Source organism: Adiantum capillus-veneris, chromosome 14 (genome assembly GCF_014529385.1).
Source record: "Adiantum capillus-veneris isolate H3 chromosome 14, ASM1452938v2, whole genome shotgun sequence".
Lineage (NCBI taxonomy): Eukaryota > Viridiplantae > Streptophyta > Polypodiopsida > Polypodiales > Pteridaceae > Adiantum > Adiantum capillus-veneris.
The window spans coordinates 20,429,956-20,502,044 of record NC_140944.1 but is presented as its reverse complement, the minus strand read 5'-3'; the positions used below and the strand labels follow the sequence as shown (position 1 = coordinate 20,502,044).

The 72,089-nt window shown below is 40.8% G+C and overlaps 1 protein-coding gene and 3 pseudogenes across 1 annotated transcript; all 4 read right to left on the bottom strand.

Moving 5' to 3' along the window:
• Window positions 1-13,631: 13,631 nt before the first annotated feature.
• Window positions 13,632-14,414, bottom strand: LOC147442051 (indole-3-acetic acid-amido synthetase GH3.17 pseudogene; annotated as a pseudogene).
• LOC147442050 (uncharacterized) lies at window positions 14,414-15,724 on the bottom strand. The gene is made up of 5 exons (XM_086529570.1): window positions 15,505-15,724; window positions 15,281-15,426; window positions 14,991-15,085; window positions 14,802-14,875; window positions 14,414-14,661 (listed from the first exon to the last, which is right to left on the bottom strand). Exons 1-5 carry the CDS (start codon window positions 15,556-15,558, stop codon window positions 14,536-14,538), a joined length of 495 nt encoding a protein of 164 aa, XP_086385696.1. The 5' UTR covers window positions 15,559-15,724; the 3' UTR covers window positions 14,414-14,535.
• An 11,480-nt stretch (window positions 15,725-27,204) lies between these two features.
• On the bottom strand, window positions 27,205-28,231 carry LOC147442049 (uncharacterized; annotated as a pseudogene).
• Window positions 28,232-30,619: 2,388 nt separating this feature from the next.
• On the bottom strand, window positions 30,620-51,469 carry LOC147442048 (uncharacterized; annotated as a pseudogene).
• Between the last annotated feature and the right edge of the window lie 20,620 nt (window positions 51,470-72,089).

Sequence of the window (72,089 nt, the reverse complement as noted above, 5' to 3'; positions counted from 1 at the left end):
GTAGTCAATGGCCGGTGGCCAGTGGTGGTCGGAAGTCAATGGCTAGTGGCCGGTGGCCGAATTCAAAAGCGGATTTGTCTACACAGTGGCGGCCACACATGGGCGGATTGGAGGGTCCAATTTGGACTTATTCACACAAGGGCGGCTACACATGGCTGCCTCTCATTAGAGAGGGCAGCCCTTTTGGCCTATAAAAGGAGGCCATTTCTACACACATTTCATAGTGTGAAGTTGATGCAACAAGGTGAGTGTGAGGTGGTGAGAGTGAAGCAAGGCGGGAGCTCCATTAAGGGTATAATCCCTTTGTAAACTACTTCTTGTTTTGAAGTACTAAAGCCATTGAGTGGCTGCTTTCCCATGGACGTAGCCCACATTGGGTGAACCACGTATATTGTGTGTACTCTCTCTCTCTCTCTACTCTATAATCTCTTGTGTGTGAAATCTATCTCTCTCCATAATCTACTCAAATATCTATTTAGCTACGTCTTATTTCCTAACACATGCAAAGTCTGCTTTGCAACAAAATACATTGGAGCTAAGTGATCCACATGGAAGAAAAGCTTGCTTCCAAGAAAATAGTGCCAAAACATTGACCAAGTAGAAAAATTATAATGCTTCCCTTGTGGTAACTACGTAGTTATGCTTTGTTGGGCTCAATCTCCACTCAATTTCCCACAGTATAATTCACTAGCCAACACCACTTCCCAAACTTAGCCTACATCAAACCTACTTCAAGAAACATTTAAGGCATTGACAAATACATGAAAAGGTAGCTGGGTGAAAGCATGTTAACTTGTCATGCTTTTTCATGTCCCGGACAATGCTAACTAGCACAATTTTGACATATGCTAACTAGTACAATAACTTGAGCTACATCTCCAAGATCTATGACATATGATATATCAATAGAAAGCACTTGAAACAAGGAATCCAGATGTACAACCTCTGACAAATTTTGATATTATTAGCTTGGCTCTTGGTTGGATTTGCATCCACATGCCAAGAGTGTGTCGACGTAGGCTTCTATCTCACAAGCTTGGAGAAGGTGATGAGCTCTCCATTAAAGCTTGGGAAGAGATAGTCTTCTTTGCTTCACACATAGACTGTGTGTGAGTGTGTGTGTGATAATGCCTTGCAAAAATCAGCCCCCTCTCTCTCTTGGGCGAGCCCTCTTGCTATTTGCTCTTGCAGGTCCCCATTGGACCTCCCCAGGGCTAGCCTATCACAATTAAGTAGCATAAGTGATAGCCTTCTGACATGTGTCCCCCTTTCCCCTTTTGTGAGAGCTTAATCAATTAAACTTAATTGATTTAAATGAATTAAAGCCCCATTGGACCTTTCCCCATTCTGACCAATAGGAATTAAGAAGCCCATTGGGCTGCTCAATTCCTATTGGACCCCTTCACGGGCTGTCCAATAATCATCCAGGAGACTAAATTTTCATTGGTTTTTTTCATTAAGTGTTTTAAAATTAATTAGGCTAAATTTACTCTAGCCTAATTCTCATTGGTCCACTTCAAGGGTCATCCAATAGGAATTGAGCACACTTTGGGAGCAACTAGCTTAGGCATCTAACATGTGTTCTTCATTCCCTTTGTGTAAAGGGGGCTTGTGTGTGTGTGTGTGTGGATTTCTCTCTCATCCCCTACTTGCTAGGCTCGCCCCCTCCTATGTAGGGATATGCAAGACTTTTTTTGTCACACACAAAGCATCCAATTCCTTAAGGTTACCTTTGAATTGGAACCTTAGCATTTTGGAAGTCTTAATGGGCTGAACCTTAGGGTCTTTTTAGCCCATTGTTACACATGGCTCTTTTGCAGATGGGCCCCTCTTTGGATCCATATTTTCCCTCCTTTGGATCCCTACTGTGGCTGGTCTGCTAGCTTAACCAATATTCTAGCTTTTTCTCCCCTGGCACTTCCCCACATTAAATGATCAGTTTAACATGAGAAAATCATTTAGGAGAATTGGATATTGATTATTATGACATTACCTCTCTCTTGAAATCATAGTCGTCCTCGACTATGGTGTAGAGAAGATAAAGCATATTCATGAGTCCTTTTCTTAGCGGGTAGAGGATCCCTATGTTACCCTACGACATCATTCCACAATGGATGACTAGTCCATTTGGTGCTTGAGAGCCTGAGGCTACCGCAAGCATGTCTGCACATTAGTCCTATCAGTCTTCCATAGTAGAGTGACAAGCTCTACTTGGTGTTTGGGAGACGTCGTCTCCGCAAACTTGATCTAAGCATGCATACTACTTCATTTTTGTGCACAATAAAGAAAAAGAGAGTCTTATAAGACAAAAAAAACTTTGCTCATTTTTTTAACATTTTGTACATTTGATTACTCTTGGGAAGCATTGTAAGCATTGACAAGGTTTAGGTTATCCTTTAATTGTATGCCTTGCATCCATCTAGCATCTTCAAAAGGATAATTCTTAAACTTAATAAGATATCGTCGGATAGTCTTACCGCCTCTTAGTACCTTGTCTTCATGTCGGAGAATGGACTCGGGCTGCAACACCTCCTCTTGGTCCTCGATCTCCGGTGGGTCTTCAATAGTTGGTTCTTGAGGTGGCTCTCCTTTGTAAGGCTTTAATAGGCTGACATGGAAAGCATTGTGTATGAGCCAATGATTGGGCAACTTGAGTTGATAGGCCATCTCATTGATTGGCCTAAGAATCTGGAAGGGACCATAGTACCTTTTTGCTAGTTTAACATAGTACTTGTGGTGGCCCGTAAGATTCTTGCCCGTCGTGTGCCTTAATCGAGCCTTGGAAAACTTTAAAAAGACCCAATCGTTTTCTTTAAAGGCTTGGGCTCTTCTGTGCTTGTTAGCAGCAGCCTTTTGCCTTTGTTGTGAGATAGAGATAGCATCCATAATCTTTTGAAAATATTCTTGTAGGTCTCAGCTATACTCATCTGCAACGAAGATCTTCCCATGCACTTTAAGTAGCAACGGACTTTTTGATCTTCCCTCAATTACCTCGAAAGGTGCTTTTCCCGTGGAAGTATGTACAGTGTTATTGTAAGCATACTCCACTAAGGGTAAGTACTTCTCCCATTGGGATCTTTGATCTACTTCCGTTACATAGGCTTTTAGTAGATCGAGAATGGTTAGGTTAGCTATTTCACTTTGGCCATCGGTTTGTGGATGATAGGCCGAAGAGAAGTTTAGCCTTGTCCCTAAATTCTCAAAGAGACCCTTTCAGAAATTACTGGTCATTCTAGGATCTGTATCCGACACTATGGACATTGGCAAGCCATGGTACTTGAAAAATTGTGAAATGAAGAGGGTTGCCATTTGATGGGCTTTGATAGTCTTTTTGACAGGTATAAAATGAGCTTGTTTACTGAACCTGTCTACTATCGTCCATATTCCCGTATTCGCATGGATAGACTTAGGCAATCCAAAGATAAAATCCTTGGATATGCTCTCCCATGGTGAATTAGGGATTGGCAAGGGTTGAAGCAATCCAAGTTGCTTCCCTCTATCAAATTTTGTCTTTTGGCATACCACACATTTAGAAACATACTCTTGTATGTTCACTTTCATGGTAGGCCAATAGAAATATGTTTCAATTCCCTTTAAGGTAGACTGAATCCCCTTATGCCCCGCATAAGGTGGAGCATGAGATTCATAGAGAAGATAACCATCTTGTAAAGTAAATGGTTCTTCTTTCTTCCCTAATGCAAGGGCTGAAATCACATCTCTAAAATCGGGATCAATAGCCTACTCATCTATCGTTGAAGATAGATCATTGTGAGTTGCTATGGAAATCGCATTCACTCTCGGCCGTCTTGAGAGTGCATCAGCTACTTGATTATGTTTGCTAGAAATGTGAGCAATATGAAAATGAAATTGCGAAAGAAAATTTGCCCACCTCATTTGTTTGTCGGAGAGCTTGGTCTACGTCATGAAGTACTTAAGACTTTGGTGATCCGTTTGCAGAATGAAAGGAGTCCCCAATAAATAGTGCTTCCATGAGTTTAAGGCATGTAGAACTGCAAGGAGTTCTTTTTTGTATATGCCTAGAGCTTGTTCAACAGGGTCGAGCCTTCGACTCTCATAGCCTATGGCGTGCCCTTCTTGGAGAAAAGCAGCTCCAAGGCAATCACCACAAGCATCACATTGGACCTCAAATGGTTTTGAGAGATCCGGTAGTGTAAGCACAGGTTGAGAGATAAGATTTTCTTTAAGCTTTTCGAAAGCATTGTTCTCCTTAGCATACCATGTATACCTAACGCTTTTCTTTGTTAGGTCATGTAATGGTTCCGCAATTTGTGAGAACTTTTCTATGAAGCGTCTATAGTATGCACACATACCTATAAAGCTTCTTAGTTCATGAAGATTCCTTGGTTTAGGCCATCCTTTTACTACCTCTAACTTTGATGGATCCATTTGGATGCCATCTTGAGAGATAATTTGACCTAAATACTGAATCTCTTGCAAGAAAAATTCACTTTTCCTTTGATCAACATAAAGTTTATTCTCTCTTAAAACTTGAAATATTACCTGGAGGTGTTGCTTGTGTTCGTCTAATGAATTAGAGTAGATGATAATATCATCAAAGAACACTCCAGTGAAGGTTCGATGAGGCCTGAACAGCTTCTCCATCAAGCGGTTGAATGTGGCTGGTGCATTGGTCAAGCCAAAAGGCATGACAATGTATTCATAAAGACCAAATGTGGTGCGAAATGCGGTCTTTACAATGTCTTGATCAACTATCCTTATTTGATGATAGCCACTTTTTAGGTCAATCCTACTGAAGTAGGTCGATCCTTGTAGCTTATCAAATAGGTCTTCTACCCATGGAACGGGAAACCTATTCTTGATAGTGATCCTATTTAGTGCTCTATAGTTGACACACATACGATATGTGCCGTCTTTCTTTTGCACTAATAGCACAGGTGAGCAAAATGGAGATGAGCTAGGCCTAACCATGCCCTTCTCAACTAACTCATGCACTTGCCGCATAATCTCCTCTTGTTGAGCTTGAGAAACTCTACAAGGAGGTTTATTAGGCGGTGAACTTCCTGGAAGAAGTTCAATTGCATGGTCATCATTACCTCGTTTAGGAGGTAGCTCACAAGGGATGTCGTCAATAAAAACATCTTGAAACCCCTTGAGAAAATTGGATAACTCTAATTCCTTTTGGTTGCTTTTATTTTCTTTTGCTAAAGCATTAGGTTCATTTTGAGAACCTTTAACAAAAATCATGTACATGGAAATAGAGCTCTTTATTGACTTGTTGAAAGCTGGTGTATGTGCAATGGGGATAGTGTTACCCATTTCCTTAGCATCTATATACATGTATTTTTCCCTGAACTTAAAGGAGATTCTCCTTTCCAGAAATTTAACATTGGCAGCCAGGCGGTCAAACCATGGTGCCCCTAGGATTACATCCTCATGCTTGAGAGGAGAGATAAAGAAGTCCTCTTTGTCCACATAGCTTTGAACATGAAGCCTCAATTTCCCGATTAAGGGAGTGACTGAAGCTTCTTGCTCCTTGAAAGCACTGTCTGCGGGTAGGACATCTCCCATCTCGTAGGCTTGTATGCCTAGCTTGGTGGCCATCTCTATAGATATAAAATTGTGAGTAGAACCAGGGTCAAAGAGAATAAAAGCATCATGTTCTCTTACCTTTCCCCAAGCATGGCATAGAGGAGATCCTTTGTGGTGAGTTTGGTTAGTCTCCTCCTCTTGGATTTCAACCAAGGAAGCTCTAGGAGGGTCTTGGCGGTTGTTCTTTTGGGGACAAGCGTGGTACGCATGCCCTTGTTTGCCGCACTTGAAGCACCGGTTATCCTTGCGATAACGCTCAAGCTCTTCAAGATAGAGTTTGTTCTTACCTTTGTAAACTCCCTTCTCTTTAACTTTGTTGGAGTTGCCCTTAGGAGACTTTTGGACATTGTCCTTCCCCTTAGGCTCATTGGAACCCTTGTTTTCCGGGGGCTTATTATTTCTTTTAGCCCCTGTTTGGAAATTGATTCGAGAGGCCACCATAGTATGGTGTATTACCGCCGATATGGTACGTGGCCTTTGGGAGTTGACATACTTCGCCATTTCTCGCACAAAATTGTTGCTTTTGCTCTCCAAAATCCAACTTTTTGAAGACAGTGGCTTTGAGTTGTAGGTTCCAAAACTTGTCTACATATTTGTGGATGGATTCATAGGGAGAGAGCTTTAGGCTTCTCCATTCGGTGAGTACTTTGTCTTTGGCATCGGTGGCCAAAAATTGCTTCATAATGGAAGCTCTTAAAGCTTTCCATGTTTGTGGAGCTTCACCGTTGGCTCGTAGGCTAGACCACCATTGCCTGGCGGACTTTTGAAAGTGCATAGATACATGGCGTAGCTTAGAGGACTCCGTGAAGCCCTCATCTCCAAACGCCGCATCGAACTGTTGGATAAAGGCCAAGACTTTGTCCGTAGCACCAAAGGTACCATCATAGGTAAGGAAAGAGATGCTCTTCCCTCCCTCTTTGAATTTCTTCAACTTGGATGACCTCTTCCATGCGGCATAGGATTTCCTATGGCCTCTTCTTTTTGATGGTTCAAAGGTTGCACCATCACTTTCTTCAGGAGGTGAAGAATTTGAAGAAGGTGGAGAAGAGGGTGACCTCTTTCTCGCCTTTTTCTTCTCTTGATCTTCTTCGTTGTCTTCACCATCACTTTCATAAGAGGAAGAGGATGAAGAAGATGGGGAAGAGGGTGTCCTCTTTCTCGCCTTTTTCTTCTCTTTCTTTTTATTATCCCTCTTTGAATTATGGCTTGGAGAAGAGTGTGATGGTCTTCTCCGCTTTGGTGGTGATGGAGAGCGTTTAGCCCGCCGTCTTCGTGGAGCCATCTCCGCCGAGGTGGCGGGAGACTCACTTCTTTCTTGTTCCTTCGGTGGAGGCTCTTGAGTTCTCCTTTGTGAAGGAGATGCATCATCAAGAAGTAAATTCTTGAGCCTTTCGTATGGATTCTCTTCTTCTTTCCGAATCGGAGAGAGACCTCTTTTGGTAGTCTCACAAAGAGGCTTCCTAGGTGTTCTCTCGTCATGGTGATGAGCTTGGAGAATCCTATGAGCACGGAGCTGCCGTTGCACTTCACTTTGGAGAGATGGATTGCCCATGGCTTGTTGAAGCCTAGAAACAAGATAGTTAACAAGCATTGAAGCATCATTAGTAGCTTGCTCATGAGCAAAATCAAAGTTAACATTAATTTCACTCTCTTTACTATTGTCAGCCATTCTAGCAGCTTTTAGGTGTAAACTTTTTAGGTGTACTTTGGCACTTCAAGCCCTAGTTGCTAGTCCTCTTTACCCCTTTAGAAAAAGCACTCAAGCTACTGTACCCGCGGCTCGAATACCATTAATTGCAAGGAATAGAAAAGAGGGTCTTTCGACACCAAAAATGCACCGGCTCCTGTCAAGCTTCTAATAGCTCAATAGTGCTTAAGCCGTAGGCAAGCCCCGTAGGACTCCACTATTAAGACCATAGATCTCGACGGTCATGCTCCGTTAGCTGCACGAAGGCAGGCACACTGCAAGGCTGATTAATCCCTATTCTACTTACTCACAGGCAATTAATAATACCAACCATTTATAGCTAGCTTGAGGACCTCCCTTCTTGAGCAAGAAAAGAGAAACCTTGTGCTCTTATACCAATGTAACATTTAATGGCCTAATAACTTGTGTGTAGCGGAAATTAGCATGAACATAGTGGGCATTTCATTACAATAGATTCCTAATGAGAATTACAAGAGTGCTTGGGTGGACAGAGTACCAAAAAGCATAACACCTAGTTAGATAGCATCAACAATACTTTCAAAAGAGAGAGAAATTAAGCAATTGACAACAGTTGAGGACCGGATTTGCATGGAGCCGGTCCCCCCTCCAAAAGACTTTGTATTATGGTTTCTCCCATCAAGAGAGACATTGTACAATACAATTCTTTGTGTTCCTTCAAGACTAGCTAGTGCAATGAAGATGAAAGCTTCATGCACCAAGAAAAACACTTAGCAAACACAACTTTAATTATCCCCGGTCTCAGACCCAAGACCTTACACACCTTCGAAGATGGTGAGAGCTAGCAGGGTATGAGAGTAGATTGAGAGGAAGAAGGAGTATCTTACGAGAAAGATGTACATCTCCTCACATAATCACTCATATTAGCATAGCTTAGCTTAGTAATTAGCTTGGTCGACGAGATGAGCATGCATTGAAGCTTGGATCTTGGTTGGATTTGCATCCACATGCCAAGAGTGTGTCGACGTAGGCTTCTATCTCACAAGCTTGGAGTAGGTGATGAGCTCTCCATTAAAGCTTGGGAAGAGATAGTCTTCTTTGCTTCACACATAGACTGTGTGTGAGTGTGTGTGTGTGTGTGTGTGTGTGTGTGTGTGTGTGTGTGTGTGTGTGTGTGTGTGTGTGTGTGTGATAATGCCTTGCAAAAATCAGCCACCTCTCTCTCTTGGGCGAGCCCTCTTGCTATTTGCTCTTACAGGCTCCCCATTGGACCTCCCCAGGGCTAGCCTATCACAATTAAGTAGCATAAGTGATAGCCTTCTGACATGTGTCCCCCTCTCCCCTTTTGTGAGAGCTTAATCAATTAAACTTAATTGATTTAAATGAATTAAATCCCCATTGGACCTTTCCCCATTCTGACCAATAGGAATTAAGTAGCCCATTGGGCTGCTCAATTCCTATTGGACCCCTTCACGAGCTGTCCAATAATCATCCAGGAGACTTAATTTTCATTGGTTCTTTTTATTAAGTGTTTTAAAATTAATTAGGCTAAATTTACTCTAGCCTAATTCTCATTGGTCCACTTCAAGGGTCATCCAATAGGAATTGAGCACACTTTGGGAGCAACTAGTTTAGGCATCTGACATGTGTCCTTCATTCCCTTTGTGTAAATGGGGCTTGTGTGTGTGTGTGTGTGTGGCTTTCTCTCTCATCCCCTACTTGCTAGGCTCGCCCCCTCCTATGTAGGGATATGCAAGACTTTTTTTGTCACACACAAAGCATCCAATTCCTTAAGGTTGACCTTTGGACATAACCTTTGAATTTTGGAACCTTAGCATTTTGGAAGTCTTAATGGGCTGAACCTTAGGGTCTCTTTAGCCCATTGTTGCACATGGCTCTTTTGCAGATGGCCCCCCCTTTGGATCCCTATTTTCCCTCCTTTGGATCCCTACTGTGGCCGGTCTGCTAGCTTAACCAATATTCTAGCTTTTTCTCCCCTGGCACTTCCCCATATTAAATGATCAGTTTAACATGAGAAAATCATTTAGAAGAATTAGATATTGATTATTATGACAACGTTTGACTCCAAGTCAACCAAGGGGGTGGGTCCCATAGGGTTTAAACCCAATAATCATGAATTATCAACTTAGTCATATCATGACATAGAGAAGAGAAAAGAAAAGGCCCTCCATCACATATTGAGGATAGAATATGGAAAAGAAAAATGGTAATTTCCCACAAGACAATAAATGTATCACCTTTATAATGCTTAGCATAAGCTAGATCCCACAGAGGGTAAACGTGTTAGGTGTACAACAAGGGTGAAGTAGGTGAACTGCAAGGTTAAGTCCCATAGATGGTAAACATATTAAGTGCATTGCATGGGTTAAGTCCATCGGCCTCAACCTGCCCAATACAGTCAGATCCTCCCATTGAGACCAAAGCAAGGGAAATACTTTAAGGAATTACCACATGATAAAAGAACCATTAGCTCTATCAAGTCAAAAAAGAAATAATAGTAGCTGCCAGATAGCAAGTAGAAGCAGCTTTGAAAGAGTAAAAATAGGCTAATTAAACTTATTAAATTTTAGTCGGATATGGCATTCAAAGCCAAGTAAATTGACCAAGTAAAATGATCAAGTGACTTGGTTATGAGGTGAAGAAGTCCCCATTCACCACCGTCTATTCACAAAGTATGTTAATCATATACAACAGTATACTCATCAACTCCATCCACATAGTTATGTCCAGGCAAGCCATTAGGTAAGGCACTTAGGTCAGGCCAAGTAAAAAGTTTAGCATTAGCCAGCAAGTGAGTCCTAGCTTAACAGGGGTAAATCAAGCTCGTGTGTGTGTGTGTGTGTGTGTGTGTGTGAGAGAGAGAGAGAGAGAGAGAGACGAATAAGAAGAAGGGGACTTGGGAGGTCCCAAAATTAGAGCTAACAAATCAAAAATATATTTTCCTACCAAAGAGAAAAAGGACACTTAAACACTCTCTCAATCTCTCCAACAGATTTGCTTTAAAATCTTCTCAATTTTCTTCACTCCAAGCTTAAAATTTTGCAAGATTTTGCAATTTAGCAAGTGAAAAATACATAAAGGCTAGATTTTTGTAAGCTTTGTAGAAGGTTGTTTGCTACTTAGAAGAGAGATAGAGATAAATATGCTATACAAAACTCGTGCAAGAAAAAGAAGAAAGATACAAGTTTTTCATTGATGCTTCCCCAACAGAGAGCAGCTCACAACACGTATATTGGTATATGTAAAAGTAAAAATAAGTCCCTTAATACAAGACGTAGAGATTTTTTAATAAAACGTACCCTTTCACACTAAGTGGCCCAATTGCCCGAAGTGCTTGTCCATCTACATTCTTCTCCCCTTTTTCTAATTTGCGACCTTGCAAATTTTAAAATACCTTTGCTAAAGGTATTTGGCGCTTTTTAATATTTACAGACCAATTGGAAAACTCTGCCAAGACAAATGCATCACTAGAAAACTGAAAGTTTTGATAACTAACTTTGGAAATCCAAGACTGTTGGAATTGTTGAAATCTAGAATATTTGATTACTAAAATTTTTGAAATTTGATTTTTTTTAAAAAAAATTCAAGAATTCTAACTAGTTATCTGAAAATATGAATACTTTTTTAAAACTCAATTTTTTTTTATTTTGAATTTGAAATATAATTTTTTTTAATATGTTGCAAAATCAATATTTGATCGAACATCTATTTTTTAGAATTACGCATCTGATATGATGTGGTCCAAAATTTTCAAATTCAATTTTTTATTTGACTACTAAAACATTCTGACTTGAAAATTTTAATCTAAAAATTTAAAAGTTTGAAAATTTAAACTCTAATGACTTTGAAGTATCAGCACATTCAAAACTTGACACCATCTCCACTTAATTTGAGACTAATTATTAGCCTTGTTGTGCATAAAATCATCAGATAATTCAACAAAATCATTAAGTATATCATAATATGTTCTAAAATGCTTCTTGGTGAATTGCTTCAGGTTAAACCAACACTTTAGCTTCCAACAAATCCAAATATTCAACCTCTATTGATGCTGCATGCTCCAAATCTCTCAAAACATGAGAAGGTATCATAGAAATGTTAGCTTTGAACAAATCATAAGGAAGGCATGGTATCTAAACTCGTAGATGTGCAACTTATCACCAACTTTAAAGCTTCTTGTGCCACACTTTCTCGACAATGTCATTTATCATTCTCCGATGATTTCTTCTTGTAACTAGTTGTGCCACACTTTCTTGACACCGTCAAGGTCGTTGGTCGAGGGGCTGACAATCTCAACGGTTCATTAACTGTCATTTACTATGCAGAATGCTCCTCTCCCGCCATGCGATGCACACCACCTCAGCAAACAGAATACTACTGCTTGCGTGCAATTATTGAGCGCCATCTCAGCATGCGTAATCCTGTATGAACGCGTAATATTGTTTGCTTGCAACAATCATTGAGCGCCAACTCAGCATGCATAATAATGTCGCCTATATGCAATTGTTGAGCGCCAACTCAGCAACGAGAAACATTCGCAGGTATCAGTTCTGCAGTTGCAGGGTACACTCCTCACACAGCTTGGCTCAGTTTGTTGTCAGACCCCAGCTCTTTTGGCCCATCTCCCAACGACCATGTCGGCCGGGAATGGCCCTTCAGTGGCCATTCCTTGAAATAATGCACGACCTCATGGTGACCGGCGACCTCATGGTGACCAGCGGAGGCCAGGAGCCATGATGGGAGGGCATTAGTTCAAGGAATGGCCACTGCAGGGCCATTCCCTACACCATCACTTTGTCTAGTGTGTCCTTTTGCAACTATGGTAGCTTCCCTTGCTACCGGTATCCTCCCTTGCAGATTTAGAAGCTGATGAATTTCCATCCTCGACGAAGCAGTAAAAGCTGGATTGCTTGTAGCGCTCAGCAACGCTTCTTGAACAGCAATTTGAAGCTTATGCAAATGATTCATAACCCAAAGTAGATGAATTTCCAACCTCGACAAAGCAGTTTACTAGATTGCTTGGAGCGCTGATCCGCAAAGCTTCTTGAACAGAAACTTCAAGTTTCTATATAAATGATTCATAACCAAGTATGGAAAATCCCTTGCTTGCTCACAAGCGTGTTCCTTCTTGAAAAAATCTATGCATTCCTTCTCAAAATTGAAAAGCATTGCCAACATATATGAGCAATCTCTAAGAGTGCTTGAAACGTGCCAACTGTATCTTCCAACACAAGCTCTAAATCTATGATGTAGATTGGACACACTCTCAAAGTTCCAAGCTTCAAGAAGAGAAACTCTTTTCTCCATCTTCAAAAGACAACATGTTGCCTTCTCTGTGAAGTTGTGTGTTCAAGTGCTTTTAATCACCCGTGATTGCCAAATGTAGAAGGCTCTATGCTGCTTAGAAGAGTGGTAGAGATGGAATTGCTACACAAAACCACACAAGATGAAGAAAAAAGATCCAAGCTTGCCATTGCTGCTTCCACAAAAGAGAGCAACTCTCAATGTATATTGATATGATATACAGAAGTAAAAAGTAAGTCCCTTAATACAAAACTTAGGGCTTTACTTATGGAATGTACCCTTCACACTAATTGGCCCAAGTACCCTAAGTGCTTTGCTTATAATATAAAGAGTCGTCCGAAAACATCCAAATGCAACCCATGCAAACACAATTTTAATCTCATTGCAACTAACAAGCTTGTTCTGCTCTAGGCTATTGTGGTGCTCAATAGACTTTTTTCTATAAATTTTGAAAACTTAAAAACATGAAAAAGTTTAAAGATAAATTAATCAATTTTGAAGGTTTTCATACTAAAATTCTCTAAAACTTTTAGGTGAAAATTTCCAATTTTTGCAAGTGTGATTACACTAAGTCTCGATTTTTCACGAGCACTAGGCATGAGGTGCAACATCATTGTATGTGTTGCTAATTGTACGAGACAAGGCGATTGTTGTTGAAGCTACTTAGATGAAGGTTGTTCCAATCAAATGCGTTAGTATAATCTCATCTAGTATAATTTACCTCTAAGCTTTTCCTTATGCAAGTTTTCCAAGACTTCAGAAAGAAGTTTATTTCCAACCCCGCCCGCCGGCTTATATCTAACTTGTAAAGACAGCCAACCTTTTGTGTATCTTCAAAGGGCCAACATACTACTAAAGTCCCTGCAAAATACTAACCTTTAAAGTGTAGCCTTAATTTAAGGTAGTATTGACACCTTCGAGGATGGTCTTCCAAAATACCAAGATAATTTAAAGTCAAAAATGTTTCCTGATTTGTGTTGGTTCTCACAATTAAATGTTTTGCTGAGCACTGGAGGCCAGGGTGAGCCCTCATAAAAACTCCCTTGCATCTCTTCAAGTGGCCTTAAAATTAGATGCATAAACACAGTGGGAGACTCATAGAGTTGAGAAGCTCTAGCAGAGGAGCAAACTTCACAACCCTCGGCGTCTTGTACTGGCCCATAGAGACACCTACTACACCAGTAATGTATTCCATGAGGCAAAGGAAAGTGCCCTGCCTCACCACTCTTATCTCCAATGGACCGAGCCAATTCCTTGCCCTTCCCCTCTTATATATAACATCGAAGCACTCCTCTATGGTGTCACAACAAGCTTCCATGACCGATGGGTCCAAACTCAGCTCTATTGCTTCGTCCACTTTGCCACTCAGCTCCCAAAAGAGCACATAATTCCCCGGCGATGCTGAGACATCCGTACAGCTCGTGTAATCTAGTAGCCGGCAGCCACCTCCTGCCTCCAAATGCCTCATCTTTGCCATCTCGACTGCGTTGTGCAATGTCGTCTCATCTGTCTTGTCTGTGTCAATGCTTAAAACCACATTCTTGCGGCCTATAATGCGGAATTGTGGTGTCTTATTGTAAAATCCTGTCACTTGTAGGCAATCTCCAACTCGAAATCGGCAGAGGCCTACAATGCAGCATATGACAAGTCAAAGGCAAAATGCATAAAGAGTGTGGAAAGATGCACCAAGGATTAAACTAGGTAGAAAAATCAAACCTGCAAATGTGGTGATCACAACCTCATATTCATGGCCAACTTTCACATTAACAAGGTCTACTAACTGAGATTGGTGAATGGAGTTTTCGTCTTCATCCTTCGCTGAATCCAAGGGAAGGAACTCGTAGTATGCCATGTTCGGAAGGATGATATAGGACACCTCATAAGGGGAGCATAGGTGGGCCATGTTAATGCCAAACACACCCTCAGAGGCACCATAGGTAGATGAGATCAAGGGGAGCCTCACACAAAAGGACTCAAGCATAGGAATGTACTGCTCCATGGAGCCAGTCAAAGCACATGACACACACTTGGCTCGCGGCCAGAGCCGACAAATGATACCCTGCCATAGGGGCTGGCGGTCGGCAACACTCTTCCTCTACCTGACAACAACAAAAACCATCAACAAATTCAATACCAATGCTCAAGAGGCACATTTATTGGACTCTAGCAAACCAAACTCATGCACCCACCAAACACTACTAGCTGGCCAAGGGCATTACAATGCTCACAGTCTACACACCTGCAGAGCTAATGCGGGATCGGGCCCTTCTACTTGCCTCTCCATTGCCTTGCGCACTTTTGGATCAAAGACCTCTGCCTCATTCAAGCAGCCAGTTCTGATATCTTCGACAAGCTCCCTCCATTTATTCTTCAAAACATGCATAACATGTTGGAATGCGCTGGCAAAGACAGCATCTAGCCTGACAACCTCTTGCCGCCGGTGAAGCACACACAAGAGCTGGCAATAGGTAAAGCCATGAGAATTCTTCTTTGTGAATCGGACTCAACGCCAGGGAACAATTTCTGTTTACCAGAAGAAGTACCACTACTACATAAGACTTAAAACCATAGCTGGTCAAGCTAGAGTAAGTTGCAACAAGCCTAGCTCTAGAAAAACAACCATATGTGAATTTAGCAGATGTATGGATGAAAGATACTAGACAATATACACAGAGCTAGCCAGAGCAGCAGAGCAAAATGATATGGAGAGTAATATACCTTCTAAGGAGCTCCGTGACGGGGCAACCCGCGAGAATGGGCAACTTATCACCCTCTGCAATGCGCTGGATGTAAGGCTGTATATCTTCATAACAAGTGACAGGTGCAATGCGCTTGAATGTATGAGGCTGGAGAAGGAAGTCATCCTACCCTTGCGAGGAAGCAGACCACGGAGATACTCAGTGTTGGAATTCTGTGCAAGGATCTGAGACAGAATCGTGTACTGCACTGCGTTGCTGGTGATGGTCGAAAGCCCGCTCTCGAGACAGCTGCGGCATGGCTGCTCAGGTGTGCGTGCGTGTGGTTTTAATTTTTGTTGAGAGAGAGAGAGAGAGAAAGACCAGTTCTGCATGATGAGGATTGAGACGCTCTCGGCTAGCAGGCGCTTGCACGGCCACCTACCAGATTATTCCACCGACTGTGAAATCTAAACTTCCACGTACGTAACAAGGCCGTCACTAACTTAGTAACTTGCTATGGCGGCACTGCATGAGACCAGGACAGAGAGAGTCAGAGAGAGAGAGAGAGAGAGAGAGCGAGAGAGAATTGCTTATCACGCGAGGCTTATCAGTTTAGCCAACAAACTCCGACACTCGTCAGCGCAGCGAGCAGCGTTCCAGGGTGCGTGTAGTTTTTTTGGTGTGTGTGTGTGTGTGTGTGAGAGAGAAAGAGAGAGAGAGAGAGAGAGAGAGACCAGTTCTGCATGATGAGCATTGAAACGCTCGCGGCTAGCAGTCGCTTGTACGGCCACTATTCCACGGACTGTGAATCTAAACTTCAAAGTTCAACGTAACAAGGCCTTCACTAACTTAGTCTGGGTTCACACAATGGCGGTAGAAATGCAAGGCACCACAAAAAGGTGATTTCCGCCGCCATTGTGTGAAATGGTGTTTCCGGGTTGGAGCACCACAAAAAGGTAATTTCCACCGCCGTTTTATTCACACGAGCCCGACGGAAGCAAACTCAAGGGGATTTCCATCACCCCTCCATTCACACGAAGGCGATGGAAGAGATCTAGCTTGGGGAATGTTCACATGATAGCTCTGAGTTTGAGTTATCTATTCAATTAATCTCAACCCCCCCCCCCCCCCCCGGCCGCCGCCCCACACCCTCTTCTCACGAAAGCGAGTATTAACCATTCAATTACAAACAATAATCAAATTTAATTATACTTGAATACATGCTAGAACACCAAAAAGGTTGATTTGAAATTACAAACATTAAAACATAAAACCATGGTGTAAATTCCAACCCTTTTTACAAGAGGTCAAGTAGAAGCTGATGACAATGACTCATCAGACACAACATCACCAAAGACTAACTGTCCTTTGTTCTTGGCACATTCTTGATACAAAGATCTTGCAAGATTGTCGTGGCGATTAGCACCTGAACCAAGGTCATTTGCCACTCCACCTTGAACACCTCCTTCATCGCCTCTTTGAGCACGCTCAATTGCATCCTCTACCCTTGTGGAACGGAGAGCTTGAATTTCCACCATAGACCTTGTTGCGGTTCTTTGGCTTTCTTCGAATGAATTGCCAATCAGAAGGGTAGCTTCTGCCTCACGCACCCATTCCATATCAAAAGCATCACCGTGTCGTGTACCCTTTGTACGGATTCTCTTCTTCTTCCTGATACATGTCACATCTCTTTAACAAGATGCGAAACCTTGCCTTCAGCATGCCAAATGCGCGCTCCATGGCATTCTTGTGCTAGATTGTATGAAATTTCAATGAAACTTCTTGTGCGCTAAGCCTTCCTTGCACCCTTTGAAGGGCACCAACATAAATGGTCGAGCTGGATAAGCACAATCACCCACCAAACAATAATTCCCAAGCTCACCTCTAGCACATTTTTGACCCAACTCACTGCAAGTAAAGTTCAGGGAGTCATGGATTGACCCTGCCCATCCAACATCATAGTTCCAACGGAACAATCTGCTGCCCACTGTTAGCTACTGTCATAATAATCAATATCTAATTCTCCTAAATGATTTTCTCATATTAAACTGATCATTAATGTGGGGAAGTGCAAGTAAAGTTCAAGGAGTCATGGATTGACCCTGCCCATCCAACATCATAGTTCCAACGGAACAATCTACTGCCCACTGTTAGCTACTGTCATAATAATCAATATCTAATTCTCCTAAATGATTTTCTCATATTAAACTGATCATTTAATGTGGGGAAGTGCCAGGGGAGAAAAAGCTAGAATATTGGTTAAGCTAGCAGACCGGCCACAGTAGGGATCCAAAGGAGGGAAAATAGGGATCCAAAGGGGGGGCCATCTGCAAAAGAGCCATGTGTAACAATGGGCTAAAAAGACCCTAAGGTTCAGCCCATTAAGACTTCCAAAATGCTAAGGTTCCAAAATTCAAAGGTTGTGTCCAAAGGTCAACCCTAGGGGAAATTGGATGCTTTGTGTGTGACCAAAAAAGTCTTGCATATCCCTACACAGGAGGGGGCGAGCCTAGCAAGTAGGGGATGAGAGCGAAAGTCACACACACACACACACACACAGGCTCCCTTTACACAAAGGGAATTAGGGACACATGTCAGCTCCCTAGCCCAGATGCCCAAAAGGTGTGCCCAATTGCTATTGGATGACCCTTGAAGTGGACCAATGAGAAATAGGCTAGAGTAAATTTAGCCTAATTAATTTTAAAACACTTAATAAAAAGAACAAATGAAAATTAAGTCTCCTGGATGATTATTGGACAGGCCGTGAAGGGGTCCAATAGGAATTGAGCAGCCCAATGGGCTACTTAATTCCTATTGGTCAGAATGGGGAAAGGTCCAATGGGGATTTAATTTATTTAAATCAATTAAGTTTAATTGATTAAGCTCTCACAAAAGGAGAAAGGGGGACACATGTCAGAAGGCTATCACTTATGCTGCTTAATTGTGATAGGCTAGCCTTGGGGAGGTCCAATGGGGAGCGTGCAAGAGCAAATAGCAAGAGGGCTCGCCCAAGAGAGAGAGGGGGGTGGTTTTTGTAAGGATTATCACACACACACACACTCACACACAGTCTATGTGTGAAGCAAAGAAGACTATCTCTTCCCAAGCTTTAATGGAGAGCTCATCACCTACTCCAAGCTTGTGAGATAGAAGCCTACATCGACACACTCTTGGCATGTGGATGCAAATCCAACCAAGAGCCAAGCTTCAATGCATGCTCATCTCCTCTACCATGCTAATTACTAAGCTAAGCTATGCTAATATGAGTGATTATGTGAGGATATGTACATCTTTCTCGTAAGATACTCCTTCTTCCTCTCAATCTACTCTCATACCCTGCTAGCTCTCACCATCTTCGAAGATGTGTGAGGTCTTGGGTCTGAGAACGGGGATAATTAAAGTTGTGTTTGCTAAGTGTTTTGCTTAGTGCATGAAGCTTTCATCTTCATTGCACTAGGTAGTCTTGAAGAAACACAAAGAATTGTATTGTACAATGTCTCTCTTGATGGGAGAAACCATAATACAAATCCTTTTGGAGGGGGGACCGGCTCCATGCAAATCCGGTCCTCAACTGTTGTCAATAGTTTAATTTCTCTCTCTTTTGAAAGTATTGTTGATGCTATCTAACTAGGTGTTATGCTTTTTGTTGCTCTCTCCACAAGCACTCTTGTAACTCTCATTAGGAATCTATTCTAATGAAATGCCCACTATGTTCATGCTAATTTCTGCTACACACAAGTTTTTAGGCCATTAAATGTTACATTGGTATCAGAGCACAAGGTTTCTCTTTTCTTGCTCAAGAAGGGAGGTCCTCAAGCTAGCTTTAAATGGTTGGTATTATTAATTGCCTGTGAGTAAGTAGAATAGGGATTTTTCAGCCTTGCAGTGCGCCTGCCTTTGTGCAATTAACGGGGCATCACCGTCGAGAGCTATGGTCTTAATAGTGGAGTCCTATGGGGCTTTAACCACTATTGAGCTATTAGCAGCTTGACGGGAGCCGGTGTTGTTTTGGTTTTGAACGACCCTTTCTTCAATTCCTTGCAATTAATGGTATTCGAGCCGCGGGTATAGTAGCTTGAGTGCTTTTTCTAAAGGGGTAAAGAGGAGTAGCAACTAGGGCTTGAAGTGCCAAAGTACACCTAAAAAGTTTACACCTAAAAGTTGTTAGAATGGCTGACAATAGTAAAGAGAGTGAAATTAATGTTGATAACTTTGATTTTTCTCATGAGCAAGCTACTAATGATGCTTCAATGCTTGTTAACTATCTTGTTTCTAGGCTTCAACAAGCCATGGGCAATCCATCTCTCCAAAGTGAAGTGCAACGGCAGCTCCGTGCTCACGGGATTCTCCAAGCTCATCACCATGACGAGAGAACACCTAGGAAGCCTCCTTGTGAGACTACCAAAAGAGGTCTCTCTCCGATTCGGGAAGAAGAAGAGAATCCATACGAAGGGCTCAAGAATTTACTTCTTGATGATGCATCTCCTTCCCAAAGGAGAACTCAAGAGCCTCCACCGAAGGAACGAGAAAGAAGTGAGTCTCCCGCCACCTCGGCAGAGATGGCTCCACGAAGACAGCGGGCTAAACGCTCTCCATCACCACCAAAGCGGAGAAGACCATCACACTCTTCTCCACGCCATAATTCAAAGAGGGATGATAAAAAGCAAGAGAAGAAAAAGGCGAGAAAGAGGACACCCTCTTCTCCATCTTCTTCATCCTCTTCCTCTTATGAAAGTGATGGTGAAGACAACGAAGAAGATCAAGAGAAGAAAAAGACGAGAAAGAGGTCACCCTCTTCTCCACCTTCTTCAAATTATTCACCTCCTGAAGAAAGTGATGGTGCAACCTTTGAACCATCAAAAAGAAGAGGCCATAGTAAATCCTATGCCGCATGGAAGAGGTCGTCCAAGTTGAAGAAATGCAAAGAAGAAGGGAAGAGTATCTCTTTCCTTACCTATGATGGTACCTTTGGTGCTACGGACAAAGTCTTGGCCTTTATCCAACAGTTCGATGCGGCGTTTGGAGACGAGGGCATCAAGGAGTCCTCTAAGCTACGCCATGTAGCTATGCACCTTCAAAAGTCCGCCAGGCAATGGTGGTCTAGCCTACGAGCCAACGGTGAAGCTCCACGAACATGGAAAGCTTTAAGAGCTTCCATTATGAAGCAGTTTTTGGCCACCGATGCCAAAGACAAAGTACTCACCGAATGGCGAAGCTTAAAGCTGTCTCCCAATGAATCCATCCACAAATATGTAGACAAGTTTTGGGACCTACAACTCAAAGCCATTGTCTTTAAAAAGTTGGATTTTTGAGAGCAAAAGCAACAATTTTGTGCGGGCTTAACCGAAGAAATGGCGGAGTATGTCAACTCCCAAAGGCCACGTACCATATCGGCGGTAATGCACCATACTATGGTGGCCTCTCGAATCAATTTCCAAACGGGGGCTAAAAGAAATAATAAGCCAACGGAAAACAAGGGTTCCAACGAGCCTAAGGGGAAGGACAATGTCCAAAAGTCTCCTAAGGGAAACTCCAACAAAGCTAAAGAGAAGGGAGTTTACAAAGGTAAGAACAAACTCTCTCCTGAAGAGCTTGAGCGTTATCGCAAGGATAACCGATGTTTCAGGTGCGGAGAACAAGGGCATGCGTACCGCGCTTGTCCCCAAAAGAATAACAGCCAAGATCCTCTTAGAGCTTCCTTGGTTGAAATCCAAGAGGAGGAGACTCACGAAACTCACCACAAAGGATCTCCTCTATGCCATGCTTGGGGAAAGGTAATAGAACATGATGCTTTTATTCTCTTTGACCCTGGTTCTACTCACAATTTTATATCTATAGAGTTGGCCACCAAGCTAGGCATACAATCCTACGAGATGGGAGATGTCCTACCCGCAGACAGTGTCTTCAAGGGGCAAGAAGCTTCAGTCACTCCCTTAATCGGGAAATTGAGGCTTCATGTCCAAGGCTATGTGGACAAAGAGGACTTCTTTATCTCTCCTCTCAAGCATGAGGATGTAATCCTAGGGGCACCATGGTTTGACCGCCTGGCTGCTGATGTTAAATTTCCTGAAAGGAGAATCTCCTTTAAGTTCAGGGAAAAAGACATGTATATAGATGCTAAGGAAATGGGTAACACTATTCCCATTGTACATACACCAGCTTTCAACAAGTCAATAAAGAGCTCTATTTCCGTGTACATGATTTTTGTTAAAGATTCTCAAAATGAACCTAATGCTTTAGCAAAAGAAAATAAAAGCAACCAAAAGGAATTAGAGTTATCCAATTTTCTCAAGGGGTTTCAAGATGTTTTTATTGACGACATCCCTTGTGAGCTACCTCCTAAACGAGGTAATGATGACCATGCAATTGAACTTCTTCCAGGAAGTTCACCACCTAACAAACCTCCTTATAGAGTTTCTCAAGCTCAACAAGAGGAGATTATGCGGTAAGTGCATGAGTTAGTTGAGAAGGGCATGGTTAGGCCTAGCTCATCTCCATTTTGCTCACCTGTGCTATTAGTGCAAAAGAAAGACCGCACATATCGTATGTGTGTCGACTATAGAGCACTAAATAGGATCACTATCAAGAATAGGTTTCTCGTTCCATGGGTAGAAGACCTATTTCATAAGCTACAAGGATCGACCTACTTCAGTAGGATTGACCTAAAAAGTGGCTATCATCAAATAAGGATAGTTGATCAAGACATTGTAAAGACCGCATTTCGCACCACATTTGGTTTTTATGAATACATTGTCATGCCTTTTGGCTTGACCAATGCACCAGCCACATTCAATCGCTTGATGGAGAAGCTGTTCAGGCCTCATCGAACCTTCACTGGAGTGTTCTTTGATGATATTATCATCTACGCAAATTCATTAGACGAACACAAGAAACACCTCCAGGTAATATTTCAAGTTTTAAGAGAGAATAAACTTTATGTTAATCGAAAGAAAAGTCAATTTTTCTTGCAAGAGATTCAGTATTTAGGTCATATTATCTCTCAAGATGGCATCCAAATGGATCCATCAAAGTTAGAGGTAATAAAACGATGGCCTAAACCAAGGAATCTTCATGAACTAAGAAGCTTTATAGGTATGTGTGCATACTATAGACGCTTCATAGAAAAGTTATCACAAATTGCAGGACCATTACATGACCTAACAAAGAAAAGCGTTAGGTATACATGGTCTGCTAAGGAGAACAATGCTTTCGAAAAGCTTAAAGAAAATCTTATCCCTCAAGCTGTGCTTACACTACCGGGATCTCTCAAAACCATTTGAGGTCCAATGTGATGCTTGTGGTGATTGCCTTGGAGTTGTTTTACTCCAAGAAGGGCACGCCATAGGCTATGAGAGTGGAAGGCTCGACCCTGTTGAGCAAGCTCTAGACATATACGAAAAGAAACTCCTTGCAGTTCTACATGCCTTAGACTCATGGAAGCACTATTTATTGGGGACTCCTTTCATTCTACGAACGGATCACCAAAGTCTTAAGTACTTCATGACGCAGACCAAGCTCTCCGACAAACAAATGAGGTGGGCAAATTTCCTTTCGCAATTTCATTTTCATATTGCTCACATTGCTGGCAAGCATAATCAAGTAGCTGATGGACTCTCAAGACGGCCGAGAGTGAATGCGGTTTTCATAGAAACTCACAATGATCTATCTTTAATGATAGATGAGTACGCTATTGATCCCGATTTTAGAGATGTGATTTCAGCACTTGCATTAGGGAAGAAAGAAGAACCATTTACTTTACAAGATGGTTATCTTCTCTATGGCAATAGACTATGCGTTACTAACTCACTACGTGAGAAAGTAATGTATGAATCTCATGCTCCACCGTATGTGGGGCATAGAGGGATTTAGTCTACCTTAAAGGGAATTGAAACATATTTCTATTGGCCTACCATGAAAGTGAACATACAAGAGTATGTTTCTAAATGTGTGGTATGCCAAAAGACAAAATTTGATAGAGGGAAGCAACTTGGATTGCTTCAACCCTTGCCAATCCCTAATTCACCATGGGAGAGCATATCCAAGGATTTTATCTTTGGATTGCCTAAGTCTATCCATGGGAATACGGGAATATGGACGATAGTAGACAAGTTCAATAAACAAGCTCATTTTATAGCTGTCAAAAAGACTATCAAAGACCATCAAATTGAAACCCTCTTCATTTCACAAATTTTCAAGTACCATGGCTTGCCAATGTCCATAGTGTCGGCGGATAGAGATCCTAGAATGACCAGTAATTTCTGGAAGGGTCTCTTTGAGAATTTAGGAACAAGGTTAAACTTCTCTTCGGCCTATCATCCACAAACAGATGGCCAAAGTGAAATAGCTAACCTAACCATTCTCGATCTACTAAAAGCCTATGTAACGGAAGTAGATCAAAGATCCCAATGGGAGAAGTACTTACCCTTAGTGGAGTATGCTTACAATAACACTGTACATACTTCCACAGGAAAAGCACCTTTCGAGGTAATTGAGGGAAGATCAAAAAGTCCCTTGCTACTTAACGTACATGGGAAGATCTTCGCTGCAGATGAGTATAGCCGAGACCTATAAGAATCTTTTCAAAAGATTAAGGATGCTATCTCTATCTCACAGCAAAGGCAAAAGGCTGCTGCTGACAAGCACAGAAGAGCCCAAGCCTTTAAAGAAAACGATTGGGTCTTGTTAAAGTGTCCCAAGGTTCGATTAAGACACATGACGAGCAAGAATCCTACGGGCCACCAAAAGCACTATGCTAAACTAGCAAAAAGGTACTATGGTCCCTTCCAGATTCTTAGGCCAATCAATGAGATGGCCTATCAACTCAAGTTGCCCAATCATTGGCTCATACACAATGCTTTCCATGTGAGCCTATTAAAGCCTTACAAAGGAGAGCCACCTCAAGAACCAACTATTGAAGACCCACCGGAGATCGAGGACCAAGAGGAGGTGTTGTAGCTCGAGTCCATTCTCCGACATGAAGACAAGGTATTAAGAGGCGGTAAGACTATCCGATGATATCTTATTAAGTTTAAGAATTATCCTTTTGAAGATGCTAGATGGATGCAAGGCATACAATTAAAGGATAACCTAAACCTTGTCAATGCTTACAATGCTTCCCAAGAGTAAGCAAATGTACAAAATGTTAAAAATGAACAAAGTTTTTTTGTCTTATAAGACTCTCTTTTTCTTTATTGTGCACAAAAATGTAGTATGCATGCTTAGATCAAGTTTGCGGAGACGACGTCTCCCAAACACCAAGTAGAGCTTGTCACTCTACTATGGAACATTGATAGGACTAATGTGCAGACATGCTTGCGGCAGCCTCAAGCTCTCAAGCACCAAATGGACCAGTCATCCATTGTGGAATGATGTCGTAGGGTAACATAGGGATCCTCTACCCGCTAAGAAAAAGACTCATGAATATGCTTTATCTTCTCTACACCATAGTCGAGGACGACTATGATTTCAAGAGAGTGGTAATGCCATAATAATCAATATCTAATTCTCCTAAATGATTTTCTCATATTACACTGATCATTTAATGTGGGGAAGTGCCAGGGGAGAAAAAGCTAGAATATTGGTTAAGCTAGCAGACCGGCCACAGTAGGGATCCAAAGGAGGGAAAATAGGGATCCAAAGGGGGGCCATCTGCAAAAGATCCATGTGCAACAATGGGCTAAAAAGACCCTAAGGTTCAGCCCATTAAGACTTCCAAAATTCAAAGGTTGTGTCCAAAGGTCAACCCTAGGGGAAATTGGATGCTTTGTGTGTGACCAAAAAAGTCTTGCATATCCCTACATAGGAGGGGGCGAGCCTAGCAAGTAGGGGATGAGAATGAAAGTCACAAATACACACACACACACACACACACACACACACAGGCTCCCTTTACACAAAGGGAATTAGGGACACATGTCAGCTCCCTAGCCCAGATGCCCACAAGGTGTGCCCAATTGCTATTGGATGACCCTTGAAGTGGACCAATAAGAAATAGGCTAGAGTAAATTTAGCCTAATTAATTTTAAAACACTTAATAAAAGGAACCAATGAAAATTAAGTCTCCTGGATGATTATTGGACAGCCCGTGAAGGGGTCCAATAGGAATTGAGCAACCCAATGGGCTACTTAATTCCTATTGGTCAGAATGGGGAAAGGTACAATTGGGATTTAATTCATTTAAATCAATTAAGTTTAATTGATTAAGCTCTCACAAAAGGGGAAAGGGGGACACATGTCAGAAGGCTATCACTTATGCTGCTTAATTGTGATAGGCTAGCCCTGGGGAGGTCCAATGGGGAGCATGCAAGAGCAAATAGTAAGAGGGCTCGCCCAAGAGAGAGAGGGGGGTGGTTTTTGCAAGGATTATCACACACACACACACTCACACACAGTCTATGTGTGAAGCAAAGAAAACTATCTCTTCCCAAGCTTTAATGGAGAGCTCATCACCTACTCCAAGCTTGTGAGATAGAAGCCTACATCGACACACTCTTGGCATGTGGATGCAAATCCAACCAAGAGCCAAGCTTCAATGCATGGTCATCTCCTCTACCATGCTAATTACTAAGCTAAGCTATGCTAATATGAGTGATTATGTGAGGAGATGTACATCTTTCTCGTAAGATACTCCTTCTTCCTCTCAATCTACTCTCATACCCTGCTAGCTCTCACCATCTTCGAAGGTGTGTGAGGTCTTGGGTCTGAGAATGGGGATAATTAAAGTTGTGTTTGCTAAGTGTTTTTCTTAGTGCATGAAGCTTTCATCTTCATTGCACTAGCTAGTCTTGAAGAAACACAAAGAATTGTATTGTACAATGTCTCTCTTGATGGGAGAAACCATAATACAAAGCCTTTTGGAGGGGGGACCGGCTCCATGCAAATCCGGTCCTCAACTGTTGTCAATAGTTTAATTTCTCTCTCTTTTGAAAGTATTGTTGATGCTATCTAGCTAGGTGTTATGCTTTTTGTTGCTCTCTCCACCCAAGCACTCTTGTAATTCTCATTAGGAATCTATTCTAATGAAATGCCCACTATGTTCATGCTAATTTCCGCTACACACAAGTTTTTAGGCCATTAAATGTTACAGCTGCAACAAAATTGAATGAAACCCTTTTTGGTTGAAGTAATCCACATGGTTCTCCTTTGGTGCAATGATTGGAATATGTGAACCATCAATAGCACCAACTACATAGGGTATTCCTCAGAGGGCTTCAAATTCACTGGCCAGCTTCTCAAAGCGAGATGAAGAAGGCCAACGAATGTAGATATCTCTGAGACCTTAATTCCTGATGGCCTTGCAAAAATCAAGGACTGTGCCACATGCTGTGCTCTTAGCACATCCATTCAAGTCACCTAAGACCTCCAACTGTGTGCCAGAAGCTAATCTGAGCATAGCAATCACCACACGTGTAGGAAGGCCGATGGTTTTGCGCATGTTGGTGACGCGCTTTGACATGAAAGGAGCCACCTTTCCACAAATGTAACGAAAGGTATCCTTGCGGACTCGAAGGCATCTCTTGAACATGCTATCTGAGTAGGACTTTAGAAGAAAGTCGTCAAGAAAATTTTGGGGCCAGGCATAAGTCCAAGCTTTCCTATGCTCGTGACCTCGTCTTCTACCAATGTTGAGGTTGACCGATCGGCCCATACATTGGATTAAATGCAACGGTGTTTGCAAGAAGGCCACATCATTTTGGTTGGGTCCATCCTTTAGTAGTTCTGCAATTGCTAAAGAGCATAGACAAGCACAATGAAGCGCCATCTCTCTAGACATCGGATTCTTATGTAGGTTTACATAAACAATGTAACAAAGTCAACGAAAAGAAAGCATTGCATGTACACAATACGCTTACTTCCAAAGAAATTAAAGTTATCCAAAGTCATCACAAACGTTAAAATTGGGAAGATAGAGACAAGAAAGGATTAAATCTCTGAAGACCATAGGCTTCACTAGTTAGTAGCTCGTCAGTTGTTGTCATTACTGGCATGCTTTAAGAACCCTGCCATGGTGTCACGAAAGCTAGCCAGCAAGTCCAAGCACTGTTTTCAAGTGCCTCTTGCCGGTTGGAGTTATCTTTCAAGTGGTGAAGTTAAGCTCGACCAGTGTCCGCCATTTGTGCCAAAGACTCCTCCACCTTTGGAGTAGACCGCTTGCCATTGGTGGTGGTTGTGGCTTGAATTTTGATTTGGGAGGCTTTGGAGTCTTCATCGCCTGGTACCTCATTCATCTTAGTATTTTCGTGTGTGGTACAGGAGGCATGGCTAACACAGTTCACAGAGGCCCTATCATGATAGTACTCATCTACCACATCATACCATTTACATGTGTATTTCCTATCATTGCCAGATGTAGCATTATGTACTTTATCCAGCCTATATTGGCCAAGTACAGAGCCCCACTTTTTGCGGCATGCCTCGCTATCTTTATCAAACTCATGTATGTGGAGGCCAATTGGTGCAGCCACTTTCGCCCATAGATTGATCCCTTGCTTTTGAGGATTGTTGAACTCCTCATGCATACCCCCCCTCACATGGATAAGCTGGTCAACCCATATGTCCTTCCATTGACCCTTGGATTTTTGGATGATGTCTTCGTCATCTTCGAGCTCCACAATGCCTTTCTTCTTGGATACCCTCGCTTTCTTTGATGGAGCCATCGGTGCAATCTCTTGCACATCCTCTCCACCCAAGTGCAAGACTTTCTTCCTGGATGGTTTTGTGCACCCTTTAGTAGATTGATGGGAGGAGGGATTTGGGCTTGGGCCACTCTCTACATGCATAGGCTTATGGCATAGAGGTGGAGCACAGGGTGGGGGGTCTTGAATAAGAAAGGAGAGGAGGGAGATGGAGAAGTTAGCATGGCCGTGAAGCCATGTGGAGGCATTGTAAAAGGGGACAGTGTGAAGGAGTAGTAAGAGGGTTGGGAGAATACATTTTGGGATGCATTGTCATCAACGTCCTTTTGGCTTTCCAAATGTTGAGATGGGTCCATGACTCCTACATACACAAACAATTTAATACATTGGTTAGTTTGGGTTGAGAGAGAGAGAGAGAGAGAGAGAGAGAGAGAGAGAGAGAGAGAGAGAGTTATTGACAAGTTTTACCTAGAAGAGTAATAATTTGTAGATGGAGCCATCCTTAGAGAGAGAGAGAGAGAGAGAGAGAGAGAGAGAGAGAGAGAGAGAGAGAGAGTTATTGACAAGTTTTACCTAGAAGAGTAATAATTTGTAGATGGAGCCATCCTTAGAGAGAGAGAGAGAGAGAGAGAGAGAGAGAGAGAGAGAGAGAGAGAGAGAGAGAGTTACGAGCACATTTTGATGTGTGGTGAGTGGTATGCGTGACGTGAGAGAGAGAGAGAGAGAGAGAGAGAGAGAGGGGGGGGGGGGGGGGGGGGGGGGGGGGTGGAAGCATAATTTGGTTGGTAGGGAGGTATGGGCATAATTGAAGTGGCACCTGATGTTACGTTGCCACTTCGAATACGACGTCTCCTTCAATGGCCTACAGAAAAAGAAAGAGAAGGTAAGGAATTCATGTTCAATGAGAAAGAAGGCTAATCAAAATGCCAACAAAAAAATGGTGCAATATATCACTTTCCCTGCTCTTGTCTCTCTCGATAAAAAATGGAAGTTCAAAGAGCTACCCAATGCACAAAGTGTATGGAACAAAGGGAGGGGGGGGGGGGGGGGGGGGGGGGGGGGGGGGTTGAAAGAAAATGCATCCCGTTTTGCCATGCGTTGGCATGCCAGGACGGCTCAGCTGCCGTGCCGTCTGAACACCACCTTCTAGGTGCGAGCGAGCCATTGGTCTGCGCGTCTGCTTTTACAATGCCGCCGGTTTGTCTAAACTCGTCCTTAGTAACTTGCCATGGCGACACTGCATGAGACCAGGACGGAGAGAGAGAGAGAGAGAGAGAGAGAGAGAGAGAGAGAGAGAGAGAGAGAGAATTGCTTAGGCTATGGTCACACAAGGCTTAGTTTCCCGTCAATTTGGTCGACAAACTCCGACACTCGTCAGCTTTCCACTTGCAGCGAGCAGCTTTCCACCTACAGTGACCTGCTTTGTAGTTGCTACTATGCCTAAAATGGTATAGTTTTTAAACCAAGCCAATTGAATTCCGGTCAACTCTCTTTCTCTCTCTCCTCGCGCTCCCCCTCACTGCAGGTTGCTATCTGTGACGCTCTCAGCTGTTGTACCTGCCCATCGTCAGAGCGTGTCGAGGCTTCGTGATAACTAAGCCTCGTGTGACCATGTCCTTACACACACTCAAAGAAAGAGAGAGTTGGAGCGACACGGGGGATAGACTGCATACATGCGGGTTGCCGACTGTTCAAAGCCGCTTGGAATCTTTACTGATCGTAATGACCTGTTTGCGCACATGCATAGGCGGCAGCAGCCTCATCGGGCACCACCAGCCCCATCAGCTTTTGCACACATGCCGTACAACTAGCCCAGATCCGATGGCAATTTCGTCAATCCTGACGGGTAATAGATTACTCAGATGGACTACGCAGCCACCACATCGCATGCCCTACAAGTGCGTTGCGATCAGCATGCTGTTAGCTTTTTTTGTAGTGTTTTGTCTGAACGCCATTAGGACTTTGCTTCACCTGCACATTGCTGAGCAGTGATCTCAATAGGAACAAAATAACCTGAGTCCACATAACTGCAATGTATATATGTTACAGAGAGAAATTGACAGACATTATGTGTGTACATTAATAAATTGTTAAAGCCCAACAAATTGTCAATGAGCTAAACGATTAGACGAGAATTACAGTAGAAGCCTTCTATATCAGTGGCAATACATCATTGTTGAACACAAAGTACTGACAATAGTAAATAATGTTCAGAAGCAGGAAAACATGATTGTTGATTGTACTTGGAACAGATAGCTAGAAGGGAACATGAGATCAATACAAACGCGATGATCATAAGGCTAAAAACATGTTCGGTACAAAAACTACTCCTAATTTTGTTCGCAAACTCCGGCGAATACTGCATCCAACAAGCCTTGAGCAACCTTCAAAACACCTCGGAGTCAGTACAATGAACAAATTAACAAGTAAATCATAAAAATAAGCTATTAAGGTAAGAAGCAAAATTTTATCATTGACCTTCATAATATCAATATTGAACTCTCCTGTCATTTTGTAGTGTGTTCGCTTGTCGTTGTATGCTTTGCAAGGCATGGTTTCTAAATAAAGCTTCTCTGACACACAAAGCTCTTTCTCACGATTTTGATTTGTAATACTCAGCACATAGAGGTTCGCAATCATTTGGATGGGGGTCATTTGATTCGGCCTCCCCTCGTAGCTGCAAAAATTTGTGCAAGAGGCAGCACAAGAGCCTATCACTATGGGTGCTAATGCCAGATCAACATTCAACTCATGAAGTAAGATACCACATTCTCCATTTTCAGTCTGTCTTTTGAAAGATGCCTATTAGAGTTCTGCTTTTGAATTAAGTGTTGCCCACCTTCCGATAGAAAGCGCTTCACCAGGAAAGTTATGGTTTTGTAAGTTGAGTCTGCAATCAAGTAGGGTCGAATGCATTAACCTTGCAATTGAATTGTGGGACTCGCGATGGCTCGACCACTCTTCAATTGTTGGTAAAGAATGCATTCCTTAAAGTGCATTGAGTCGTGCGTGCTAACAGGTGAAACACATACTCCAGAAAAGCTTATGGAAGTCAACTATCCCTTCCAGAAGAATGCTAGGAAATCCATACCTGCAAATGTAATGTTCTATAAATTTATCCTTTAATGGCTTCCTTTGCTGTCCAATATTCGTTCCATCTATGTGGGACGCATGTCTAACCTCACCATCCTATCTTATTGCAGTATTAGCGAGAACCACGATTAAATTGTCAATCCATGGGATGAAACTGACTCAAGTAGCGCATAGAGGCTACAAGAGGTTGTCAATCTCTCGGAAAACAACTAACAACTCGCATCTAACTCAAGCTACACTCAAGTGACTGAAATCACCAAAAGCCAATCACTCATCGGCAAACAAATCACATCGATCCGTTACAGCATCAAATGATATCCAAACATAATGAAACTTCTAGGACATGTTTATAAGACCTAAGCACACATGCTTATGGTCTCAAACTCCACTTTAGGTCAAGTTTCAAAATAGCGATTATTAACAACAGTGGATTTTTGACCTATTCGTTTTCGACCCAGAATGCATCTAAGTGCTTAGCAATGATGCCCCAATACCCCACCTATGCTTAGTTTTTGATTTGAAAGTGTAAATTCCTAGTTATGATGAAATTAAGCTGCGGGTCGACGACGCCAAAAGCTACGAAATATTGTGAAGTGCTTACATCAATGCGTAGAGCTCTTACTTGCGGTTGCAATGCAACAAACGCGACTGCAATGTGACAACCGGGGAGGGAGTAGGAAGCGCAAGAAGGAGAGGAGTGAGCGCCATTAGCTCACGCTGTGTATTTCATTATCCAAAACTTAATAATAACTTACAAAAATTGGCTTTTATACCTTAGCCAAGGTTTTTGGTGGTCAAAACTAATAATCTGGGAGTTCTACCAAAGATGGGTAATGACAGGTTGATACAATCTGGAAGCTTGTAGCCCCGGCTCATTAATTACAGAGTTTATCCGAGAAAATAGGAGTTACAATATTCTCGATTTATCAAAATAATAAGTGTTTTACAATGAGAACTTCGAAAAATGGTATCCGTGTTAGCTTTCTGCTAACATTCCCCCCCTCCTCGCCTGTGTCGTCCCTTGACACAGCTTTATGGGCTGAAGTAGTCTTCGGGCTGGCGGTTGGCGAGGCGGTCTTTAAGTGCACTTAGTGCCTTTTGGTATCTGATCTTCCTTTCTTTATCTGGCACTTGCAAAAAATGCATAATTACTCTGTTCTTCAGCTCCACTGCTGAGTAGACTACAAACCTTGATGTGAGATTGCTGATCACTGGCGCAAATATCTTCGTTCGCCAAGTGAAGAATCCCGTGTAGAACGCTTCCTCGAATGCCAGCATATTGTGTGAAGGTAGAAACATGCATCTGGCGTAGAAGCCATAGAGGACTTCTTCGAAGGTTGGCCACTGAGATCATAGCACAAACCTTTGTTACCCTCGAGGAATGACATCCAAGGGGCGCCTGCTTGCTCTAGCTCGTTGAACACTTGGATACACGTGAGCAGCATTCGACAGATCTTATATAGCACATGACAAATCTGGTAGACTTTTAAAGAATGACATGGCACCCTTTAGGGTTTTCACCATGTATTCTTCAATCGCTGGTCCTTTTTCTGGAGCAGGCAATCTAGGGTAGTTTAGCCAAGTTGGCTGCTTCTTGAGTAGTGCCTCATGTGCTATCCAGGTCCTTACTCTTGGTACAGGATAGAAAGTTGGATCTTTTTGCAGGGCCACATGTGCTTTTGTGAATAGAATCAAGTATCTTGGGTTTTTGTTCAGCCAGCTCAACCTCCACTTTGGGTGGTCTTTATCTGCACCCTCGACTTGCATGTCTGCGTAAAGCCTCTCTTTTACCTGTAGTAACTTAACTTTTATCAAAGGGTAGGGTAGGGACTGTTGGTGCCATTGTGCATTGATTTTATTGGGAGTGAGTTGTGTAACGTTGACGGAGTGAAGAACTCTCAACTCCCAATCCATCGCTGCCTTCCACTGCTCATCTAACTCTTGTGTAATCTTTTTTTTTAGTGCATCTTCTTCAGCCTTTGAGACTTGGACCATGGGCACTATGTCTACTTCTATAATGGGTACCTGAAAATATTCCTTGCCACTCAGCTCTACTGTGGACTGTGTCTCCATTTCAGCAAATGATACTGAGGGTATTTTTATCTGAGGTTGCTCCGAAGTGCTTGCCTCTTCTTGTGTTTCCGGCCTTCCCTCTCTCAGTAGCTGGTTGACTCGTTTGAGTTTAGCTATCTCCTTTAGCAGCTTGTCTTCTCTTTGGACCCGCATCAAGGCGAGGTCTCTGCACTGAAACTGCTCTAACTTCAGCTCCAGCTCAAGGTCTTTATTTTTCTTTTCTAGTTCCTTGTAGACCTCATCTGTACCTTCGATTGAGGCGACGACTGGATTTTCTCGTATTTGCCACAAGAATATCGTCTGATCATTGATTTTTTGTTCCGATTACTGTAGAGAAGCATTGGCTAGATCTAACTGTACTTAGATTTTTTGAGTTGATAAGGTGGTAGTGAGAAGTTCATTTGTAACTTCCGTCAAATGATCATCCTTGGATTTGCATGCATCTGACAGTTTGGTAAGCAGCTCACCCAGCTCTTCCATTTCCTTTTGTTGCTTATCTCTAGCGAGTTGATGCTGTTCAGCTTCTGCTCTCAGCTCCTACACTTGCCTTTGCAGATCGGTGATGACATTAAGTCCGTCGTCTAACTCCCCTTGGAGTGCGTCGATCACCATCTCTAACTCTTTGGCCCGTGTGCTACGGCCAAGTGTGCTGAGTGAATCCTTTCTGCCATCTCTTGCATTTGCTTAGCATATTCGTTAACCTGCTGGATGACTTCGTCATTGAATTGCCAGTTTTCATGTCGTGTCAACTGAGTTGATGTTCTGCAGCCTCTTGTGTGTCTTTTGGTTGTGTCAGGATGGCTGGTTGCTGTTATTCTTATAGCTGTGGCTGTTCTTCTTTCGTGGAGGTAGAGGGTGGTGCCTCAGCCTTCTCTTACTGTGATGAGGTAGAGGGTAGTTCCTCTACCTCTTGTTCTTTTGATTGCTCAAGTCTTGTGGTGTCCTCTTCTGTTGTAGGACTTGCTGTCTTTTCTGTCTCTAGCTCTTTCTCTGTTTGCTTCTCTTGATTAGAGACATCTGCTTGTGCTGTTTTCACTGCTTCTTGCTGTTCAGATTCTTGTGCAGATTCATCTGCTTTCCATGTTCAGCTTCTGCTTCATTAGTTGGCTCATTTGTTGTGTCTTTAACTTCCGGTGATGGTGGTGGACTCGGCATTGGTTGATCTTGTCGTTCAGAGACAAGAGAAGAGATGCGGGGAGACACATCACCTTGGGCATGTTGTGCTTCTCCTTGTGCAGTGGTCCCCCCTACTCTCTTTTGTTCTTCTTTCATCTCTTTCGCTTTTCTCGCCGCTTCTTCGGCTTCTTTCAGCTTTAAAGCTTCCTCTTCTTGGTACATCTTTTCCAAGGATTCCATTGGATTGCTTCCTGGTATGATGCTTTGTTCTAGGCCCTTTAAACTCAGTAGGCACCCATTTTTTCGGGTCCTTCTTTGTGCTTGTCGACTGCATTGGTATGCGTGTTTCTCTCTTTTAAACCGGGCTTGCTTTTGCACAGGCTCTTCTTGGTGTGCTGCCATGGCTTTTCTCTTCATTTCTTCCCTTCGTGCTCTCTTTTCTTCATCATATGAGCTTTCACTGTTGTGCCTTTCCGGCGAACTTTCAACCGATTCTTTATCAGATTTGTAGGATCTCTTGGCCAATCTTGTAGCTCAAGGAGATGGTTGAGTTGACATTATCCAAGTGTTTTGGTCTGGGACAGGTGGTAGGTTGTTGGCCATGCCGATGGCATGGTATGCAATTCTTGTCAATACCTCTGGTTCACCCAGGTATGTGATCTTTCCTTCTTTTTTTACTCCTTTCAAAGTGGTCAATACATATTGAGCATGGTCCACCGGTTGCCTGGTTGTTGGCTTGAGGACTTGCGTGAAGGTGGTGGCAGCCGCATGATTTGGCATGGTATACCTTGGTGTCCTTTTAACAAGGAAATGAAAGTGTCGGTGCTATAACCTGGCTGGCTCTTTCACCTACTTGTGTATAAGGTCCGCAAAGGTGGCTGTGGCGGTTTCTTTGGTGAAAGTACCTGCCATTTTCTTATCTCTTGCCCTCATTGTCATTCCTTATGTGGGCAGTTTGAGTTCTTCTGCCACTATTTCCTTGGTTATCACCACTTCAACTTTATTCCCCTTAGAGTCAGAAATCTGGGCAGTTCCATCTTCTTTGATCGTGGATAAAACCTTGTAAGCTTTTTAAAAATCCACACCGCACGGCTCCTGTTCATAGAAATCTCTGAATCTCAACATGTGGTTGGCTTCTTTGGTCTCGGGCTTTGCGGCGACATCATACACTTCTTTTGGTAGGAGTTGCAAGTCTACCTGATGTCCCTCCTCACTCTTGAATCTGTCGGTGAACACTGTGGTATGATGCTCTTCGAGCTGTTCTTTTGAAAGATAGGCTGCTTTGATTGAATCAGGATCCAGTTGGTATGTAGGTATCTCCTGCAACTTTTCTTTCTGGTTGAGCTTCTTCTTGGTCCTCTCTGCTGCTTACATGGCTCCTATGCAATGAATGGAGTGTCAAAGTTAGCAGATTTGACGGATTTTTCTTTGAAATGTCCTTTAGTCTAAAATACAGACAATTTTGGTCCAATTTGCTTCAAATCAATTTTTGAACAAGCATAGATGCATAAAAACATGCAAGGAACAAAATTGTAAAGTCCAAACAAAATTTTGCAACCAAAGTAAATAATCGTGACTATTTACAACTGAGTATTTTTTTCAACATTTTGCAAACTTGGCATCACAGGCTTGAAGTATATATCAAATATATACTCTGAATGAAATATGGGCTCATTTGGATGCATAGGGTGAAAATGGTACCATGTTTTGGCTTTAGGTCTTTGAAACATTAGATATAATGGAAATTTGAGATTTTGAGCTCCAAATTGGTTCAAACTTGGCTAGTGGGCTTAACACATCATGTACTTTGGATGTATGATCGCAAAATAAAAGTAAATAATCGGGATTATTAACATTTCTACCAAAATCAACATTTTTTGGTACAAATGGGTTCTAGGCATTGTATAGACTCTGTGTATTAGATATGAGGTGATTTGAATCAAGAAATGTGGCCCATAACCCAAAAATTGGCTTGCAAAGACTTCTTTGTGTTTTCTGGCAATTTTCCAAGTTATAGGTGCTCATTTTGGCTCATACTTGATTTTTGGCATGTAATAGGTGTGTACACATGATAGGTGAGGTGATGATACAATTTTCAAGTAAAAATAGTGCAAAAGTAAATAATCATGATTATTTACAGCAGTCATAATTTTCTTACTAAACTTAAAATTTTTGACCTAAGCATATTCTATATACCTAAAACAAGTCCTAAATTGAATTTGGTCAAGTTTGGTCTTGCCGGCATCACTTTGTGCTTTGTCGACTCTAAAATCTCTGATTTCAATGACTATACTGCCTGTTGAGTTGGTCAGTCAAGGCTTTGGACTTATCCGCAACATAGTCGTGAAGCAACTCATCCAATTCTGGCTCATTTGGAGTCAGTTTGACCCCGTATGTCGAATTTGACGCTTTGTAGCCTTCGATCTGTTTTCTTCTTTTCAAGGGCTTTGCTTGATTCATTTCACTAAACCAATCATATACATTGTATATGAACCTCGTAGGAAACTGTCTGTGGAGTCAGATCGGAATTTTGGCATCTGTCAAAAACCTAACTTTTCTATTGGGGACCCCCTCGACCCCTGTCGAATGGTCAAATGATGATATAGAAATGTTCTATTATGTTAGGGTATGCTACATTTCAAATCTCATCTGATTTGGTCGACTTGACAGGCCACTATGGTTAGTTTTTGGTCGTAGGTCTTCGTGCACTGCTCAGTTTCTAGGGTTTTTTCTAGGGGTTTAGACTAGCTACCTGCCGTAAAAAATGGATCATTGATGAGTAAAGAACTTACCCCTCATGTCTCGTGTGAGGCGGCACTGAAAACGGGCAACTGTAGACTCCGAAAAAGACGCGCGAAAGAGGTCGAAAAGCTCTCTTAGCAAAGTCCACAAGTGGAAATGAGGTGGTTTTAGCCTACCTTGGATATCTATACCCAGACTTCCCGAACCAATTTTTCCCAGATTACCTCGTTAGTCCTACTAGGCCGTGAAATCTATGTTATACTCAAAAATTTCCTTGATTGGATTCTTGTAGCTCATTCTGCAAGAATTTTGCAAAAGTAGGCCCGACCGCCTAATTTAGGCTTCCCACTTCCATCTCCTGATTTCATTGAAATTTTTTGTGCTTGTCCGCCTTCTATTTTTTATCACCATCGTGTCTTTTGTTTTTCCATCTGAGCTTCTTTGCTATTTATTATTAATTTTTGACATGTTTATTGAAAAAATAAAAGAAAATAACAAAATACTCTAAAAAAGTAAAGTGAAAATTCAACAATTTAAAAAAATCCATTGAAAAACACAGATTTATTGTTTTTTGTTGGAATTTTCTATTTTTAAGTCTCATTATCAATAAAAATGATGAAGAATAACAAAAAAGGACTATTTTTTGATGATTTTCTGATAGTATATACACTATTTACACTCATCGGGAAGATATTATCAGTGATTTTTCCCTTGATGATGAATTATAAGAGAATTATTAGATAATTTTATAAAAAATCACACGTTAACATCGAACTTTTTTCTCCCTCTTCAAACATTGCCCTTAATTACTTAGTGTCCAATTTCCACCCCTCCTAGATGGCGTACTCCAAGACGACTGTGTGCATGGGTTGAACAATCGTGTCTATGCATAGCCGTGGTTGGCTCGACCATGCTTTGAAGATCAATGCAATTCAAACCACTATGCTGTGCAAGAGCTGGGTCTTGAGTAATTAACTCAAGGGTTTCTGATGTCGAGGCTTTCTGATGCTGTCTTCCAAAGAGAAAATCTTGTATCTTGTGTGCTCTCTGTTTGATTGTACCATCAGGATGCTTCAACATGCTGATTGCTTGAGCTGTTGGTAGCACTTTTGATTGTTGTTGAGCTTTTTCTCGCCATTGGTAGCTTGGTTTGCTTGATATTGTATGGTGTGGTGGAGTCTTTTGAGTCTTAATTCGCCATTGCTTGATTGGTTTTACGGTTTGTGAAGAAGATAAGTGCTCCTTTTTCTTCCAAATCCATTTCAAGTTAGGTTCCTTGCTCGGAGATGCTCGTCTCTGTGTTTTTGCCCTTGGAACCTTCTTTTGTTTTGTTGGTGATGTTTTGGGCACCTAGATTTGAATCGGTTTATCCTTAAGCTGGGCTTTTAGTACCCAAATTTGCCCGACTCCTTGCATGCTACTTGTAGCATTTGCTTGTCGAGGGGATGGAGAAGATTGATTACTTCGTGGTTTGGTCTGTTGATTGCTTTCTTTTCATTCCTCCTTGCTTGGTGCAATTGGAATAATGAGTTGCCCGCCTTTAGTTGATAGCTTGAGCTGATTTGTAGCCCAATCTGGTACTGCTTTGTATGTCCGCATCCAGGGAATTCCAAGAATCATCGTCTCATTCATGTGCTCATCTGGTAAGCATACAAACTGATGAGGACATGAACATCCATGTACTATCACGTTCAAGTTGACTACTCCCAATGTTGGGGTTGGGTTCTTGTTGCATCCTTTGATTGTCGCTATTCCTGTTGTCAATGCTTAACTTGTTGCTTTCTTGTACGTGGAATAAGTGACTGCATTTACTCTAGCTCATGTGTCGACCAAACCATTGGTGCTATGATTGTTGAGCTGTACTTCGATGTGTAGGTCCATTCTGTCTAACCAGTCATTATCTGTTGAAACTGCATCTTTAGGTGATTCCCATTGTCGGTCATCTATTTCCAGAGTGTTGATGGGAATCGGTATCCGTTGATTCTTGAGAGTAGCTTTTCGTTTGAGTACCCAAAGCCGAGCTTCCTCTTGGGCTTCATCAATAACCTACTATCGTTTAATCCTGGCTACATGCATTCTTTCTAGCAATTCATTGGTTAGTGGAAAATTGTATTTCTTCAAACGATATCCACTAATCAGATTAGCCATTGGTTCACCATCTAGGATGGACAATTTTACGGCTCTACTTGGAGATACATCTTCAATGATAAATGGTATGTTTCCCTTTTTCTTAAACTTGGAAATGTGTTACTTAAGGGAATAGACTAAAAGTAAGTCCCCTTTCTTGAAGATTTTTGTGATTGAGTAAGTGGAAATCAAAAACTGTTTTTGTTTCCGCTTTTGTGCATAGATGTGAGCTACAACAGTTAGCCTTTGCTCATCTAGGTTTTTCAAATCTTCAAGTCTTTCTGAGAATTCATGTCCAATCCACTTAAGATTCCTTGCTACCCTTAATGTCGGCAATAGAAATTCTATTAGCAATGGCATCAAGACCATAAACAAGGTTAAAGGGTGTAGCATTTAAAGCTGTTTTAAATGAAACTCGATAAGCCCATAGAGCAACATGGAGATTCATTTCCCAGTCTGTCCTTCCTGAAATAACCACTTGAGTCAACATCGAGCTAAGAATTTTGTTCGTATTCTCAACTTGTCCATTTGCTTGTGGGTGATAAGAGGCTAATTTGTTATGGATGACCATAAACTCATTAAGTAAATACTCGATTACCTCATTGAGAAAATGAGTTCCCCGATCACTGACAATTTCTATTGGCAGTTCATATCTTGTGAATACATACTCATATAAGAATGCGGCAGTGGTTATGGCATCATTCTTTTGAGTTGCTTTAGCCTCGGCCCACTTGGTCAAATAGTTCGTAGCTACAAGAGCCCGGGTTCTATAAGCAGGTGGCTGTATCAGCCCAACAAAATCTATACCCCATTTTGTGAAAGCTCTAGCCCCCATCATTGGTCTTAAGGACATGCTATCTACACGTGTTGGCATTTTTGCTCGTTGACAAGCATCACACCTTTGAACATATTCTTTGGCATCTACAAAAGTGTTGGCCACCATATGCCTGCCATCAAGGTTGCTCTTGCAGTGGTCTCACTAGAAAAGTGACCTCCAGCTAATCCAGCATGTGCTTGTTCTATAATCGGAATGTATTCGTCTTCATTTGCACAAAGACACAAATGTTGATCTTTACCCCTCCGATACAATTGGTTCCCAATAAGAGCATAGTCTCTTGCTTCCGTTTCAATTGCTCTTTGACGACGTTTACTCATATCCTCAAGAAATGTTTGGCTTGATAAGTAAGTAAACAGATAGTTACTCCACTTAGGAACATGTGACATCTGGTATGGGTGTTTGTTTTTGACATTGAGGACAATACTTTACAAAAGATCGAACATCACTCCTCATAGTCCGCCAAAATACTCCAAGTCACGAGATTCGTTGCATAGTTTGGTCTTCTGCAAAGTGAAGTCCTACTATGGTAATATGTGCTTGACTTAGGTACTGTTTTTTTCTTCAAGATTAATGCATAAGAGCAATATTCCGTCTTGATTTCTTTTGTATAGCCTATTAGCTAGTTATTGATACATAGTCAATTGCTCGATTAATCCGATTGTAATAGCAAGTGGTATTTGTGAATCTACTTGAGCTATTGTCATCAATGACACCATGTTTTCCAACCATCGAGGTATCATTTCCACGGAGAACAAATAGGCATCTTGTAGATCATCATCTACCATTTAGGTGATTCTCCTGAAACAATCCTTGAAAACTGATCTGCTCGTTGATGTGTGGTGCCCTTTTTTACAACCACAATGAAATCAAATTCCAAAAGAATGATGAACCATCTCACTATTCTTCCTATGCTGCATGGCTTGTTGACCAAGTACAATAAAGCTTGGTGGTCCACAAAGAACACAAACTTGTTGGCTTATAGGTAATGTCTATAATTTTCAATGGCATAGATCATTCCTAATCCTTCCCTTTTGGTGGTGGTGTAATTCTTTTCCGCCATGTTCAACTGTCGACTAGCATAAGAAATGGAAAAGTCAAATTTTTTGTCTCTTGGTTGAGCTAGTATACAACCGATAGCAAAATTGGAAGCATCTACATGTATGTGAAATAACTTATTTCAATTTGGTGCATTCAATATTGGAGTTGAGGTGAGAGATTGCTTAAGCTTCATAAAGGATTCTTCACATGCCTCGGTCCACTCAAAGTGTGCAATCAAGCTATACATGGGTTTTTCAATTTATAGCGTACATGTAGATGAGCCGTCGGTAATATCCACAATGTCCCATGAAGGCTTGTACCCCCTTGACTGTTGTTGGTCTACGCAAATCAGCAATGACATGAATTTTTTCAATATTAGTAGCTATGCCATTTTTAGACACTATATGTCCAAGAAATTTTCCTTGTCCACCCATGAATGTGCACTTTTCAGGATTTAAGCAAATCTTATAAAGTCTACATTTTTCGAATACCTTTTTGAGATGTTCAAAATGATCATCCCGGATTGATGAATGTACGCATAGATCATCCATATATACTTCTAAGGATTTCCTAAGATATTCTTTAAAAGCATGGCTCATCAACCTTTGAAATGTGGTTGGAGCATTAGTTAAACCAAACGGCATAACCCGATAGGCAAAAATACCCCATTCTGTTGCAAAAGCAATTTTATGCTGATCTTTTGGGTCAACCAAAAGTTGATTGTATCCCGAAAAGCCATCTAAGAAGCTGTAAGCTTCTTTTCCTGCAACTCGTTCTAAAACATGCTCAGTGATTGGAAGAGGAAAGTTGTCTGTAATGGTAGCTGCATTCATTGTTTTGAGATTAACACACACTCGTAATTTTCCATTCTTCTTGGGTACTACCATAATTGGAGACACCTAATCTGTGTGTTTAATTTCGTATATGAATTCGGCTTCCTTTAGTTTTTCAATCTCTTCATTTATCTTCTTAGAAAATGTTTCATTATACGTGTATGGACTCTATCTACTTGGTTTCGCATCATCTCGCATGGGTATGATATGTTGACAGATTTCTAGATCAACACCCTTGAGATCTTTGTAAGACACAAGTGAAGATATCTCATTATTCCTTTAACAGGCTTAGCAAGAGCTCTTCTTCTTTCTCTGTTAGGTCGTTTGCAATGTAAGTAGGTCTAGCCTCTTCTCCTGGTTTAGCCAGGTCTATCTTTTTAGTGTTTCCAGGCCCTCCGTAGGACTCGCCCTGTTTTCGTAGTTCCCTAACAGGTTGTTTGACTATGATTTTTTTATCTTGGAGAATATACTTTTTGTAATGGGATGGAACACTCATTACATCCTCACCATCCTCTTCTGTGGTTTCCATTTCGGTCGTATATATCTCCTTTAGAGATTTTTTCAACTCTTGATATTTCTTTTTTCGCTCAACTCGTGTCATGATTGGCTTCTTATCCTATTGGTTGGCTTATCCTTCCTTGATTTTCTCGATGTTTTAAACATTTCTGGATTTTTGTTTGAAGGATATCTACTAGTGATTTTGTCCTTGACACAATCATTTGCATCTATCTTCATCGGAGTTGTGTTCTACTGGAGACTGATGGCATAGGTCATGTTTTCACGTTTCTTGTGTCTCTTTTTCACCTATATCATTTTTATCTTCTTGATTTCTAGTTAGGAAAGCCAAAAAACTTTCCTCCCCTCCTTTCAAGAGTAACTTAGCTCTCACATGTTCTTTTTCTGACCCCGAATCTTCTGAGGTAGCTGAGTGTTCATCTAGCTCATCTGTAGCATCGTAGTAGAGGTCTGAAAAGATTTGTTGAACTTTCATCAAGTCCTTGGGTTCCTCATCTTCATCTTCAATGTTGAGGGTTGAAATCATTTGGATGGGAATTATGTCGTAGCCTCATTGAAAAATTTAGTAGGCATAGACATAATATTCACACATACATCCATTGTCGCTCAAATTTGAGTCCATTCAAATGGCTCAAAAAAATTCTCTGGAAAGGGTTCAGGTACATAGGCTTTGTCTGTGCAATCCCTTTCTAGAATACATTTTTCTCGTTTTAAACTCGCATTTTTTGAAGCTCCACACATCCAAATAGGAGTGTCTTTGTTTAGCCAAGATGGAAGCTTAGTTTCAGCCGAAGAGACAAAATCAAACTCTTGTATGGGTGTTTTCAAGACATCTCTATAAGTGTGATCTTTTAGATTTACTCTTGTTATAGATCCCACTTGCCTCAAGTATAGATAATTGTTTTCACAATCTTGGATAAGTTGTACCTGTCGCATAAAAGGTCTTTCCAATATGATTTCATAATTGAGTTTTTTCCCAAAGTCTACTATGGCAAAAGTGTGTTGATATTCAATTCCACAGGAATTGACTATCACTTTTTCAAGCAGTCCTAATGGTCTCTCAATGTGTTCGTCATCCAATTGCAATTTCATTTGAATTTGTCTAATGGCTGGTTGTCCCCAGGATTCCCATATTGCTTTCGTGGCTATGGCTATGCCCGCTCCACTATCTAGTATTGCCATGGTTTCAATGTCATTATATTTCACTAGAAGGGTGGTGTTTCTTTCTTTCCCTTCGTACTATTCTCCAACTTTGTTCATTGGAACAGATCGAATCTCTTTGTTGTCCATTTCGTTTTTCAATTTTCCCAAATTTTTTGAGATTGCCCCGCTATCCCCACCTTCTCTAGGGTTTTCTGTAAATCATTCCATAAATATGGTATGAGTTTTAACAGTTCTCCCAAGGTAAGAGTGCATTGGATGGGTATAGACATGATTGAATGAATGTTATCTACTTCTAGGGTCTATTCAGCTCTTTTTACTTGAGTGGTCTTACACACTATGGATTCATCTTCGTTATCTCCCAAGTAAGAGGGTAATGTTTTCAAGGTCAATGGTTTCGACATTTCTGAAGCTTCAGATCCACAATCCCCATACAAGGATTGTACATCCATATTCATATCATAAGATAGGTTACCCAACCAAACTTCCTCTATAGGAGCTGACTTTAGAGTTAGGCTCCCATCATTGATCTCTCTAACTTTTTCCCATAAGTGTCTTGGCTAGTCTTCCTCTACGAATGGAATTCCTCTAAGGCATCTTCGTTGTCCGACACTAAAAGTTCTGGTTCTTTTGTTTCAAGGTGGGGTTCTGCCACCACATCGGGTTTTTCTTTAGTGTCTCTTACCACAAGCTCTTCACGTTTTGCGATACTTTCAAGCTTGGATTTTTGTTTTTTCAGTATTTCTTGCGTGATTCTTACCAAATTTTGATAAGCTTCCAGCTTAGCTAGCTGCTTCCATGTCTGGAGAAGGATAATTTTTCCATTTGTTTTGACATGCTTTAAGTCCTGATTGGTAAGCTTCCAAGGCGACATTAATAGGCTCAAAAATTTTATCAACCAAAATGGATCCTCCAAATTTCACGGTTGTTTCCTTGATTTCACTTCCAGTTTCTTTCACCTTTTCCTAGAATAGCTTTTTTGCTTTCTCCTCGATTTCAACCCGTTCTTTTTGTTTTCTCATCTCATATCTTTTGCTTCTACTTATTTTCATCCTTTGAGAGGAAACTTCCGTATTCTCCAAATCATTAGAGGAGTTGTGTTTCTTTTTCTTAGCCTGGGCTCTAATGATTACCTTGATTGGAACAATCGGTTCACTCTCTGATGAGCTATTAGGTATCACTTGGACTACGCTTACTACTATTTTACCCTTGTTTAAAGGATTTTTAGGACAATCTTTCGGAAAGTGTCCTCCCTTTTTGCAACATTGTATGCAATAGGCTTCAACTGGCTTGAGGTTTTTGTTAGGCTCTGGACATTCATTTCTTCAATGATCATCTGCACCATAGTTTTGGCAGTTTTCCATTCTTGGCTTAATCATGGGTCTTACCATGGGAGGTCTGACACCTTGATTAGCTACATAATACATTGGTGCGAGCTCTGGTAGAGCATAAGTCACGGTTTCTTCCATTGGTGGTGGATGTGAATTATACCAATCTCCTTCTACCATCACTGCAGATGGATTAGGCTCTGCATAGGGTGTAACAAGCACTAATGCTTGTTCATCTATCACTTCTTTGGAGTGCATGTACTTTACAGGCATTGCATTATGTCCTGGGTACGAAGGTTGTTGTCCCAACACAGGTTGAGGTCTTTCCATACCCATTGGTGGTCTTTGAGCTTGAGCCATATTAGGTTGATATATGTACATGGGTTGTCCTTGTGGACTCATAGGCACGTACTGAACATTCTCATCATACTTTGGTCAGAAGTAGCACTCATGGGTCTCATGGTTGGTCCATTTACCCTCAATTGCACACCATTTTTATGGCCTAATTGGTTCTCCCTGTTGAGGTATCCCTTGTCCTGGTCCCCTCATAGGTGCTTTTGCATGTTGTTCATTATATATGTAATTCATCCTTTTGAGCATATCTTCTATAGCTGAAAGTGGTGTTGCAGTAGCCATTCATCATATATGTAGTTCATCCTTTTTAAGCATGTTGTTCATCATATATGTAGTTCATCCTTTTGAGCATATCTTTTATAGTTGAAAGTGGTGTTGCAGTAGCCGTTCCCACTTGTGCTGGTTTAGTGGATGTTGTTTTCTCACTTTGGTTATCCTTAGGAACATCTTCTTCATTAAAAATATCACAATTATCTCCTAAGTCAATAGCATCTCACACACACTCTTCAGGGTTGTATGATTTTTACTATAGAGTATAGCATGAAGTTCTTTGTTTAGCAGTCCCTCTAGAAACAAGAATACTACTCGTTCTTCTGCAGGTATCTCTAGCCCTGGGCATCTGGCAATGTATTGTTTCATTCAAGTTGCACAATCCCTAACAGACTCACCATGTTTCTGTTTAAAGCTGTAGATTTGAGCTACTGTTTTATGTTTGATCCCCGTTTTGGAATAAGCAGCTACAAATCCTTGAGCTAATGTGTTCAAGTCCATGATTGACCTTGGTGGAATGTTTTGGAACCATGTCAATGCTTTTCCTTCTAATGTTATTCCAAACCCCTCAAGTTGAGTATGGAAATCGAATATATGTTCTGCTCTTAGCACTTGCATAAAGCTTGCTAAGTGGTCGTATGGAACCCTGATCCACTATATTTTTTGACCCATTTCTGAAAATCAGCTGGTCTGACACGTCTGTTTGGTTCAACTCCCGGTCTCCTGGCAGTTGGTACTGTTCCGAGTCCTTCAAACCAGTCTGTTGGAAATAGTGACTCATGTAGCCCTGGACTGGCTTAGTGTCACCCGGTTTTCTTCGTGATGAGGTGGTTTCTTGTTTCTTAACATTACTCTCAGATGATCTCTCATGGTGATCATCTCTTGGAATTGTTTCTGATCCTTGTCCCAATATCCAATTCCTTATGGAATACCCTTTGGTATTGGTTTGTTCTACCTCTTCAGGAGTCATCATAACAAAGTTGTTGTTATAACAATCCCTAAACAGGTAGGTTGGTAGGTCTGTTGATCCCTTATCTTTGATCTTGAAGATATAGATGATCTTCATGGCCGTTAGTTGTCCTGAGCTGACATGCAAATTCCACAAAAAGATCTTTTACGTTTCTATCCTCCCAGCAATAGACTCCGATCCTAGGATTATCCGTACTAAGCCGTTTCAAAGGCTTCAAATCTATTTGATTGTATCCCTTGAATTCCAAAGTTGGTGGTCCTTCTTTTGCTGACATATCTGAGATTATGGTGTTTGCTTCTAACCCCCATTTATCTATCACATCAGGGTTTTCGACTTGTACATACTAAGTTTTGTTTCTATCCATGTACATTTTTTCTTGTTTGTTTGCCCTAATCTCTTCTTCGAACTCTATACCATGGTCATCAATTTGAATAGCATACTCCTCGTTAGGGTCTAGGTAAACCTGAGCTCCATGGCGGTTAGTCTTATAAAAGGAGAGTATATGCTAATAGCGCATTGTCGTTCCGGTTTCCGAGTGAGTCGAGTAAGAAGACATTTCAGATGTTGAATCTGAAAAAGTATCTGAGAGTTCTTCAAGGATTGTGTGCAAGGAATTGCCTTGATTCAAGTTGTCTTCGGTGGACACTATACTGGAGATTTCTTCGAGTATGCTCTGATTTTCTAGTACACGACCAGATCTAAGGTTCATATAGACTTATGAAGCCCTAGATAGAGTACTTACCATTGGATTGACTTGTTGTCAATTTCCACTTGATTTGATTGCAACTTTCTGTCAAGCTACTGATTCCTCATCTGCAACCTGATTTCTGTACAAATTTGATCAAGTTAGCTATTCTTCTATAACGACAGTAGAGTTTTTGCTAACTCTTGTGATTGGTCTATGTGTATCACTTCAAATTGAGCTATGGGAGTCAGCAATTGACTTTCAAATTCGACTTTAGCAAAAAATCAAAGATTAATCTGCAACCTAGAAACTGAGTGAACATGTACCAATTTGGATCCGATTGAACCTAAAATTGCCCGCCGGTGGCTTTGTATTATGCTTGTCTAACACTTTACCAGTTCAAAAGTCAAAATTGATGTCCCTGGGTAGCAGTAGTAAATAATCGTAATGATTTACTTTTGCTATTTTTTTGCACTTTTTGGCTTGGTTTGGCAAATATACAACCTGTTAAAGTCCCTGGACAAGTTTCAACAAGTTTGGACAAAATCTGATCAAGTTTGTCAACTGTTCTATGTCCGCAAGGCTCTGTTTTCAAGAATCTGGCTTAAGTCTCACTTTTGTAATCCAAATTTCACCAAAATTGATTTGTGGGGTCTACTTGATATGCTTGACCTTGTGGTATACTCAAATTTGCACAATTTTTGAATTTTGAAGCAGAGGTAAATAATCGCGATTATTTACTCCAGTTAAATTTTTACAAATTTTTATCCCAACTTTGACACGGATCTGTTAAGCACCTCAAATTAAAGTCCCTAGCCAAGTTTCATCAAGTTTGGACAATTTTTGGTCAAATGGTCATCAATTTTCTGTCTGTAGACTACCTTTGTAAATTTGGTCACAATTTTCAATCCAGTGATCCAAATCTTACCAAATTTGGTTTGTGGGCCATGGTAAAACTAGTGGTATGTTGACTTGGTCAAAAAAGTTGAAAAATTGGGCAGATGTAAATAATCGCGATTATTTACAACTGATAACTTTTTGCATCTTTTTGGTGAATTGAGTACACATGTTTATCACATCAAATTAAGCCTATGAATCAAATTTCAACAAGTTTGGACAATTTTTTCTCAAATTTACACTCAAGATTCTGAAAGTCAGTACAAGCTTTAGTTTTTACCCAGTTTTTTGCCAATTTGGTGTCCAAATCTTTTATACATTTACAAAAGTTGTTTGTACACATGCAATGAGTCAATGATATAAACCTTGGTCAAATCTGAGCTAAAAGTTAATAATTGTGATTATTTACTTCAAGCTTGAAATGAACCAATTTTTGCAATTTTTCAATGGACAGTCTTTTTATGAGCTACTTTAAGCCTATACATCAAGTCAAAACTTAATTTGGCCTAAAATGTCAAGAAAAAATAAATAATCTGAGTTTTGACCAACTGTTGAAATTTTTACCTCAAAGTGTCCTTGAGCTTACCCACTGCTTCAGACAAATTTTAAGCTTACTCTCCAGTTGAATTGAGTGGTTTCAAGTCTTTTCGTGCTATTTCTAGCCGTAGACCTGAAATTTTTCAACTTCCAATAAGAGCTCACAATGATTCTTTGAGAGAGAGCAATGTTCTGAATTCCACCTCGGATCCTACTTACCCTACTCCTAGATTCTCATGCAATGGGGTTGTGGACAGTGTCCAAAAACACATGTTTTCTTGTCTTTTATGGTTTTTCGAGTATTGATCTTAACACTGGAATGATAACCTAACAGGACATAAAAGTGTCGTTTTAGGGTTTTGGGAAAAAAATCCAAAACCATAGTAGATCCACTCATTTTGAAAATTCCTTTCATGAGCTTATAGTTCAATAACTACTACATATGGAAAAAAATGAGAAACTTGTAATTTTTCTCATCCCTTGGTCACTACAAGCCTCCAAAGTTGATGGGCAAGTGCATTTTGCCCAAAATAGCAATGTCTTACGGTTGATTGCATATAAATAAGAGTGGGGATTTTTGTAGGACATGAGATAAAATGCCCCGTTAACTTCAATGGGTTGGTGACCAAAACATATGGTTGCTTTTACCTCACTTTTGTTTTTGGGAAAAAAAAAAAGGTACAAAAAAGTTGCATTTTTGCCATTCTGCCGACCTATCATCAAAGTTTCTATAGTCACGCTCAATACAGATACTATATACATGTTTTCTTAGTTCCCTTTGGGCCTTTGGATTCAAAAGGAGCCATGGAGCATGTCAAAAGTATAATGGATCTCTTACAATTAGAACCTTAGGGGCAATGATAAAGTGCTAAATACAGTAAACATGAAAAAATTGGGTTTAGCATTATGACCTCTAGAAACCCATAGAAACTACTCAATATCTAGCCAAGTTTGTAGTCTATGATTAGATATGGTTACTACCTACAAAATACACACAATTGGCCTAAGAAACTAGCAATATTGAGAAAGTTATACTTGCTACTCTAAAATGTATCGTATTCTTCAACAATCAAAAAACTCAACCATCATCATACACTATGCTATATAGCATATTAGATCCCCCAAAACTCAAGGAAGATTAGCTTTATGTTATACATTACACTTACACAATCAGAATTGAATTTGGATATCAAGAAAGCCACCAAAAAAATCATAAAAGTGTTAATTTTGGCCAAAAAACAGGATTATGCAATTCTTGTAAATTGGTCATAACTTTCAATTTTAACACTTAGCTCTCCCTACAAGCATCAAAACATGTTGAGAACTATGAAGGCCTAACCTCTAGCCATCTAAACCTCACAAGCATGAAGTTTAGAGTGGTATAGTTGCCAAAAATTGAAAAAAACCCAAAAACAGGACACGTTTTTTCACACAGTTTAGGTTCAAAAATGTTGTGTAAGAGTAAGGTTAATTGTGAGATCGATACTCAAAAAAAAAAGCTAAGTTTTTTTCAGCTCATAAGGAAACTTTGTGGATATATAGCACCTAGAAATTCATTTTCATACTCTTTAAATAATTCAAGCAAAATGGTCACTTAACAGAACACAAAAGTGTCCAAGGACATAAAAGTGTCCTGTTACCATTCTAGTGTTAAGACTTGTTTCGTCTACCAATCATCCTCAAAATCCTAATCTATTTCTAAAATCCTACAATGCTAAAGGCCCTCAGAAAGTACGATTACTTCCAAGCTCCCTCTACACAGCAAAAGACGACAATCTTAGGCTATGCGGCTTCTAAAAGAAAGTTTTGCACTCTAGGTGATCCTAGAGGAAGTTAAAGGATAACTTCACAAAACACTCATGTTTTTTCCTAGTTGAGGTCTATTTGATCCTTGGCAGCGGTGCCAAATGTGGGACGCATGTCTAACCTCACCATCCTATCTTATTGCAGTATTAGCGAGAACCACGATTAAATTGTCAATCCATGGGATGAAGCTGACTCGACTAGTGTATAGAGGATACAAGAGGTTGTCAATCTCTCGAAAAACAACTAAAAACTTGTATCTAACTCAAGCTACACTCAAGTGACTGAAATCACCAAAAGCCAATCGCTCATCGGCAAACAAATCACATCCATTACATCATCAAATGACATCCAAACATAACGAAACTTGTAGGACATGTTTATAAGACCTAATCATACATGCTTATGTCTCAAACCCCACTTTAAATGAAGTTCCAAAATCGCGATCATTAACAGTAGTCGATTTTTGACCTAGTCGTTTTTGACCCAGAATGCATCTAAATGCTTAGCAATGATGCCTCAATACCCCACCTATGCTTAGTTTTTAATTTGAAAGTGTAAATTCCTAGTTATGATGAGATTAAGCCATGGGTCGGTGACGCTAAAAGCTACGAAATATTGTGAAGTGCTTATGTCAATGCATAGAGCTCTTACCTGCGGTAGCAATCCAACAAACGCGACTACAATGTGACAACCGGGGAGGGAGTAGGAAGCGCGAGAAGGAGAGGAGTGAGCGTCGTTAGCTCACGTTGTGTATTTCATTATCCAAAACTTAATAATAACTTACAAAAATTAGCTTTTATACCTTAGTCAAGTTTTTGGTGGTCAAAACTAATAATCTGGCAGTTCTACCAAAGATGGGTAATGACAGGTTGATACAATCTGGAAGCTTATAGCCCCGGCCCATTAATTACAAAGTTTATCCGAGAAAATAGGAGTTACAATATTCTCGATTTATCAAAATAATAAGTGTTTTACAATGAGAACTCCGAAAAATGGTATGTATGTTGGCTTGTTGCTAACAATCTATGGTACTAGCTACTTGTGGTAGCCCTGTAATGGCTTCAAATCCCTCCATAATGATTTTAAGTCTAGCACCCTCAAGTATGAAAATATTAAAGCGCTTCAACAAGTTACATTGTCTTAAAATTCGACATATAATCATGGTGTTCTTTCGTATAGTGGACTTCTCGACAGGGTAAAGACGAGTCATTGATTTGGAAGAATGTGTAAGGTTATGATTAAGGTGGATAAAGATTAGTTGCATTCATGGTAGTGAGGACTTCATAATAACTAGGAGCAAAAAAAATTACAGAGAGAGCACAATGAAAATAGACTTTCTTTATTGATTTTTGATGAAGAGCCGAATACAAGCTAAGCAATATGGCCTTATATAGGATCAGAGAGGAAGGTGGCATGAGACACACACACTCCAAGGCTCCCCTTTTACACAAAGGGAATACTGGACACATGTCAAGTTCCTAGGCCAGTTGCCCCCAACCTCCCCTCAAATCCAATTGGATGCCCATAGAGGTGGACCAATGAGAATTAGGCTAGAGTAAAATTAGTCAAATCAATTTAAAAATGCTTGATAAAAGACCAATAGAAATTAAGCCCCCTAGAAGACTATTGGACAGTCTACCAAGGGGTCCAATGAGCATTCAGCAGCCCAATGGCTTGCCTGATTCCTATTGGCTAGAACACTAAGAGGTCAATGAAAGTTGAATTGATTATTTAATTACCTAAAGCTCTCACAAAAGGGGAAAGGGACCACTTGTCAAAAGGCTATCAATTATGCTTTTAATTTGTGATTGGCTAAGCTTTACAGGGGCCAATGGGATGCCAGCATGAGCAAATAACAAGAGGGGTTGACCAAGATGAGAGAGAAGGCTGCATTTTACTCTAACTGTCATAATAACTAATATCTAGTTCTCCTAAATGATTTTCTCATGTTAAAGTGATCATTTCATATGGGGAAGTACCAGGGGACAAAAATCTAGAATGTTGGTAAGGCTAGCAGACTGGTCACAATAGGGATCCAAAGGAGGGAAAATAGGGATCCAAAGAGGGACCATCTACAAAAGAGCAATGTGCATCAATGGGCTTCAAAGACCCTAAGGTTCAACCCATTAAGAATTCCAAAAAGCTTAGGTTCCAAAATTCAAATGAAATGTTCAATGGTCAATCCTTCGGGAAATTGGATGCTTTGGAAGACCACAAAGTCTTCCCACATCCCTAGATGGGAGGGGGCTTGCCCTAAAGGTAGGGAAAGAGAGAGAAGAGGTGAGAGAATACACACACACTCAAGGCTTCCCTTTACACAAAGGGCATATTAGACACATGTCAGATTCCTAGCCCAGTAGCCCCCAATTCGCATTCAAATCCTATTGGATGGCCATAGAGGTGGACCAACGAGAGCTAGGCTAGAGTAACTATAGTCTAACTAATTGAAAAACACTTGATAAAAGAACCAATGAAAATTAAGTGTCCTAGAAGATTATTGGACAGCCTACCAAGGGGTCCAATGAGAATTAAGCAACCCAATGGATTTATTAATTCCTATTGGCCAGAGGGCAAAAAGGTCCAATGGGTATTTAAATGCAATATTTGAATTACCTAATCTCTCACTAAAGGGGAAAGAGGGACACTTGTCACAAGGCTCTCCATTTGACCTCTAATTTCCTATTGGCTAAGCTTGGCATGAGCCAATGAGGGGATTTAAATGAAATATCTGAATTACCTAATCTCTCACTAAAGTGGGAAAAGGGACACTTGTCACAAGGCTCTCCATTTGATCTCTAATTTCCTATTGGCTAAGCTTGGCATGAGCCAATGAGGGGCCAGCAAGAGGGGTCAACCAAGAGAGAGAGGGGACTGATTTTGCAAAGATCACACACACACTCACACAAACTCATGTGTGAAGTAAAGAAGACTATCTCCTTCTCAAGCTTTAATGGAAATCTCATCATCTACTCCAAGCTTGTGAGGAGGGAGGCCTACACCAACAACTCTTGTCTTGGTGATGCAAATCCAACCAAGAGCCAAGCTTTGATGCATGCTCATCTCCTCTACCATGCTAATTACTAAGGTATGCTAAGCTATTAAGAGTGATTATGTGAGGAGAAATACTTCTTTCTCGTAAGAATACTTCTTCTTCCTCTAGATCTACTCTCATACCCCGCTAGCTCTCACCATCTTCGAAGGTGTTTGAGGTCTTGGGTCTGAGACCGTGGGAGAATTGATGTTGTGTTTTTCAAGTATAAGCTTGATACTTGAAGCTTCCATCTTCATTGCACCAGCAAGTTATCGAAGGAACACAAATTAAAGTATTGATTGTAAAATGTCTCCCTTGATGGGGGAAACCTATAATACAAAGTCTTTTGGAGGGGGGACCGGCTGCATGTACATCTGGTCCTCAACTGTTGTCAATAGATTAATTTCTCTCTCTTTTTGAAGTACTGTTCATGCCTAATTCTAAAGAAGTGTTATGCTTTTGTTGCTCTCTCTCCAACCGAGCACTCTTGCTATGCTCATTAGGAATATATTCTTAATGAAATGCTCACTATGTCTATGTTAAATTCCGCTACGCGTAAGTTACTACCGCATTAAATGTTACATTGGTATCAGAGCACAAGGTTTCTCTTTTCTTGCTCAAGAAGAGAGGTCCTCAAGCTGACTATAAATGGTTGGTATTATTAATTGCAATTGAGTAAGTAGAATAGGGATTTTTTAGTCTTCCAGTGCGCCTGCTTGGTGCAGATAACGGGGCATCACCGTCGAGAAATATGGTCTTAATAGTGGAGTCCCACGGGGCTTACCTACAGCTTAACCACTATTGAGCTATTAGAATCTTGACAAGAGCCATTGCTATTTTGCTGTGGTGAAAGACCCTCTCTTCTATTGCTTGCAATTAATGATATTCGAGCCGCGGATACAGGAGCTCGAGTGCTTTTCTAAAGGGTTAAGAGGAGTAGTACTTAGGGCTTGAAGTGTGAAAGTACACTTAAAAATTTTACACCTAAAATTTGTTAGAACAGCTGACAATAGTAAAGAGAGTGAAATTAATGTTGATAGCTTTGATTTTGATAATGAACAGGCTACTAATGAAGCCGCTATGCTTGTTAATTACCTTTTTACCAGGCTTCAATAAGCCATGAGCAATCCATCTCTCCAAGGTGAAGTACTACGGCAGCTATGTACTCATGGGATTCTCCAAACTCCCCACCAAGAAGAGAGAGTATGTAGGAAGCATCCTTGTGTGGGTTTAACTGAGGATATGGCAGAGTATGTTAACTCGCAAAGGCTACGCACCATATCTGCACTCATACACTATACCATGGTGGCTTCACAAATCAACTTCCAACAAGGGGCTAAGAGAAATCTTAAGCCCACGGAAAATAAGGACCGCAACGAGCCTAAGGAGAAGGACAATGTCCAAAAGTCTCCTAAGGGAAACTCTAATAACAACAAAGCTAAGGCGAAGGGAGTTTACAAGGTAACAAAAAAACACTCTCTCCAGAAGAGCTTGAGCATTATCGCAAGGATAGACGTTGTTTTAAATGTGGGGAGCAAGGCCATGCCTACCATGCATGCATCCAAAGGAACACACACAATGATCCTCCTAGAGCTTCTATAGTCGAAGTTCAAGAAGAGGACGCTCATCGCAAAGGATCTCCACTATGTTATGCTTGGGGAAAGTTAGGAGAACACGATGCATTTATTCTCTTTAATCTTGGCTCTACTCACAAATTCATCTCCATGGAGTTGGCCACCAAGCTAGGTATCCAAGCATATGAAATGGGAGATGAAGTGAACGCGGAAGGAGTCTTCAAGGGAGAGGAGGCCTCGGTTACTCCCTTGATTGGGAAGGTAAGGCTCCATGTCCAAAGTTATGTAGATAAAGTTGACTTTTTCATATCTCCTCTTAAGCATGAAGATGTCATTTTAGGCGCATCATGGTTTGATTGCATGGCTACCGACATCAAGTTCCTTGAAAGGCGCATTTACTTTACGTACAGGGAGAAGACTATGTATATAGATGCTAACGAGTCGGGTCACACTATACACCTTGTACATAAATAAGCTTTTGAGGAGTCAATAAAGAGCTCTATTTCTGCGTATATGATATTTGTAAAAGACTCTCAAAATGAACTTAATGATTTGTCAACTAAAAACAAAGGCAATAAAAAATAACTATAGTTGTTTAGTTTTCTTAGTGGATTCCAAGATGTTTTTATTGATGACATCCCTAGTGAGCTACCTCCAAAATGAGGGGATGACGACCATGCAATTGAACTTCTTTCAGGAATTTCTCCGCCTAATAAACCTCTTTATAGGGTTTCTCAAGCTCAACAAGAGGAGATTATGCGGCAAGTGCATGAGTTAGTTGAGAACTCGGGGGGTTCACTATGTGTAAAACTACCATATCATGTGCGTTCAAGACATGTTTGTAAAATCCCTTATCTGTGGATTTTGTTAAGAATATAATGTACCCTTTTCTTTTAATTATTTGAAAAAATAATTCTCTTTTGTATATATATTTCTATAAGTTTCAAAACTTTAGTTACCCTTCTATTGAACTCACGTGATAGGTTACATATTTATTAGGTGACCTCCCCGGGGTTGAGAAAGGCATGGTTAGGCCTAGCTCATCTCCATTTTGTTCACCCGTGTTATTAGTACAAAAGAAAGACGGCACATATTGTATGCTCGGGGGGTTCACCGTTCAGTAAACCCCAATATAACGTGCGTTCATGGGGTATTAAAAAAACCCCTCTTTTAACATGTATGAAGGAATACATGACCCCTTATTTTAGAATTTTATTCCAAAATTGAATATAAAAACCCCTTATTTTAATGTATCTCTGTTAAATTGCCCTAATTTTTTTGCATTTTTAAACCCCTCCTATCGAACTCACATTATACATTAACATGAATACATAGTGCACCCCCCGAGATCGTATGTGTGTCGACAATAGAGCATTAAATAGGATCACTATCAAGAATAGGTTTCCTGTTCCACGAGTAGAAGACCTATTTGATAAGCTACAAGGGTCAACCTACTTCAGTAGGATTGACCTAAAAAGTGACTACCATCAAATAAGGATAGTTGATCAAGGCATTGTAAAGATCGCATTTTGCACTACGTTTGGTCTTTACGAGTACATTGTCATGCCTTTTGGCTTGACCAATACACCAACTACCTTCAACCAAAGAAGCTATTTAGCCCTCACCATAGCTTCATTGGAGTGTTCTTCGATGATATTATCATCTACTCCACCTCTTTGGACAAACACAAGCGACATCTCCAGGTAATTTTTCAAGTTCTAAGAGAGAATAGGCTTTTCATAAATCAAAAGAAAAGTGAATTTTTCTTGCAAGAAATTCAGTATTTAGGTCACATTATCTCTCAAGATGGTATTCAAATGGATCCAGTAAAGTTGGAGGTAATAAAATGATGGCCTATTCCAAGGAATTTGCATGAACTAAGAAGCTTTATAGGTATGTGTGCATACTATAGACGCTTTATAGAAAAAATTTCACTAATAGCAGGACCATTGCATGACCTAATCAAAGAGAACATTAAGTTTACATGGTCTGCAAAAGAGAACAATGCATTTGAAAAGCTCAAGGAGAAGCTCGTCTCTCAACATGTGCTTACACTGCTGGACCTTTCAAAGCCATTTGAGGTCCAATGCGAAGCTTGTGGTGATTCCCTTGGAGCTGTTTTGCTCCACAAAGGGCATGCCATAGCCTATAAAAGTCGAAGGCTCGACCTTGTTGAGCAAGCTTTAGGCATATATGAAAAGGAACTCCTTACAGTTCTACATGCCTTAGACTCGTGGAAGAACTATATATCGTGGACTCCTTTCATTCTACGAATGGATCACCAAAGCCTTAAGTACTTCATGGCAGAACAAGCTCTCAGACAAACAAATGAAGTGGGCAAATTTCCTCTCACAATTTCACTTCCATATTGCTCACATTGCTGGCAAGGAGTGTAGGATAGGTACATGGTTGACCCATAGCTTTGGGTCAAGGAGAAGATTTAGGAGGGCGATGTCAAAGTACAAAGATATGTTTTCTATCTTAACCTATGCTCACTCTTGGATATACCAAGCCAAAAAATTATCCTTAGTAAGAAGGTACTCGTAGTTAGTCTATACAAAGTCAATGAAGCATCAGGTAGGCTTCATCCTACACCCATAAGCTCTATGTAGTGTGTAAACCGCTATGAGGCTAGGCTCTTTGTGAGAGCATCTACGGGGTTGTCTCTCGCTAGTGTGAACCTTGACAAGCTCAACGCGCTTGCCAACCAATAAATCTTGTATGACATGGTATTTGACGTCTATGTGCTTTGACTTTGAGTAAAACACCGGATTCTTTGCCAAAGCAATGAAACTTTGACTATCATAATATAGTACTGGAACCTCATCAATGCTCAAATCTCTCACTAGACGAGTTAACCATATGGCTTCCTTGCTGGTGTCAGATGTAGCAACATACTCTGCCTCAGTGGTAGATAAAGACGTGCAGTCTTAAAGACACAATCTCCAAGAGATAGCTGCTCCAACAAACATGAACACATAGCCAGATGTGGATCTTCTACTATCCACACAACCCGCATAATCCGCATCTGTGTAACCCACAATAGATACATCGCTGTTCCTGAAGAGTATACACTTGCTAGCTGTACCCGTCACCTATTTGAGGATTTTCTTCGTTGTGTACACAATCAATGATTAAAATGTGGTGTATACCTGGCTCAAACCGCTCGGCACACGTGATACTCTCATAGAGAATATCATTGCCTGGCTGCTGGATGGATTCTGCTCTCTCTAGATCAATAGTAGTATCTTGCACTTAAGGATTAGGTGCAACACTAATAGACTGAGTTGGTTTAGAGGCTACATCCTCAAAATGAACGTGTTTATACTCAATTTCTTTAATAGTATTCTTGTGCATCTTTGACTCATTGAAAATGACATGTGAATTGTGAATGATTTTGTGGGATTCTGGGTGCCTGAGATGATAGCCCATATCTCCATCTGTACCATAGCTAATAAAAATGCATTTGTGTGACCCAAGATCTAACTTGTGATAAAGTTCTTTGGGTACATGTGCATATTCCTCACATCTAAACACACATAGATGCTCATAGCTTGGAGTTTTTCTAGTCCACAATTCCTATGGAATCTTGAAATTCAAAGGAGAGCTAGGTGGACTATTGATAATGTGCACTGTTGTAAAAACAACTTCCCCCCAAAACTCTAGAGTAAGTTTCACCATAGAAATCATAGAGATAAATCGCTCTTGAATCATGCCATTCATTCTTTCAGCTGTCCCATTCTGAGTAGGTGTGTAGGGAGCAACAAACTGCCTCCATATACCTCTTTGATTGCAAAAATCCTTAAACTCCGTGGAGACATATTCTCCACCATTGTCCGTGCGAAAAGATTTGAGCTTTTTCCTTGATTGGTTCTCAATGATGGCAATGAATTTTTGGAATGTATAGAATACTTCTTCCTTACACTTAAGGCCCTATACACCCACACCTTTTTGGTAGAATCATCTATGAATGCGAGAAAGTAGTTTGCCCCCCTGGATCCTTGTGTGGCATTGGACCACACAAATCACTGTGCACTAAGTCTAGGGTTTGTGTAGTTTCTTGTTCAATGACAAGGATGTTAACCTAGTTTGTTTGTTGTATAGACAATTGTCACACAATGGAAAATCCATGTAATCTAACAAAGGTAAGTAGCCAAAACGTTGAAGTGTTTTCATTCCATTCTAGATAATATACCCTAGCGAGCTATGCCACAACTTAGTAGAGGGCAGCTCGGCAACATAGATAGAGTGGTTGTTGACACTCGATACAAACATAGATTACATGGATCCTTTTTTATGACCTTTCATCATGACAAGGTTGTTCTTGTGGATTAGCCAAGAACAATAACCAATGTAATCAAGGTTATCCAATTGCCCTAATATATATAGAAAGAAAGCTCTTTGTAAGCTTGGGCACATGTCTTTTTGCAATACAAAAGTAGTACCGTTATGCATCTGAAGCATCACATTACCAATGCCAATAATTTCAAGTTCATAGGAATCACCAAGCTTGACTATGCCATGCATGAACGCATAAGAGGAAAACCAATCTCTATGCAGTGTGACATGAAAACTTGCACCAGAATCTAGAATCCAATTCTGGGCATAACCCTTATCCTGTGCAACCAAAGCATCTGAAGTGAAAATGAGAACATCTGAGGATCTGATGTCACCTCTACATGAATCACTGATGGCATAACATTCATCACTAAAGGAGGAACATTTTCTACTATAGTGGTAGGTATGGGAGACTCAACCATGTTGATCTCCTCAATATTTACCATACTTTTGCCTTTGCCAAAATTAGCTTTTTGCAAGTTTGTCTGCTCTCTTAGGAAATTGCAACAATCCTTTTTGTAATAGCACTTTTTGTGGCAATGGTAACACTTGACATTTTTGGCATTGCGTTCTCTACTAGAGTTCCTATTTTTGCTCGAACTACAAAGATTTTTCTCTCTACTTTTTCTTTTCTTCTTGTTCTTGTCTAGTCCTCTTTGCTTCATTGAACTGCCAGCCATATACGCATCTCCATGACTAGCATCTTCAAGAGATTTATGCCAAATCTCTTTAGTGAGAAAGGCATTTGTGACATAATTGAACACAAAATTTCCATTCAAAGCTGAATTGCTAATGGCCGTGCAAAATATGGAATTGGGTAGCTTACAAGAATGTAGACTCGAGTTTGTTGTCAAAATCACTGAAACCTTGAGATGTCAACTAGCTGAACAAGGAGTTGAACTCATTTAAGTGTCCAAAAACTGTGCGGCTACCTTCTTTCATGCTGAGCTTCATAAGTTTTTTCATGAGAAAAAAATTGTTGGATTCACTTTTTCTCTCCCATGTTGATGAGCATAAGCTATCCTATAGACTTGGTTGTCGTCTTCCCTATGATGTGAAGAACATTGACTCGGCTAGATGTAGATGTATTGTAGCCATGTCTTTTACATCCAAAAGCTCCCACTGGCCTGCGTATATCCATCACCCTTTGCATGCTCTTTTAGCAATTTTGATAGACCTTTGTTAGTCAAAACATCCTTCATGAGCTCTTTCCACATGGTGAAGTTGCTGCCATCAAAATTGTGGATGAAATACTCCTCCTTTTTTGAAGAAGAAGCCATCACTTACAAGAGCTTTTGAGAGGTGCCAAACTATGACAAGAAGCTGCAAAAATTTGGGCAAAGTATCCCTTGTGTCAAGAGAAAAATCTCAACCAAAATAGTCTTTAAAGTGCCAACAATAAAACAACTCGCGGGAAAAATCCTGCAGAGTCTTCTTTGTATGAGGAGTCAAAACTCAACTCAAAACACACATAGAATGTGCCAATTGCACTAACTGGGCATACAAAAATAATATGTCGCTGCCAATAGACTTCCATATACAACGTCAAGCATAAAATCTGAACAAATACTGATAGTCGTTTTTCGACTCTCCATAATTGCCATAGTAAGTTACTCCACCCTACCAAATTCACCCAAACGCTATGGTTACCCTCACCCTTTCACTGTATATAGGTGCGTGTGAGTTAGGGGACTTTTCCCATATCTCCTTACTGAAATAAAAAACCCTCAATTAGCTAGTCATTGAGCTAGTTGAGCCAAAAAAATAAAAAATATAAAAAATATAAGTATATTATGGCCCATGCGTATGTAAATATTTCTTTGTATATAGGGCCAAAATAAAAGATTTTTTCATAATTATTTTGGTATTTATTTAAATATTTCTACCTAGGTGTGTGTTATTTATGCTTTGTACATTGCCTCACCATTACCACAATTTTTCTTACCATTTTTCATACTCTTTATTCCATATAGAAATATTTTCATGTAAGCTTCTCTTATATTTGGTGTAACTCCACCCCAATCAAAATCCAAAAAAAACTAGTTTTATTTATGTGTATATTTTTTCACTATTGTGATTTTTTCCTTCCTACATCTATTTTGTTTTCTTTCTAAAAAATTAGAACACCAAAAATATTTATCTTTTTATGGTAGTCTCATAATGAGAGAGATTTCTTTTGACCCCTTTATATTTTTTCCACTTATATTATTTATATTTGACATGTACATATTTTTTAGACCCCTCAATATTTGATTTTCTTAGTTGTACTATTCACTTATATCATGATCTCAACAATATCTTCAATTATAGACCTACCAAATAAGGTCAAGGGTAGGTGGCATGCATACATGCACTATGGAGGGCTCACTCTTGGAGGTATTCAAAAGAATCATCCAAAGAAGGACCCCACAAGGACCTTGTGCAGTGGAAAAAAACGGTCGATTTTGCTGAATTTTTAAAGTTCACTTGCTCTCCAAATTTGAAAAGGTGATACAAACAAACGTTGTAGCTTGTGGGCTGAACTTTTGCCTGAAATTTTTTCATATTTTTTTGAGCTACAAGCTATGATTTTATTAGTGGACCCCAGTTTTCCCATGTTATGCAGCCACACTCTCTCTTCCACTTTATCATTTTCCTCTTTCACACACACTTCTCCACTCATCATCCCCACCTCTCTCACCACTCCTCTCTGCACCCTACTCACCTTCTCCTCAACTTTGAAGAATAAGAGAAACCATGGTGAACTCATACCTCCCACACACAATTCCATTCCAAAATTGACCACCTAGTCTCATTTTTCCTCCTCCAAATTACCCATATCTATCAAAAAAACCACAAAATTCAGCCTCTTCTCTTAAAAGACAGCATCATGGTGGTTGATTACTCAGCTTCGATTACCTTGTCTCTCAAGGAAGGTCAAGAGTGGAGAAAAAATGTACCGTCAAAGCTAGTGGACCGTCAACAAGCGTCAAAATTGGCCCTACTCAAGACACTTGGAGCATCAACCTTGTAAGAAATCCACCTTTTCTTACCTCTTAAGAGTTTTTCTTCCTTATTTGTATCCTACATGGATACTCCCATTGTAAATATCCAATTCCATTTGTAAATTAATACTAACTCTACTAACACTAACCCACTATGAAAAGTCCTATCACCTCCATTTCTCTCCTCTCTCTTTCCCCACCAACTTCTTGATAATTCCAAGAAAAAGAAATTAGGTAAATTGCTGAAAATCTAACCCAACCATGGTTAGAGGAGTAACCCTAGCCTTCAAAATTGCTATAGAAGGAGGGTGTAGCTAGCACAAAAGGGGGAAGCCATAAGCAAAAGCACTATGCTATAGCTTGAGAAGCCAAGCTCAACCTCTCTAGAAGGAGCTCTTGAGTGGAAGCTCATTGTCTTATGCATGTGCATGTGTTGTAATAGGGGATTAGCAAGGGAACTCTATGCCATTGTAAGAGAGAGAGTGATCATTCAATTGAGAGTAGGAAATCTATCATTTCTCCTACTAGTGTAAGCCCAACATTTGCTGAATCAAGGAGGGTGGATTTGGACTAAGCTTGGATACTTTGTCTCCCTTCCAACGTGAAGTAATGGACAACAATGATGCGTAAGTGTCTTGGTGTTTTTTGTTAAGTTCTTGATAGCTTGTCTCTGGTGTTGTCATCAATCTAGCCATAAATCCCACATACTGTAAGAGGGCGACAGGGTGGAGAGGACTCCCCTGGCCTTAAGACAGTGATTGGGGTGGCTTTTCTTGTGATGTGTTGTGGTGAAATTTATGCAAGCTATGTTGAACAAATACTAATCTCACTTTGATTTGTCATGACAGATTTGTAAGAAGGTATTAATGCAACAAGCACCCCCTCCCCCTTTCTCTCTCTTTCTTACATATATATATATTTATGTTTGCTTGATCATTAACGATACACTTCAAAGCAGCCCGAGCACCATCTCTCTCTCTCTCTCTCTCTCTCTCTCTCTCTCTCTCTCTCTCTCTCTCTCTCTCTCGTGTTTTAGTGTGTGAGGGTGTTCCATTGGTGTTAGGGTTAGTGTAAATTCCTTGCTTGTTGGTGGGTTGCTCTAACGATTCTCCTCTTTTGCGTCCTAGTTCGCTCTTAAACTAGGTGGTGCCCCTTGTGTAGTTGGGATTTGGCTGTGGGTTTGTTGTTTTGGTTTGTGTTGTGTTGTGCCCCAGTCCCATTGAGTAGCACGGGAGCCTTGAAGGGTGTCTAGAGGTTGCTCTTCTTGTTGCCCGCCCCGGACCGCCTCAAATTGGAGCCCCCACTGAGGACAGGTTTGTGTATGTTTTGTGAAGGCTCAACCTTTAGCATAATCAAGTAGCTTGCATGAATCATGAGAATTTGTATGATCCCTTCATTCCCATTGCAAGGCAAAAGGTACACATAATTGTTAGTACTAAGTTGCAATTTCAGCGAGTAATTCGTAGAATTTTAGGTCCTATTAGGTTGGTAGAGATAAACGCATCAGTAAATCCTTTTATTTTGCCTCTCATTAGGTACGACCTTAGTTTGGACATCTATATTTTTGTTTTGTTTTAAGAATTAGGTCATGCATATAGACCATGGATAATGGCCCAGGAATACAGGTTTTTCCCTTTCATTTCACTCCACACATTAGAGTAAACATTGCAATTAGTAGAAAAATCCATTTTCAACAACGTATGGTATTCATGTTTGGTGCCCAAAGAGTAGGAGAAATTCTTGCGTCACCAAACCCTGTCATTCTACCTCTTATTGATTATCATAGGTCATTTGATGTGAATATTTTTATTTTGTTGTAGAATAGATTGCAATTTAGAAAATATTATTGTGTAAATCTTTTAAATAAATAAAAAACAAAAACGCGTCACTTTGAAATCAATTCAATGGAGAGCCTGGAGAGGATGCAGAATTATTTCTAGCGAATTTCAAGATGTCTTGCCGTATCAAGAGGATAGTAACTGATCAAGAACGTGTAGAAATGTTTGAGGTGGTCCTTAGGAAAGATGCTAGCACTTGGTTTGACTCTTTTCCTGAGGAAGTTAAAGGGAATTACACGGAAGTTTTGAATCGTTTCAAGAAATACTTCTTTGATCCCCAAAACACTCAGAAATTATGGCAAGACATTGTTTCTCATAAGCAAAAAGACTTAGATGACTACTACTTATACAAGCAAGAGTTCCTACGTCTTTGGGCTCTATGGATACGAAATGTTGCTAACCCTGGTGATGGTGCATAATTTTTAAAGAAGGAGAGGTTCATAGCCGGACTCTTTCCTGACCTTAAGGTAAAAGTTGAGGCGGGTGCACCTGCTACTTTTGATGCAGCGGAAACTAGGGCTGCTGAGAAGTATAGGAAACTCAAGTGCTTAAGGGGAGGGGTTCCAATAGAAGGTCTTAGACCCAAAGGTAAGTCACAAGAATCAACATCTAGGGAGCTTCCTGAGGTAACGACTGAAGTAATTGAGAAGTTAAATGAATCTTTAAGCAGCCTGTCAATTCACCTTGCACAAGCTGTAGGTCCAAAGGGACAAGCAAAGAAGTCAGAAGAGAGAGATCCACGAACTAGGAGAGTCTTGCAATGTTGGAATTGCGGAGAGTCTGGACATGGGATGTATAATTGTCCTTGGCCCCGTGGAGAGCCAGGGAGACCTAACTTGAATTACCCAGTGATGAATGCAGGAGAAGGAGCTGGTCAACAACCAAGGCTTCTACAAAGGCCAAATGGACCAAGACCACCTCCACAAGGGGTAGAAGGAGTTCCACCTTTTCCAAATCCAAATGTGCATGTGGTAGAGGTGACAAATTCAAATGAGGTTGACATGGAAGCCAATGGCATTAAGCGTGGCCGAGGAAAAGGTAAAGAGAAAGAAGGAGTCACATCACAGAGTGGCCATGGACAAGGCATGAAGGCAAAGGAAACCAAGGAAACCAAGAGGACTCGACGTCGTATCAACCTCCAAGACTTCCCTCTTGGACATGGTATGGCTCCGTACAACTTGTTGGAAGACATGAGAGGTAAGGGTCCTGATATTTCATGGCCTCAATTTCTTGCATTATGTCCACAAGTTAGGAGGGATTTAACAAGGGCAGTTAGCACTAGGAGAAAGGTAAAAGAGAGTGTGCCTGTTGTAAAAATTGCACAAGCTGAAATGAATGAGGACATTACACCGGTGCTAGACTGTTACATCAAAGGAAGATTGGTTAGGAAAGGTCTAGTGGATGGGGGTGCACAAATTTGCATCATGACAGAGGGACTCATGCAAAGACTAGGCATGCACATCCATGAGACACATGAAATCAAAGTCAAGATGGCAAACAATAGCAAGGCTAGGTGTGTAGGCATTTGTAAAAATGTCTTTGTAGAGGCCTTTGGCATTAAGAAAGCGGTGGATTTTTATGTTATGTTGACCAAGGGAAGTGGTTATCCATTTATCCTAGGAAGACCATGGCTAATGAAAATGCGAGCTTTGCAGGATTGGGAGAGTGGGAAATTAATTTGCAGGAATGACAATCATAAGACGGTTGTCTTTGACATGAAGGAGCAACGCCAAGAGGAGATCCATGAAGAATCATCTCAAAGTGAGACGGAAGAAGGTTGGACCGATAGCACTTCAGAAGAAGAAAGTAGCGGCAGCATTACTGAAGAGGAGTCTTCCATCGAAGTCATGGGGGTAAGGTTTAAGCCAAGCAACCAAGAGACCTCTTGTCAAGGCTTGGAGGAGGTAGGTCCTCAAGAGAACGAAGGTGTTCAAGATGAAGGGATGCTGGAAGGTATGCTATCAACAACACTTACAAAGGATGAAAGAGAGGAGTTCAAATGTGTGCTAAGGAAGTTTCCTAGGCTTTTTGCTAAAGACTACACCGACGTGCGTGGGGTAGATGTTGTTCAACACAAGATTGAGTTAAAGCCTGAGGCCACACCTAAAGCTCAGAAGCTACGAAGGCTAGGAGTTATAAAGGAACAGGCTCTACTCAAGGAGGTAAGAAAGCTTTTAGTAGTAGGTTTCATTTATCCAGTGGAGAATTCAGAGTGGGTCTCTCCTGTTGTTGTCACTCCTAAGAAAAATGGCAAGTGGAGGATGTGTGTGGATTACCAGCCCCTCAATGAGGCAACAAAAAGAGATCACTTTCCCCTCCCATTTCAGGATGAGATACTAAATGAGGTAGCTGGTCATGAGAAGTACACTGTGTGTGATGGCTACTCAGGCTACTTTCAAATAGGTATCGCATTGGAAGATCAATTGAAAACAACCTTTATCACTCCTTGGGGTTGTTATGATTTTAGAGTCATGCCATTTGGTCTGACAAATGCTCCTGCAACATTCCAACGTTTCATGAACATGGTGTTTCAAGCATTCTTTGGAAAGTCAATTAGGGTGTTCATTGATGATTTCTGCATTTATAGCTCAAAATCATTGCATTTACAAAGGGTAGAAGAAGGGTTAAAGAAGCTCTACGACATGGGAGGTCAACTCAACCCTGACAAGTGCCACATAGGTGAGGATGAAGTGATCTTGCTCGGTCACAAGGTTTCCTATAAAGGCATTGAGGTGGATCCTTCAAAGGCAAAGGCTCTTATTGAGCTCCCATCACCGAAGAGTCTTAAGGAGGTCATCTCCTTCATTCAGAAGGTGAAGTATATGTCACGCTTCATTCACTTAGCCTCGGAGTTGCTTCATCCTTTGCAAAAGTTGACACAACAAGTAGAATTTGCATGGTCTCATGAGCTTGAAGAGTATTTTTGTAACATTAAAGTCATTTTGTCAGAGCTACCAACACTCATGCCTCCTTGTTGGGAGTACACATTCTTTGTTAGCTCTAGTGTTGGAAGGGAAACAATTGGTGCTGTGTTGCTACAACAAGATCCCCACAGTACAAGGATGCGAACCATCTACTTTGCTAGTAGGGTCATGAATGCTTTGGAGAGAGACTACACAGAAGCAAAACTCATGATGCTTTCTCTCATGTTTGTGGTGAGAAAGTTTAGATCCTACCTGCTCCCAAAACCTTTTGTAATCCTCACCGCAGAGAATTTGTTCCCTTGGGTGTCATCTCAAATGAATCTTAGTACTAGGATCTCAAAGTGGATTATGGAGTTGCAAGAGTTTCAATACTCTTTCAAGGTAGAAGATAGTGTGCGTGCACAATTGGCAGGGATTCTCACTTATAGGGTGCATGAAAAGGAGATTAAGGTGCCTGAAGTAAAGACCCTACCATTGCCACCACCAAAAAGTATTCCTAATGCTTTTACCTTGTTCTTTGATGGAGCTTTTCGTCGAGCCACAGGAAAAGTAGGGGGAGGGCTAGTGTTGCTCAACCCAAGTGGAGAGGTGGTCATGAAAGAGAAGTTCAATCTACCAAGTTCAACTAGCAACAATGAAGCAGAATACGACACACTACTTCATGGTTTGAAGATGTGCATTGGCCAAGGGATAAAACGTCTCATGGTAAAGGGAGATGCACTTCTCATTGTTAAACAGATTTTAGGCATTTGGGCATGCAAGAATGAAAGATTAAGGACAAAAGTTCATGCCATTCGTAAGATGTTTAATCAATTTGAGGAGGTGCAATTATATCATATTCCTAGGAAACAAAATGAAGATGCTGATTTACTTGCACAACAAGCCGTTGCATGTGTAAAGAAAGAAGTACAGGTCATCATGGTGGCGGCTGCTGTGAAGCAACCGAGGTACCAGGGATTGGAGTTATTGGCTCCCATCATTGGCTACATTTTGGAGGGTGAGTTTCCACCAGACTTCACAAAAGCTCAGAAGAGGAGACTCATGAAGAAGGCAAGCATGTATCTCTTCCTAGAAGGCTCCCTCTATCAAAGAGGGAAGGATAAAGTGTGTAGAAGAGTACCAACTATCGCGGAAATTCCAGCCATTCTAAAAGGTTTGCATGAAGAGGCATGTGGTGGTCATTTTTCCCAAGAATTAACTGTGAAGAAGATTTTGCTTGCGGGGTATGTTTGGCCAAGTCTGCATGTGGATGTCCAACATTGGTGTAAAAGTTGTCACAATTGTCAGGTAAATGGGAATAGAAGATTGATTTATGGTCCAAGGCAAATCGTGCTTGCAAATGGACCCTTTGAAAAGTGGGGCATTGATGCTATGGGTCCTCTGCCTAGGACAAAAAATGGTAAACTCTACATTCTAGTGGCTGTAGACTATATGACTAGGTGGGTGGAAGCACAAAGTGTGGCAAAGGTAAATGAGAGGACAGTGAGCAAATTCGTCTACACTCACATTTGTTGTAGATTTGGCACACCTTTGGAGATTGTTTCTGATAATGGTCCAGGGTTTAGAAAGGGATTGCTCACAGAAGTTTGTGAAGAACTTCGCATTCTACATCGTCACAGTACACCCTACTATCCCCAATCAAATGGTTTGGTAGAAAAAGCTAATGGTGTCATTGCAGGCATCATTAGAAAGATGGTGAAAAACAAGACAAAGTTGTGGGATGACTTCTTGGATGGTGCCTTGTGGGCGTATCGAACCACATATAGGGAAGCCACGGAGTTCACACCATTTCACTTGGTCTATGGTCAAGAGGCTTTACAGCCAATTGAACTAAACATTCCAACAATGCGACTTCATGGCAAATCAGCACAAGATGATGAAGAAGCATGGATGGATCGACTTCTTACCTTAGCTGAGCTTGAGTGGAAAAGAGTGCTATAAGAGGAAAGCCACACAGACAAAGGAGAAGCTTGACAAGAAACTGAAGGACAAAGGCATCAATGAAGGAGATCTTGTGCTAAGGTATGACAATCGACTCGATAATTGTTTTGATGCCAAATTTGAAACAGGATGGCAGGGGCCATACATAGTCAAGAAGGCTTTCAATTCAAGTTACTATCAACTTATGGACTTGAATGGGAAAGAGCACTCCAGGAAGGTAAACCGCTATCGCTTGAAGCCTTACTTGAGTCGCCTTCTACCAAAGGATCTACCAGAGCAAAAGGCAACTATCCCATGTAAGTATTGTTCTATGAAGCATGCGTGTAACTCCAACCAAAATTCTGAGGGGCCAAACAATGAAGATCTCGTCAAGGACTCTGAAGCACTCTCTTTGGAAAAGATGCTCTATAATGGTACATGAATATACCATCATCCTGGGGGAGGGCTAATGATAGCCGTTTTTCGGCTCTCCATAATTGCCACAGTAAGTTACTCCACCCTACCAAATTCACCCAAACGCTATGGTTACCCTCACCCTTTCACTGTATATAGGTGCGTGTGAGTTAGGGGACTTTTCCCATATCTCCTTACTGAAATAAAAAACCCTCAATTAGCTAGGCATTGGGCTAGTTGAGCCAAAAAAATATAAAATATAAAAAATATAAGTATATTATGGCCCATGCGTATGTAAATATTTCTTTGTATATAGGGCCTAAATAAAAGATTTTTTCATAATTATTTTGGTATTTATTTAAATATTTCTACCTAGGTGTGTGTTATTTATGCTCTGTACATTGCCTCAACATTACCACACTTTTTCTTACCATTTTTCATACTCTTTATTCCATATAGAAATATTTTCATGTAAGCTTCTCTTATATTTGGTGTAACTCCACCCCAACAAAAATCCAAAAAAAACTAGTTTTACTTATGTGTATATTTTTTCACTATTGTGATTTTTCCCTTCCTCCATCTATTTTTTTTTTTCTAAAAAATTAGAACACCAAAAATATTTATCTTTTTATGGTAGCCTCATAATGAGAGAGATTTCTTTTGACCCCTTTATATTTTTTCCACTTATATTATTTATATTTGACATGTACATATTTTTTAGACCCCTCAATATTTGATTTTCTTAGTTGTACTATTCACTTATATCATGATCTCAACAATATCTTCAATTATAGACCTACCAAATAAGGTCAAGGGTAGGTGGCATGCATACATGCACTATGGAGGGCTCACTCTTGGAGGTATTCAAAAGAATCATCCAAAGAAGGACCCAACAAGGACCTTGTGCAGTGGAAAAAAACGGTCGGTTTTGCTGAATTTTTAAAGTTCACTTGCTCTCCGAATTTGAAAAGGTGATACAAACAAAAGTTGTAGCTCGTGGGCTGAACTTTTGCCTGAAATTTTTTCATATTTTTTTGAGCTACGAGCTGTGAGCTATGATTTTATTAGTGGACCCCAGTTTTCCCATGTTATGCAGCCACACTCTCTCTTCCACTTTATCATTTTCCTCTTTCACACACACTTCTCCACTCATCATCCCCACCTCTCTCACCACTCCTCTCTGCACCCTACTCACCTTCTCCTCAACTTTGAAGAATAAGAGAAACCATGGTGAACTCATACCTCCCACACACAATTCCATTCCAAAATTGACCACTTAGTCTCATTTTTCCTCCTCCAAATTACCCATATCTATCAAAAAAACCACAAAATTCAGCCTCTTCTCTTAAAAGACAGCATCATGGTGGTTGATTACTCAGCTTCAATTACCTTGTCTCTCAAGGAAGGTCAAGAGTGGAGAAAAAATGTACCGTCAAAGCTAGTGGACCATCAACAAGCGTCAAAATTGGCCCTACTCAAGACACTTGGAGCATCAACCTTGTAAAAAATCCACCTTTTCTTACCTCTTAAGAGTTTTTCTTCCTTATTTGTATCCTACATGGATACTCCCATTGTAAATATTCAATTCCATTTGTAAATTAATACTAACTCTACTAACACTAACCCACTATGAAAAGTCCTATCACCTCCATTTCTCTCCTCTCTCTTTCCCCACCAACTTCTTGATAATTCCAAGCAAAAGAAATTAGGTAAATTGTTGAAAATCTAACCCAACCATGGTTAGAGGAGTAACCCTAGCCTTCAAAATTGCTATAAAAGGAGGGTGTAGCTAGCACAAAAGGGGGGAGCCATAAGCAAGAGCACTATGCTATAGCTTGAGAAGCCAAGATCAACCTCTCTAGAAGGAGCTCTTGAGTGGAAGCTCATTGTCTTATGCATGTGCATGTGTTGTAATAGGGGATTAGCAAGGGAACTCTATGCCATTGTAAGAGAGAGAGTGATCATTCAATTGAGAGTAGGAAATCTATCATTTCTCCTACTAGTGTAAGCCCAACATTTGCTGAATCAAGGAGGGTGGATTTGGACTAAGCTTGGATACTTTGTCTCCCTTCCAACGTGAAGTAATGGACAACAATGATGCGTAAGTGTCTTGGTGTTTTTGTTAAGTTCTTGATAGCTTGTCTCTGGTGTTGTCATCAATCTAGCCATAAATCCCACATACTGTAAGAGGGCGACAGGGTGGAGAGGACTCCCCTGGCCTTAAGACAGTGATTGGGGTGGCTCTTCTTGTGATGTGTTGTGGTGAAATTTACGCAAGCTATGTTGAACAAATACTAATCTCACTTTGATTTGTCATGACAGATTTGTAAGAAGGTATTAATGCAACAAGCACCTCCTCCCCCTTTCTCTCTCTTTCTTACATATATATATATTTATGTTGGCTTGATCATTAACGATACACTTCAAAGCAGCCCGAGCACCATCTCTCTCTCTCTCTCTCTCTCTCTCTCTCTCTCTCTCTCTCTCTCTCTCTCGTGTTTTAGTGTGTGAGGGTGTTCCATTGGTGTTAGGGTTAGTGTAAATTCCTTGCTTGTTGGTGGGTTGCTCTAAAGATTCTCCTCTTTTGCGTCCTAGTTCGCTCTTAAACTAGGTGGTGCCCCTTGTGTAGTTGGGATTTGGCTGTGGGTTTGTTGTTTTGGTTTGTGTTGTGTTGTGCCCCAGCCCCATTGAGCAGCATGGAAGCCTTGAAGGGTGTCTAGAGGTTGCTCTTCTTGTTGCCCGCCCCGGACCGCCTCAATACATATCCTATGGCGAGGGTACCATAATGGGAAACTTCAGCTATCTGT

What these genes read in the sequence shown, in the direction of transcription:
- LOC147442050 (XM_086529570.1), bottom strand. Translation starts at nt 15,558, where the DNA reads ATGCCGCAGCTGTCTCGAGAGCGGGCTTTCGACCATCACCAGCAACGC. An exon ending in TGCTTCACCGGCGGCAAGAG is followed by an intron (nt 14,876 to 14,990) that starts GTTGTCAGGCTA and finishes TGAATGAGGCAG; the next exon opens with AGGTCTTTGATCCAAAAGTG. An exon ending in ATCCCGCATTAGCTCTGCAG is followed by an intron (nt 14,662 to 14,801) that starts GTGTGTAGACTG and finishes TGTTGTTGTCAG; the next exon opens with GTAGAGGAAGAGTGTTGCCG.